The following is a 72089-nucleotide window of genomic DNA, read 5'->3' as shown; positions in this document are numbered from 1 at the left end:
AAGCCCGGACCCGATGGCTTGCTTTATTTCACAGTCGGTTGCGAATCACCTTCCACTCAGGTACTTCTTCAGTGGTCCAAAGAGATCAAAAGCACTGGATGCAAGATCAGGGTTGTAGGGAAGATGGTCTAGTGCTTCCCAGTGTTAGCACCATAACAACTCATGCGTACAATTGGCTGAGTGTGGCCTGGCATTATCGGGCAGCAATACAAAGCCTGTTTAACAACAACCCAGGTTGTTTTTGACAATTTGCCCTCCACAACTGGCTCAATGTGTCACAATAGCTGTCAGCATTCACTGTATCTCCCTTGGTGAGGAAATCAACATGTCATGGATGCATGCTTTGTCTCCAGTGTCACACGGTGCACCCATGTTTCATTCCCTGTAACAATACACTGCAGGAACTGCACTCCCTCCTCATGGCACCACCTGAAGTGCACAAGAGAAAATCCATCCTATTGCTTTTGTGAACTTCTTTGAGTTGCTTTGGTACAGCACGAACACTTTTTCCTGTACCCCAGTTGCTCATGAATGATGTTGTGCACAGTATTCACAGAGATGTTCAGTTCATCAGCAATATCACTAACTAAATCTGTCCTTCTGAATCAGACCTTCAATGTGGCACAAATTGTCATCTGTAGTGGACGGGCTTGGCCTGCCGGATCGCTGCTCATCTTGAACATCTATCTTGCTGTTAGCAAAGTGCACCAAACCCAAACCTGTTTCTGTAATATGACATTATCACTATACACCTCTACAAGTTGGCAAATAATTTCAGCTGCTGATATGCCCTTTAGATGCAGAAATCTGATCACACTAGGCACTTCAATATTTGACCATGTTTTCCACAAGCCTTGCCATCTTTCAACTGATGTTGGACAGTCTAAAGGCTGTGAGGGAAATAGTGGTCTACCTGCTCTGGCCTGGTGGGAAATTAGAATGAAATTGTCACATTCCGCCCTGGAGACCCCAGAATCAGACCCCGTCACCTACCTTTGTGGGTGCTGACCCGCGCTGTCTTCCAGCTCCCATGCTGTGCGCTGCTTCCCTCTCTCTCTGGCCGGTCTCCGCTGTCCTCTGGAAGGTCCCGCTGCTCTGCTGCTCCCATGCTGGCTCCTGCTGGTCGCTGGTCCCTGCTGACTTCTTCTGAGAAGCGCTGTCCTCTGGTCCATGGGTGCGGCCATCTTGGATTGCCCATGTGACACGCTACCACCAATGAGGAGTCTTCTCCTTCTCTCTAAGCCTGTCAGCTCCCAGTGTCCACTATATAAGGTTCCCTAATGCTGACACAAGTTGCCAGTGCAACTAGTTTCCTAGTGAGCTTTCCCACTGTGCTCCAGTCACTCCACGTAGCTTCCCAGCTACCGATGTCTACCCACGGCTATCCAGCCACTCCACGTAGCAACCCAGCTACCAATGTCTACCCACGGCTATCCAGCCACTCCACGTAGCCACCCAGCTACCAACGTCTACCCACGGCTATCCAGCCGCTCCACATAGCCACCCAGCTACCAACGTCTACCCATGGCTATCCAGCCACTCCACGTAGCCACCCAGCTATCAACGTCTACCCACGGATATCCAGCCACTCCACGTAGCCACCCAGCTACCAATGTCTACCCACGGCTATCCAGCCGCTCCACGTAGCCACCCAGCTACCAACGTCTACCCACGGCTATCCAGCCGATCCACGTAGCCACCCAGCTACCAACATCTACCCACGGCTATCCAGCCGCTCCACGTAGCCACCCAGCTACCAACATCTACCCACGGCTATCCAGCCGCTCCACGTAACCACCCAGCTACCAACATCTACCAACGGCTATCCAGCCGCTCCACGTAGCCACCCAGCTACCAACATCTACCCACGGCTATCCAGCCACTCCACGTAGTCACCCATCTACCAACGTCTACCCACAGCTATCCAGCCGCTCCACGTAGCTTCTCAGCTCCTAACGTCCACACAAGGCTATCCAGTCTTTCCAAGTGGCTTCCAAGCTACCACACCACTTCTAGCAGTACTTAAATTCCCTATTAGTTCACTGCTTCCTCTCATGCGGAGGAACTTTATTAAACCAAGTCTCCTGCGGGCGTCTGCGCCAAGTGATACAGGTCCAAGGCCCAGTCCGGGAACACAGTCTTTAAATCCCACGATTGTGACAGTTTGCACTGGCCAGATGGACTCGGCAAGTGGTCAAGGATCTGGGGTAGATCCCTCGCAGGATGTACTATCTCGTCTGGAAAGACAGGAGACCTCTCAGGCCCAGTTGATCCACTTCATCCAAGATATGTCATCATGCTTGGACAACATTCAGTCCTTATTGGCTCATCCCGCTCCTGCTGGCTCCCAAGCCGCCTCTCCTCCTGTGGTGTCACCTGCTCCCCCACTTCTACCTCCTGCTCGTCTTCAGCTTTCCCCTCCGAGCAAGTTCGATGGCAACCCCAAATTATGCAGGGGTTTTTTAAACCAATGCGAAATCCAGTTCGAGCTACAATCTGCCAATTTTCCAACCGCCAGAACCAGGATAGCATATATCATCTCTCTGCTCTCTGGCCAAGCACTCGACTGGGTCTCGCCCCTTTGGGAGAAATCGGATCCTTTGCTCTCCAACTACCCTGATTTTATTTCCACGTTTCGCAAGATCTTTGACGAACCTGGAAGAACCACTTCCGCATCAGCTGTATTTCCACGCCTCCGTCAGGGTAGCAGGACCGTCGGTCAATATGTAGTCCAGTTCCAAACTCTGGCCTCAGAACTCAATTGGAATGAGGACGCTCGCATCGCTGCCTTCTGGAGTGGTTTTTCAGAAAGACTCAAAGATGACCTAGCTTCCCGTGACCTTCCAACCAATTTGGATGATTTAATTTCCCTTTGCAAGGTGGATCTTCGTCACAGGGAGCGTGCCTTGGAAAGAGGCAAACCTGACCGCGGAAGGCCACGTCCAGCTTCCCGTTTACCCTCTCCTCCTATGGGCGAAGAACCCATGCAGGTCAACCGCTCTCGTCTATCGGCTGAGGAACGACAGAAAAGGCAGAGACAGAACCTCTGTATGTACTGCGGATCTCCTCAACACTTAGTTAGATCCTGTCCCATCCGTCCAATTCCTCCGGGAAATGCCCCCTCCTAACTTATGACAGAGAGGTTAAGTTAGGAGTTACTATTGAATCACATAGGAAGTCTGATTCCACCATCCAGGCTCACTTAAAGCTTCCCCGAGGTTCCAAAGCTGTATTAGCTCTTCTGGATTCTGCAGCAGCAGAGAACTTTGTTACTACGGACTTTGCCCAGAAACATCAAATCCCCATAGATGCATTGCCTCGGGTCATCACTTTAACCGCCATCGATGGTAGTCGCATTACTAGTGGAACCATCACCCATCGTACAGCACCACTTAGACTTACCATTGGGGTGCTCCATACCGAACAACTGTCCTTCCTAGTGATTCCCAAAGCCTCTCATTCTTTAGTCCTTGGACTACCCTGGCTACAGAGATATTCACCACAAATTGATTGGACCACCATGAAAATAACCTCTTGGGGTTCCAATTGCTTCAAAGGCTGCCTTCAGCGGGTAGTACCTGTCCGATCTTCTGTCATACAGGATTCTACTGACCTGCCCAAAGCTTATGGTGGGTTTATGGATGTCTTTAGCAAACAGAGTGCAGTCCTATTACCTCCCCATCGTGATTGGGACTGCCCCATAGATCTGATTCCCGGGAAGAATCCTCCTAGAGGCCGAACCTACCCTCTATCTCTCCCTGAGACTCAAGCTATGTCGGAGTACATTAAAGAGAACTTAAGTAAAGGCTTCATTCGACCCTCCACGTCTCCAGCCGGGGCTGGATTTTTCTTCGTAAAAAAGAAAGGCGGTGGGCTGCACCCGTGTATTGACTACCGGGGTCTTAATGAGATAACTATTAAACGGCCTTCAACACCAGGGATGGGCACTACGAATATCTCGTTATGCCCTTCGGCCTCTGAAATGCTCCAGCCGTCTTCAGCAAATTGCCTGAATCCTCGTCAAGCCCGGTGGGCAATGTTTTTCTCCAGGTTTAACTTCAAACTCTCCTATTGCCCTGGCTCACAAAACCTCAAAGCAGACGCACTCTCCCGTTCCATGACAAGCGACCCTGATCTACCCATGGAACAGCCCCAACCAATCCTGAATCCAGCTTTCTTCGCCTCCACCAAATTATCTTCTATACCCCCGGTTGGGAAGACCTTCGTCGCTCCAGAACTCTGCAAGAAGTTGCTGCATTGGGCCCATGCTTCCTGGTTCTCTGGACACTTGGGTATGGATAAAACCCTTGAATTCATCCAGCGGTCCTATTAGTGGCCTTCGATGAAAAAGGACGTCAGGTCTTATGTATCGTCATGCATCAAATGTGCTCAACACAAAATACCTTGGCGGGTTCCACACGGTCAACTCCAGCCTCTACCAATTCCATCTAAGCCATGGACTCACCTCTCTATGGATTTCATCTCTGAGCTTCCTCCATCTCGGGGCCACAACACCATTTGGGTTATCATGGATCACTTTTCTAAAATGGCTCATTTTGTACCTCTTACTGGGCTCCCATCTGCACCTCTACTCACCCAGAGTTTTATAAAAGAGATCTTCAAGCTCCACGGCCTTCCTTAAGAGATCATCTCAGACAGGGGAGTACAGTTCGTAGCGAAGTTCTGGAGGTCACTCTGCTCAGCCCTTCAAATTAAACTAAAATTTTCTACAGCTTATCACCCCCAGACCAATGGTCAGACCGAAAGGGTCAATCAAGACCTGGAACAATTCCTGCGCACTTTTGTCTCCTCCTTCCAAGATGACTGGATTGACCTTCTTCCTTGGGCCGAATTTGCTCACAATAATCATTATCACACGTCCACCAACTCAACTCCTTTTTTTACAGTTTTTGGTCATCATACTCGAGTGCCAGATTTTCCTCTTCTTCCAACATTAGATGTGCCCGCGGCCAAGATGTCTCTTCAATGGTTCTCCAACATCTGGGAAAAGGTTTGTTCCTCTCTGACTAAAACCTCAGCCTGGTACAAGAGATTTGCTGACCGCCAAAGACGAGCGGTTCCCAATTTCCAACCTGGGGATATGGTCTGGCTCTCTACCCGAAACCTAAGACTCCGAGTTCCCTCAATGAAATTTGCCCCGCGGTACATTGGTCCATTCCCAATCGTCAAAGTCTTGAATCCTGTGGCCAACAAGCTAAAACTTCCTCCTTTTCTTCGCATTACAAGTTCTTTCCATATTTCTCTTCTAAAACCACTGGGCTTAAACCGATTTCAGAAGGTCCTTCCCAAAGCTTCTAGTGATCAAATACAACATGGAGAGGAGTTCGAAGTTGACAGAATCTTAGATTCCCGTTGTCGATACAATCGTCTTCAATACATTATCGACTGGAAAAATTATGGTCCGGAAGAACGAATATGGATAAATGCCTCCGATGTCCATGCGCCCCGGCTGGTCAAAGCGTTCCATATGAAATTTCCTCATAAACCAAGGAAGTGTCCGGTGGCCACTCATGAAGAAGGGGGTACTGTCACACACTGCCCTGGAGACCCCAGAATCAGACCCCGTCAACTACCTTTGCGGGTGCTGACCCGTGCTGTCTTCCGGCTCCAGCGCTGTGCGCTGCTTCCCTCTCTCTCTGGCCGGTCTCCGCTGTCTTCTGGAAGGTCCCGCTGCTCTGCTGCTCCCACGCTGGCTCCTGCTGGTCGCTGGTCCCCACTGACTTCTTCTGAGAAGCACTGTCCTCCGGTCCATGGGCGCGGACATCTTGGATTGCCCATGTGACATGCTACAACCAATGAGGAGTCTTCTCCTTCTCTCTCAGCCTGTCAGCTCCCAGCGTCCACTATATAAGGTTTCCCAATGCTGACCAAGTTGCCAGTGCAACTAGTTTCCTAGTGAGCTTTCCCACTGTGCTCCAGTCACTCCACGTAGCTTCCCAGCTACCGACGTCTACCCACGGCTATCCAGCCGCTCCACGTAGCCACCCAGGTACCGACGTCTACCCACGGCTATCCAACCGCTCCACGTAGCCACCCAGCTACCAATGTCTACCCACGGCTATCCAGCCACTCCACGTAGCCACCCAGCTACCAATGTCTACCCATGTCTATCCAGCCGCTCCACATAGCCACCCAGCTACCAATGTCTACCCATGTCTATCCAGCCGCTCCACATAGCCACCCAGCTACCAACGTCTACCCATGGCTATCCAGCCGCTCCACATAGCCACCCAGCTACCAACGTCCACCCACGGCTATCCAGCCACTCCACATAGCCACCCAGCTACCAACGTCTACCCACGGCTATCCAGCCACTCCACGTAGCCACCCAGCTACCAACGTCTTCCCACGGCTATCCAGCCGCTCCACGTAGCCACCCAGCTACCAACGTCTACCCACGGCTATCCAGCCACTCCACGTAGCCACCTAGCTACCAACGTCTACCCATGGCTATCCAGCCGCTCCACGTAGCCACCCAGCTACCAACGTCTACCCACAGCTATCCAGCCACTCCACGTAGCTTCTCAGCTCCTAATGTCCACACAAGGCTATCCAGTCTTTCCAAGTGGCTTCCAAGCTACCACACCACTTCTAGCAGTACTCAAATTCCCTATTAGTTCACTGCTTCCTCTCATGCGGAGGAACTTTATTAAACCAAGTCTCCTCCTGCGGGCATCTGCGCCAAGTGATACAGGTCCAAGGCCCAGTCCGGGAACACAGTCTTTAAATCCCACGATTGTGACAGAAATAGAGAACATTACACACATGAGAGGTCTTGCTACCTTACTTATTGAACCACTACACATGTGCAGCATCTCCAAGCATCTTACTCCCTGGCATTCCATGAGGATGAATGGATCCAGGGGGCTCTCACAGTACAGATCCATTCAGAGTCACATAGCTGGATCACAAGTATATTATATCACCACTGTTATAGTACAAGGCATTACTACTACCATCTGTCTGTGTATTAGTCACTACTACACACAAATCATTACAAGTCCAGCAACACCCTGAGCTGCCTATAATATATACAATCTGCATACCGCTGTTATACCTGTCATATACCTGGTTCATTTGCCACTTGTTGTTCTACCTGATCCAATAAATCTGAGGACCTGTTAAGCTGCAACTCATGTGGACTAACCTACACCAGCACCAACAACTGCGTTACATACATACAATACATGCATCTTGACCTAGCACATTGTACCCTCGTTTAACTATTGTCTGAAGGACTACTGCTCACAGCACAATTCACTTGCACATTGTAGTGACAGTCTACTCTGCTATAAGGTCATACCCAGCCTGCTGTCACCCCGATACTCTATACAGAGTATTGCAGGAGGTTTCCGGCACATGTGCTAAATTCAAAGTATGGTTGGTATGCAAATAATAGCAATGGTAATACAATTCATAAATTAAGGACTAAGGGACTCATTCAGACCTGCTCGCTAGATGCGTTCACTCACAGGATGCATATGCAAATTGCATAGGCAGGGCGATCGCATGGCAAGGCATTAACACGCTCACTATGGCTTACAGATGCCCACCGGCCTGTCTTAAGATGCCCACTTGGGCACGTTATCTCCAGGAAGTGTATGCAACCATCGGTACATCGGGTAACATCGGATGCGATCGCAGCACTTAAGGTTGACCATACCCTACCGCAAGCACTGCGAGCACTTCAGTGTAAAAACCAGCCAGGTGACGTGTATATTGACACTCCCTCTAAATTATGCATGCCTCTAAACCGCCGTTAAGATGCTGTCCTAAGCCTAAGCCCCTGTCACCACCCACAAACGGCTTCCCCGTCACTCATTCTGCTGGGCTGTCTATGCGCAGTGAGCGAATGCATTCTGATCTTTTGCAGTGGTTCTCGCATGCACACTGCGATGCATACGCATATGCAGAATGCAAACAATTGGCTGGCTGCGTGCGAACGCTTCCTAGCGAGCAGGTCTGAATCAGGTCCTAAAACCCTACTGGCAAGGTACACAAGTTAATTGAGCTAAGTAATAGAATGGATTTGAGTTAGACACACACATGTTCGCTCAATGCAAATCAGAATCAACACTGACATTGCTTAGAAGTTAAAAAAAAGCTGCTCTAGGTAAGTCTATCTGTGGATGTTAAATGCAGCAGAAGAGTGAAAGTTCAAACATTAAGCCAAGCTGCCAGAGCCAGAACAAACAATATACAAAGACAGTAATCAGAAACAGAAGTCACCAAAATCCAAAGCCAGTAGTCAGGGCCAGAAGTCACTAAATTCTAAAACCAGTAGTCAGAGCCAGAAAGTCATTGATATATAAAAGCCATTGTCAGAGCCAGCTACAGAGGTCTCCACTAACATAGAATCTAACATAAAGATTAAAATGTAATAGGGTGAGAGTTTAGAAAAAGTGGGAGTTTAGCAGTAACCTCTCACATTGGCCAAATTTTATCTTCAAAATGGGAAAACATCTGGATGAGTTTTAAAATTGTGAGAGTTTTTTGAGTCTGAAAAACATACAAGTTTGCTCTGTTGCTTTGTTCTTGGTATCTATTACATTGGTCAAGTTTAAAAAGTGTGAGTAAACTCTCACATTTTCTAATCTCTCACCCTATTACATTTGGCCCAAAAAATGTGATCACCAGCAAGTGAAGAAAGGACAGATGGTACCTTTATCAGTGACATTCCCAATAAGGTAAGAGAGAGGACAAGTATATAATCATGTAAAATCACCAGATTATTTGAAAAGTAAAGAAAAAAAATTAAAAATAGAAAATCAAAAAGAAAAATTAGCATATGATCACAAATGGCTGAAAAAATAAGAAAAATGTCATATGCAAATAATATGCAGTTCATAGCATAACATCAATTTAAAGGACAGTGTATTATGAGCCCCACACGCATTAGTCAGGACTCTGGCCCTCATTCAGAGCCGCTCGCTAGCGGCAGTACGCTCGTTCCGAGCGATGTTCACACATCTGCGCATGCGTACGGTTTTTAGTACGCATGCGCGAACCAGTCAGTGCGGCCGAAAATCATTTGTACGCAATATAGCGAGTGCCTGCTATTTTGAGTGACAGAATGAGGCGTATGTGGGTTGTAACAGGGGAAGGTGCTTGAAAACGGGGAGTGGAGATCCATTCGCAGGCGTGCTTAAAGGTCAAAACGGGCGTTTTATGGGTGTGCATAATTAATATAGCAGCGTCAATGACCACGTCACTTGTTTTTTTTTAACTCAGAACTGCTCGCAAAATAGCGGTTGAAAAAACCAACCACAAGAATAGCGAGCAGTTCATATCCTGTTCGATGTACTCGATTAATCTAATAAATAGCGGACATGACGTATGGTGCGAGCGGCCAGGGGGCGTTTTTAAGAAATAAAAGAGCGTATGTTTTGCTCGCTCGTTCAGACTTAGAGGTGTGAACAGACTGCAATGTGCGAACGGATCATTTGCATAGCCACCCCTTGTTTTTTAACGAACGAACGCAAATAGCGAACGGCTCTGAATGAGGGCCTCTGGCCCTTATTATTTATCCTAGATAATACTGCACCACAAAATCTAGGAAAATTCCTTCTCTGAAGTTAAGCTTAGCAGTATCCCTTGAAAAGTGCTCCAGGGCTGGATAAGAAAACTCTAGAAAGATAAACACTGACCTGGATTAGGCTGCCATGCCTGTGCTGGAGTGCATGCAGGAAAGAGATCCATCATTGCTGTAGTTCACCTGGAAAAGTTCATTGGGTAGTATTTCAAAAACAAGGGAAAGGGATATTTTGGGAAAGATTCTGCACAGGATATAAAATCATGTATTACATATACCAACAGTGAAATATCTTGAGTGAGATTGCAAATCTTCTTTGTAGTATATGATTTCCTGGTGGTGCTCCCTGAAGTCTATTACATAGTCAGATATATACACAAATTCCTTGCACAGGCAAGTGAAGCTGACTGCTTTTTGGGGCACTCTTTTTAGTTAAAAAAACTAAAAAGAGTGCCCCAAAGAGGAGTCCACTTTACTTGCCTGCGCAAGGAATTTGTGTATAGAAGTTCACTGGATCTCATCTTCAAGAAGCCAATATCGCTTGAGTCAAGTCTGATGAGGTAGCAAAGAAGCTTGTAGTTCAATGGGAGACCAAAGCCGGGAGGATTATTGAGGGGTAAAGAGAAGACTTCCAAAAGTATAGAAGAAGTGATGAACAGGAGAACACATGCCACCGGCAAGGGAGAAGATGCCAGGAAGACGGAAGATGGCAGTCTCAAATGACAGAGCTACCACAAGAAATGAAGAAGTGTTCCTAGAAGGTAAAAATGTTGCTGCTATAAGTAAAAGACCAGGAGAAGTATAAAAGAAAAGAAGAAGAAGAATAGCGGGATCAGCTGAGGGCTTTTGCAGAAGAGCTGAGACCTTCTCCTCTGTTTTCCAGGTAAAGACACCAGGATCAAGGGAAGGCCCCGGCATCTGGAGCAGGTAAGGTCTTCAGATATGCCCTTTCACTTGGGTAAAACTTTACCACCATTGAGCTTATAGAGATGTGTCATGGCCATCAATGCCACTAGGTTTCCCTGCCAGCACAGTAGTATATTAGGACCTCATTCAGAGTCGGTCATTGCGGCCGCACGTTCGTAAGGGAAAAGGGGCCAGATATGCAAATGAAGCGCTCGTAAGTTGCATCGTTAAGATGGGATCGTTAGCTGGATGAGCGAGGGGAGGATGCGGCCGTAAGACTAAAAATACTACGGCCCCTTCTTATTCCCATTACACGTCATCTCCGGGCATATAAGGATTAATCTAGACCATCGGGAACCATCGGAGCTGGTCGTAGACCTTAAGGTTGACCATACCCTCTCTTAAGCACTACAATCAAGTCAGTGTAAAAACCTCCCATGTCACATGTGCCATGACACTACTTAGTTAATTATGCACTCCCATAAAATGGCGTTTGCATAGTCAGGCATGCCTGCGTTTCAGATCTCCACTCCCCCGTTCACAAGCACCTTCCCCTGTTACCACCCACAAATGCCTCATCCTGTCACTCAAACTAATGACCTGGCCAAGTTGAAGGAGAGAGCAATTTCTGATCGTAATAGCTAGTTTGCACATGCACATTGCGAATTTTATGCATGTGCAGTTTAGCAAACATTGGTGGCGTACGACCGTGCCGTGGGCCTTACGCTAGGCCTTCACCAAGAATATTCCCTAATATGAGTACTGCCTACCACTGTCTTTTATAAAAGGCTTTTAGACCCAGGCCTCCACTACCCCACAATGCACTATGACTACTATGTGTTTATAAATGGCATTTAGGCTTGAGCATATTAAGAGATCTTGGGCATTTGTTCTTCTGATTAATATGGTGATTCCCCATGTCTCCGGGTTTTGCATTGTTCTTTGATTGTACGCTACTATCAAGGAGACCATGTAACTTATGGTGAGTATAATGAGATTGATTTGTCAGGTATATCGCTCTTTAGATTGGTTGAAAATCCACTTGCTCCTTGCCTGTGGCCCTCACACTTGTGCGAACAAGGTGTCCATGGGGTAACTGTACCCTGCTATAGACAACTGTAGTACCCCAGTACCCCATTGCAGGCCTGAAAAAATCAGCACAAGTACTTAGGGCCTCATTCAGAGGTGGTCGGAGGATGTAAGCGGTCGCTCAGAAACTGGGCGGCCACTTGCATCCTGACCGCCCGCCTCTGTTGCGGTCGTTAGGCTGTGGGTTAACACCCACAGCTCTGATGACCGCTCCGGTGATGGTTGCGATGGTCAGAGACCATCGGGGCTTACGACGAGACCCTAGGGTAGGGTCTCATTTGTCGTAAGCCCTGGAGAGCTTCTGGCTCTGTCAGAGCCGGAAGCTCTCCACTGACATCACTAGGGCTGCCACCCCCACGGCCTGCCTTCCAAACGGGGCGAGCTGTCAATCAACATCGACAGCTCGCCCCCTTTGGATTGAGACCCGTTACGACCGGCGCTGTCGGTCGTATCGGGTCTCACACATGCGCACGACGGTGCCGGTGCCGTCATGCGCATGCTCTGTGGGGGGCCATCGACCTGGTCCGAGCGCATTGGCGCTAACGACCAGGTCTGAATGACCCCCTTTGGTGCTATGGTGGTACTGATACATTCCTATTACTTGTGCTGTACACTCCAATGTGGGCAGTGTGTTCTGAGCCTTATCCTGCGTTTCTGTTTTGCATGTGTGCATCCTGCTTCTGATTGTATGGTGGTCAAATGGTTACCACTGCTGCCTCACATTGCTGGTTTGTTTCTGGGTTAAAGTTTAACCAGTTCCTCTTTGTGTTTGCTTATACAGTATATTTGCTCCCACTATGCAAAGACATAGAGGCATATCCATTTGGGTGTGAGGTTTAGTGGGGTAAAAAACTTTGCGCCCAATTTTTCAGTACCATGGATATGCATGCTCCCTATACCCGCGGTATCCAATAAAAGAAAGTGGTTTTCAGCTCTGAAAATGCTGTGGCGTGTGATAAAAAGATACGTACATGTCCGGTGGTCTCTTGGTGGACTCCCCTCCATCTTGTCACTGAGGAGGAGGCTGCTTGGAATACCAGTGGCTGCTGAGATACTCCAGGGTGCTGGGGGGCAAAACGGCTGCTGGAAGCTGTAGTTTTCCCATTGCCCAGAAGGGGGGGTGCACACTCACAAGGGGAGAGGGTCACACACATCAGGGGTCAATAGCACACACATACGCATACTCACTCATTCACACTTACAAAAACTTACAAAAACTCACACACACTCACATACTCTCCCTGATGCAGAAGATCTGTTAGGCAGGGGCACTGTGTCATTTAAAAATGTGATTAGGAGCATTATGTTCTTAAAGGGGCACTATAAGGGCACTGTCATTTAAAAAACACCATTTAGGAGCAGAGCGTTGTGAAAGAAAAAAAATCAATTAATAAAACTTGTGTGTGTTCAGGCACTGGGCCTGACTCACGCTGCGCATTCGCAAGCGGCCTGATGTTCTGTGTACGTGCATGCGCACGTTTCATTCTGCGTGTGCGCAAACTACACACTGCGATTGCAACCCTCTCGCTCAACCTGCAAAGGCAGCCCAGGGTAATGAGTGACAGGAGAGGCCATTTGTGGGTGGTAACAGGGGCGGGACACTAATAACTGGGGGTTGGAGATGTGAATGCAGGTGTGCCTGAGTGTTTCAAACCATTTTAAAGGCATGCATAGTTAACAAGCAGCTTCATAGTACATGTCACTTGCTTTTTTTTACACTGATTTCCTCGCAATGCTTGTGGTAGGGTAAAGCAACCGCAAGCACTGCGTTAGAATCCGATGGTGCTCGATGTACCATTGTTTTAAAATACTTCCTGGAGATGACATGTGCTGGTGGGCAGCTCTGCCTGTGTGATTGGGCGTACGCACAGACAAAGTGGGCGCTTGCTAAGACATGGTAGGCATGCTTATGCCTTGATGAACATTCGCTTCACATGACGTCACTTTGAAAAATTTGCATACGCATCCAGCGATTGTATGCAAATAGTGAGCGGGTCTAAATCAGGCCCACTGTGTTTAAAAATAATGTTATGTAGGTGCCATGCCACCATTATTAGAAGCGCTGTGAGTCACAGTGTTGTGTTTAAAACGTGTGTGCTCAGGTTCAGATACTGTGTTAAAAAATATTGTTCAGTAGGTGTCTGTAGATGTCGTGCCAACATTAATAGAAGTGTAGTGAATTGATATCGGCGAGTCCTGTGCGAGACTTTCTGTTTTAAAGTAGTAGTCATTTAAAAGACAAAACCAGGTTTTTTGTACCTTTTAAATGACTGCTACTTTAAAACATTGGGCAGTCTCGCATGGGACTCACCTATGCTTGAAGTCCAAAGCCTATTGCATATACACCTAAGGCTGAAGAATAAACTGATGACCTGATTCAGACCCACTCGCAAGGATGTGTTAGCATGCAGGCAGCTGATTGTTTACATTATGCATATGCGTATGCATCGCAGTGCACATGCGCGAACCACTGTGAAAGATCAGAATGCGTTCGCTCGCTGTGCATAGACAGCCCAGCAGAGTGAGTGACAGGAGAAACCATTTGTGGGTGGTGACAGGAGCTTGCCATTAAGAACGGTAGAGTGGATGTGCAAATGCAGGTGTGCCTGAGCATCCTAACGGCATTTCAGAGGCGTGCATAATTTAGTCAACACATCACCTGGCTGGCTTATACACTGAAGTGATCGCAGTGCTTGTGGCAGGATATGATCAACCTCAAGCGCTGCGATCGCATCCTATATAACCCGATGTACAAATGGTTGCATACACTTCCTGGAGAGGATGTGCGCAAGTGGGTGTCTTAAGACAGGCCAGTGGGCATCTGCATACACAATGAGATTGCACTCTAAGACGTAGTGGGTGTGCTAATGCCTTGCCGCTCGATCGCCCTGCCTACGAAAATGAATCTGTGTGCGAACGCATCTAGCAAGTGGGTCTGAATGAGCTACTGAGTTTTTTAAAATGTCACAAATCCCTGTGGAGAATCTGAGAGTGTCCACAGGTGCTATGTGTGACTCTGACATTTCTGACACTGTACTCACAGAGGAGCCTCCTTCCACTATTTCTGCACCCTCTGCAAATGTGGGTATGAGCAGCACAAGTAAAGATGGGGAAATATAAATTGATGATGCTACTGTGGAAGCGAAATAGGATGACACCTTAATCGTCAATCTCCTCACTAATGATCGAAGGTAAACTTCCTTGCAAATGCTAACTGACTCTTCCCCTATCCAAGATCAATCTGAAGAATCCTTGCATGCTAGGCCTGCTGTTACTGCTGCCTCTGCTGAGGGTGAATCTTAATCCCAAAAGGGGACCAAGAAGACTAGTAGTTTTAAAAATCAATTGACTGAAACAATCCTTTGGAAGATGAAGCAAGTATGACAGCTGCCATACAGTTGCACAACGAATCAATTATTCCATGATGGCTATGCTAGTATTATATCTGCATCAATGCTTCTGATTTTAGACAGTTAACTAAAGTCCTGTGTCCCCGCTAACAAATTCTATATCAATTCCATTTCACCAAAAACTGCAATTCTTCATCTGTACCGGGAGGTTATAAAAAACTAATTCTTGGTCTGCAAAATGCCATTGTACCCAATATCCACTTAACCACAGATATGTGGACAAATGGTACTGGTCACACAAACACATAATACCTGCTCATTTACAGGCAGGTCACTGTCTGTATCACCAGCTTTTCTAAGAGGCATACTGCTGACAACATTTTATAAAAACTCAGAGACACAGGGATATCATAGCAAAATGGCTTACCCCGCTAATGCTCTCTTCAGGATTTGTAATTTCCGATAATGCAAGTAATGTTGTCAGTGCATTACAACTGCATGACTTTGAACACATTCCATGTTTTGCATACACAATAAACTTGGTGGTCCAGAACTTTTAAAAAAATGACAGGTGCCTGCAGGAAATGCTGTCTGTAGGATGAAACATTTCGGAACATTTTTGGCATCCAGTAACCGCATGTAGAACATTGCAGCAGCTGCAACACCAGTTCAATTTGCCATACTACCAACTGAAGCAAGAGGTAATAACAGGTGAAATTCCACCCTTTATATGCTTCAGCGAATGTAGGAACAGCAAAAAAAATCCAAACCTACACAACAAGCCATGACATAGGGAGAGTAGGGACAATGTACCTTAGTCCAGCACAGTGGAGAATACTTTCCATTTTATGCAAGCTACTGAAACCATTTGTAGCAGTAACCTATGAAGTGAGTTCAGACACTGCCAGCCTGAGTCAGGTGATTCCCTTAATAAAACTACTTGAAAAGCAGCTACAGAAACTGAAGGAGGAGATGAAACAGCTCTTGCAAGGCCACATCTCAATTTTTATTTTCTTAATGAAATCAATTAATTATTCTCTTGTACCTGCCTTCCACATACTACCTACATACTCCACCTCTATTTGCCTGTACTGCCCTCGGGCCTCTGTTTGATATAGGGCCTGATTCAGACCCACTCGCGAGCGGCTGTCCGCTCGCAAGTGGGTCGATGTTCTGCACTGAGCATGCGCACGACGGAGGGAGCTCCGTCGTGCGCATGCGCCAGACACGACGAGCGAAGGACTTTCCTTCGCTCGTTGTGTCTGATCAAAGGGGGCATGCTGTCGATGTTGATTGACAGCACGCCCCCTTTGGTGGGCATGCCAGGGGCATGCCTCCCTGACGGGGGCGTTCCTAAGGGAACGCCTACCGTCAGAAGCCGGCCCACTGACATCACTGCTGATGTCAGTGGGAGTGATTTTGGCTCTGATAGAGCCAAAATCACTCCGGGCCTTGCAGTTGAAAACCTCAACCGCAGGCTCCGGCTCACAGTTTCGATTGTCGCGATGGTCAAGACCATCGCGGCCATCAAACTGCACGCTCGTATAGGCTGTGGGTGGTGACCCACAGCTATATGAGCATCCAGGAGGACGCTCCATAGTTATGGAGGACGGCCCTCATTCAGAGCGTGTGCTCTGCTCAGAGCGTACGGCTCTGAATGAGGGCCATAGTTCTTGATTCATGAAAACATTCTTTTTATGGGGTTGTACAGTTTATTAAGCTGCCTTCCTATCTACCATTGCTGTGTCACAAAGTTTGAACTTGCAAATAAAGCCAAAAATATAAACCCAAAAATATTGTTCAGTAGGTGTCTGTAGATGTCGTGCCAACATTAATAAAAGTGTAGTGAATTGATATCGGCGAGTCCTGTGCAAGACTTTCTGTTTTAAAGTAGTAGTCATTTAAAAGACAAAACCAGGCTGTTTGTACCTTTTAAATGACTGCTACTTTAAAACATTTAAGCCATTTGTTACAGAATGGATCCATTATTTATTTGAACACTTTAGGGTGTATTATTTAGACTTATTTATCAGTTGCTTTAGTGCAGTGTACATTTTGCTTAGAATTACTATTTGCACTAATTCATGTATACTGATTTAAATGAGTTAACACAGAGATTCCAAACTCTGCCATTACAGTCCAGGTTTTAATGATATCCATGCATGAGCACAGGTGACTTAGGGATTCAGCAGCGACAGCTACTGTGATTACGCACACAATCGTCCAATTGTTGCATTCTGCACATGTGTACGCATCGAAGTGTATGTGTGCGAACAATCCACTGCGATCGGGACTACCCATCGCAGTGGATTTGACAGGAAGTACCATTTGGAGGTGGTGATGGGGGGTGGTCGGCAAAAAACAGGTGCACCAGTATGCCTGAACACTGTTGCAGAGGTGTGCACAAATTAGCCACTGCAATGCCATACACAGCTTGTGCTTTCACTGCGTGCAAAGAGGTTAGCAATTTCTGAGTAAGGTCAGACCTTGTGCAAGTGTGCATGAGGCTCCAGTGTTACTCGATGTTACCAATGTTTTCGCAGACTTGCAAAGTATTACGGATGTGTGTAAGGTAAGGTTGGCATCCTTATGTTGTCCTGTGATGGCATAGCGATCGCAGAGATAGGCATATCTTCGCAGTGAGACTGCATGCATAATCGCTATTGCAATTGCAGTTGCTATCAGTACTGAATCAGGCCATTAATCGGCACCCCAGTTAGTTTGACTTAACCATCTGTGTTCAAGAATGGATATCCTTAAAACCTGGACTGTAATGGAGGCATTTGGAAATCTCTGAGTTAACATTTTATTTGCACCAATACTTTATACTTTATATGTCTCTGTAACCAGGGTAATCATTCACAGGATTTCATTTATATTTCACTTCAGCACACCTAGGACCTGATTCAGACCCGCTTGCTAAGACGCGATCGTCCATCATTTGTGGGTGGTAACAGGGGAAGGTGCATGTGAACGGGGGAGTGTTGTTGCAAATGCAGGCGTGTCTGCCCGCCAAAACGCTGTTTAAAGGGCATGCATAATTATCAAAGTAGTGTCATTGTACATGTCAACTGTATGTATTTCAGCCCGCACTGATCGCAGTGCTTGCAGCGGGGAAAGGCAACCCCAAGGGCTGCGAGCAGCTCCGATGGCTCGCGATGGTCCTGATTAAGCATACATTTCCCGGAGATGACGTGTGTTGCGAGTGGCAAGGGGGCATCTTCAGACACTTGTGAATGCACATTGCCGTAGCTCACTAACACACAGTGGGCGTCCTTACGCGATGCAGTGTGAGTGCTTAATTTACATATTGGTCCCCTTTTTGCAAGCGAGCGGTCGCATCTTGCGAGTGGGTCTGAATCAGTTCCTTAGTTTATGTTGCTAATTTAATAAGGATTTATTATATTATATGCAAGTAATTATGCGTGTATTTTTGTAGTTTGTATGTTTCATCACATATTGTGTTTATTTATTACATGGTGATCAGATGCTATTATGTTTTAATATTAATGTCATATCATGTTTGTGTATTCATGGTAATTGATATATTTTTAGTTTGTTGCCACTCTTCTAGATGGAGCACTGATTGTTAAAACATATAATTGAATAAACAAATTATTGATTTTGAAGCTGATGAAGGTATAAAGAAAAACTGTCATTATAATAAAAAAAACCTTATTAAGCTAATTATATTGCATCAAACATGTTTTTTTTAATAAAAAAAATATATAATGAACTTTGGTGTGTGTATTATATATCTTCTTTTATTTTAGCTTATTAGTTATTTAGCCTACTACACCAATCATACATTGTACTTTTGTAAATTGGATTGAATACATTTAGCCCTCGTCAGTATCTAATATTAAGAAGATGTGCTAGATACCTAAACGCACTCTCTGCAGACCCAAAAGGACAAGTATTTGATTTAATGATAAATGATTATTGGAAAGTGTATTACTTTAATGCACAGTAACTGTTTAAAGATACAGCTGTGTGTGGTTTACAAATTTCAATAGTACTGGATTTTCTGCAAAGTAATATATGTTACATGTTTATAGAAGTTTTGTACGCAAATATTAGAGGAATACATCAGCACATAATATTAATATGATGTTTGGCACTTTCCAAAATTTCTCAGGAAAAATTTGGATTCTGCAAGCAAACAAAGTTTCTCACTGATGACCCCTTGTGTTTAATTTGCATTTATTTATTATGCTTGTATTGTTCTACATACTATACTAAAGAAATGTATTAATGCATCCATCCGTTCCATTTATGTAACACTACATTACAATAATTTCCTAGTAAGAAATTGAAATAAAAATAACACAGTACATTAGTCAATGAATAGCATGAAAGCCAAAACCTAGTTAATGTAGCTACTTCTAATTGAAAAATTAGGAGAAAGGGGCAGGTTGAAATGGAAAAGATTTGCATGTTTTCAAAAATGAATACCCTAAAAACCTGGACTGTTAGGGTGCTTTGAGGACCAGGTTTGGGAACTACTGGATTAGAGCCTGAATATCATGGGGACAAAAATTGCTCCAGGAGCTATCTGTGACCAACCTCCTATACATGTCTTATTCATTTGTTTAAATATCTTGAAAAAAATATATTTGGTCTGGAAATACTGTATTCATGTGTGATGATTGTCTGCATCACTACCCAAAACTGTGATATTACAGCTTAATGATGTCAAAGTTCAGGTACTATAATGGCAAATAATAAAACATCACTTAGATCAGTATAATTAATTCTCTAAGGGGTATATTTAGTAAAGTGAGAGTTTTTAGAAGTGGAGATGTTGCCCATAGCAACCAATCATATTTTAGCTATTATCTTCTAGAAGGGGCTAGATAAATGTTAAGTAGAATCTGATTGGTTGGTATGGACAACATCTCCATTTTTAAAAACCCACACTAAAAATATGTAAATATACCTCTAATACTCATAAATAAATAATAATTCCCCTTAAGACATGTGTTAGTGTCATGCCCCTTGTGATTTGTGAGGTAAATATTATTGCTGCATAGCCATACAAAAGTGAGAGTATTTAGGGTCATATGTATCAAAACTTGATGTGAGATAAAATTGTGAGATATATCACCAACCAATCAGCTTCTAACTTACATTTTGCAGGCTGTGTTTAAGAAATGATAGTTTGGAGCTGATTGGCTGGTGATATATACTGTATTTTACAATTTTGTATCACATCAAGCTTTGATACATATGCCCCTTAGTCTTAAACTGACTGTTTTGGGTATACAATGAGGCTTTAGGCAGATTATTGAGAAAGTCACCTGACCATAGTCAGTGGAATATGATTGTGTCCTGATGCAAAAAGCACCCAAGTTCCAACTGATATGCTCTGGAACATAAATATGAAGGCTGAATAGTCCAGAAATGTGACAGGTCTTGAGGAAACAAGCAGCAATATTAGGCTGGGCTGAATGCGTTTTCTCTGACCTGAATATTGTCACTCACCATGGATGACCTCAGTCCCTCCGTGTTAGCTACAAGCATTGGGGTCCCCTGCCATCAGCTCTAGTCTCCTCAGCAATGGCCACACCAGCTCCAGCCATTCTCCAGTTTTGCAGTGCTTCTCTGAGCACCTCCATCTGACTGTTGGTTCCTCCTGTTTGGCTGCTAGCAGCCGCCATTTTGTTGGAGACCATTCAAATAGGCTTGGGGACATGAATCTCTATCAGACCCACTGGTAGGGATAGGCTGGCTTGGGAACTTAGCAGAGTATACACTGGAAGAAGGTAAAAAGAAAAACATCTTGAGAATCCAGTAGAGTATCCACAGGAGGTAGATGTTTTTCTTTTGACCTTCTTCCAGTGTATACTCTGCTAAGTTCCCAAGCCAGCCTATCCCTACCAGTGCATTCTTTCCAGCCACCTCCTATAGAATTTCCCCTGCTGTATAAAACTCTCTTTTATTGTTTCCAGTGTCTACCATGCTCCCTGCTATTTACATCTGGGATCTGCTAAAAGGTAGTGTCCTGCAGGAATACTGCAATGAAGCCCAAATTTCCTTGCAGGAATCATTTGTGATTATCAGTACCCTATTAGACTCTGCTCTCCTGATTTGTTCCTAGTGTGTGACAGCACAGAATCCTATATAAGGTACTGTGTGCTCTCTCAGAGAGGCACCTCTATGTCAACTGAATGGATTTATGGTGGAGGCCAAGGAGAATTGTAGAGGTAAATGTAATAGCCTGCGTGATGCGGACATTGGCAAGTATCCATTGAGTCTGCTTGTTGTTTTAAAGGGGCAATCATTTTAAAATGCAAAACCAAACTGTATTTTTCTTTTAAATTATTGCCTCTTTAAAACATCAGCCAGACTCACTGGAAACTCGCTGATGCTTGCATCATGCAGGCTATTATACTTACCCCATATACTGTAGGGTTATAGATTGTGAGAATGTGGGCTATTAGCTTAATGGCTGCAATAGAGCAGGGAGTGAGAGATCACCCACTGAGAGTTTATTCCTAAGCCAAAAGGTGGAGTGCTACCTGTTAGAATAAGAGGTAATTAGTACTATTTTGTGTTGTAATGTGTTATAATGACACAGGTGTATCGAAGTGTTACATGATTCAGATACATACTAGAAACTAAAATGTTGCAACTGACTGTAATGTGTTTAAGTACAGAATGTGGAAAGACTGTATTCTAATACCTCAATGTTTGTTATTTCTAATTGTCCATTCTTAACATTAAAATTAACCTTTTATTTATATAGTACCATCATATTACACAACCGTCGGTTTCAATGCCAAATTGGTAGCATTTACTAATGTCTAAACTGAAACTGCCGTCGATTCCTGGCAGTTTCTAAATGACAGCCCATCTGTGGAATAGAACCTTAACAATAGGAAAGCACTGCACTGATCACTTGCTTTATTATGTTTAAAAGGATAGAAATAGTTTAATTTTTTTTTAAATGCACTTTAAGATGTATGATGGTCTTATATTTTAGTTTTAACTTGTTGAGGAATATTTGAGCTACAATAACAATATAATCAGTGGTAATTTTCTGATATAAAGTAGAACTAGGTTTCTTCACAAACTATTATTACCTACAAAACTTAACATTTTATGCCACTGCATGTTCACTATGAAAAAAGTACCATTACTTACCTAAAGTTGATAGAAGGGGGTATATTTACTAAAGTGTAGGTTTTTAGTGGAGTTGTTGCCCATAGCAACAAATCAGATTCTAGCTATTATCTTCTAGAAGGTGCTAGATAAATGATAAGTGGAATCTGATTGGTTGTTTTGGGCAACAACTCTCCTTCTAAAAACCTACACTTTAGTAAATATACCCCTCGGATGCAAAGCAGCTAGTCTGGACAAATCATCAGATGCGTATTTTATTCCTTTCTAAAATGACTTCACTGATTTCTACCTGTTTCTTGAACTAGTTATAACAGTTAATGCTGGGTACTGTTGAGCTTCATCAGAATAAAAAAAAAACACTTTTTAATGGTCTTTTGAACATTTTCATAAAATGGTGCTGAGCTGTCAAGCCTGCACAATCTCCTGCAAATCACCATTAAATACAATAATTATTTGCATGTTATGTAAGCAAATACTTATTTTCTAGTACTTTCTTTCTAACAGGTCCAAGATGCTCAATAATTGCCTAACAGTGTATGAAAGTGTTTGAAATAACCATTTAAGCGGAGACAGCATTTGTTATTTTCCCATTTTGACATCCCAATGGATATTTAAATTACATTGTCATTTTTTATTATTATTTAAGACTTTTTTAGATGTGGTTATTCTTTAGAAATTATATCTATTTCCAGTATTTTCCTCGCACACAATAACTGACAACTATTTAATATTTATTATGCTGTTAGTAAAAAGTTCTGGTAAATCTATACAACAAAACGAAAACAACGATTTTTCTTTTTGACCAAATAAAAGTTTAAGTACATGCGTAGGTATGCATGGGTACATTGTGTGCACTTAAAAGTTTATTTTTATTTAAACTATTAGGGGTATATTTACTAAGGTGCGGGTTTTTAGAAGTGGTTTTCTTGCCCATATTGGTTGCTATGGGCAACAAACCCACTTCTAAAAACCCGCACCTTAGTAAATATACCTCTTAATCTCTAACTTGAAGATCTATTCCAAAAAAATCCCAACAAATATCCACAGTGGATAAAACAGACCTCTTTATAAAAAGTAAAGGCAGAACATAGTTGCCACATAACATTTAATAAATGATGGTAACTAGCCTTTTATGACAAGGACATATGGTCTAAACAGGGTCCACATGGCAATCTTCATGTCAGCACAAGCATAAAAAGATTCAGTGGCATATTTGTAATGGGTGCAGGGTGTGCAGTGCACACAGGCCCCTGGGTCTAGGGTGTCAGTGCTGTAAAAAACGCCTGGAAAATGACCGCTGTGGCCAATTTCCAGTCGTTTTGTGCATGCGCAGTACAGGGAGAATGGCAGCCACGGCCATTTTCCCGGTGACCTGCGCATGCGCTATAGACTCTGGGCACACCTTAGTGGGTATGCAATCAGTGGGGACGTAATTGGGAAACCGGCTAACGTAAGCCTGACAGCCGGCTTCCCGACTGCATTATCCCGGTGAGGGTTAAATGACAGGCGTCTAAATCTAGATGCCTGTCATTTTTCGGACGCCGGGAGACCGACGCCCAGCATCCCGATCGAACGGATGCAGGGCGCCGCCAGCGGACAGCCGCGGGGGGGAGGGTTAGGTTTAGGGCTCCGTGGGGGGACTTAGGGTTAGGCACCCCCCCGGGAGGGTGAGGGTTAGGCTAGGGGGAGGGAGGGTTAGGGTTAAGCACCCCCCAGGGGAACTCAGGTTTAGGCAGCGGGGAAGTGGGGGGTTAGGGTTAGGCACTTAGAGGGGGGATTAGGGTTATGCACAGGGGGGAGGTTAGGGTTAGGCACCCTGAAGGAGGGTTAGGGTTAGGTGGGATAGGTTAGGTTAGTAGAAACTTACCTTAGGACGATCGGGATTTCCAGCGCCGGGCTCTTCTGTTTTGTCGGGCTGCCGCTGCTGGGATTCGAACTCCCGGCCATGCGGCTGCCGGGATATCATACCAATTCCTATCAGTGTGGCAATGGCCGCACTTTGCTCAGTACGCTGCCAGCCGCCGGACTGAGAGGAGGGGGCTTGTGATGGAGACTGCACATGAGACCCCTCCTCTCTTGAAACACCCCTGAAAATATTGTACCATATATTAGCAGCATAGTTGTATGAGATATAATATTCTAACAAAGATGGTAGTGGTGAAGAGAAAGATGAGGCACCAAATAATGTACTTGTATGGCGATTATTTCATCTTATGTATTACATTCATTGGTTTATTTGTTTGTCTGTCTGGTTATGCATTCGGACACCTCTGCACCGATTGGGACTGAAACCAACGTGAGGTGGTCCAGTTGGATCCTGGCCAGGTTTCAGGGGGGTTAGGGTCCCGGTTGGACCTCCCGTTGGTATATGCTGGGCAGAACTTTGACCCGGGGAGCCTGTTCTGACTCTTATATTGGATGGATTTGGATGAAAACTTTACAGAGTAGTAACATTGGATCCTGGACCCCAGAAGACATTCCATGGGGTTTGAGGTCCCGGATGATATACACTGGGAAGACCTTTGACCAGGGGAGCCTGTTACAGAGGGGTGACAATTGGTCTGGGATGCCTAACTTAATGTGCAGATTTAAACCCAGGCAATGCGGGATACTTCAGCTAATTTTAAATAAAGAACATATTGGAGAAGTAGTGGTTTTTAATTTGTCTGATTGTATTACTGACATATTGGACGGAATTCAATTGTTTCTACCCCCCTTCACGCCCAATGGAGCTATTCAATTGTTGCTCCTGTTGGGCACGATCAGCTGCCAGCGCTCAATTTCAGCTCGCAGCCCCAGTGGGGTGCGAGCTGAAATGTGCGAAAAGTGACCTGTTTGGGCGCCCAAACATCACTTTTCATGGTCGCGCCCAGTACTTTGGTCAAGGGTAGCTGCTTTACACAGCTAAACCCGACCACTTTGGGCGCGATCAGCGCAAAAAATGGCAGCAATTGAATAGCGGTCGGCGATCTCCTGTCACTTTAGACGGGAGATCCGGACTGCGTAAACAATTGAATTCCGCCCACTGAGTGTTTTAAAATGACAAAACATCTAATTGGATCATGTCTTTAGAGTTTTAGAGGCATAAATAGTTTTTCTTGGATTCTGGGGGTTTATGGGTAATGCCAGCAGGACACCATTTTCGGTAGTCAAAAAATATATAATTCTATGTAGATTTATAAAAAATAAAGGAATATATGAACAGAAATTTAAGTCTGCATTGATAGTGATAGCAGGCATTAAAGTATATATTATGACAGTTCGTTACTTATTTTAAAGTTGTATAATTGTATTACATTCTTAATGTATGTATATTGGATGTTTATAAAATCAGCATACATGTAAAAATATGTTTTTGTTAAACAAAATATGTTAATTGTGACAGATTAAGTTAATGGGTGGCCCTATATAAAGCCATAAAGATGGCCCCAACAAATGTATCTACCCTTTGATAACGTCCCGATTGGATGAAATGCATCAGAGATTGCTGTGACACTGAAGCTGGATACCTTGCACTGGATATTCTGTGTTTCCCTTGGTTGGCAGATGGAGAAATATGGACTAACATTTTGCATTGGTATCCAGAAAGTATATATATATATATATATATATATATATATATATATATACAGTATACAGTATGTATATATATATCAGATATGCTGAATTTCAAATGATTTTATTGTGAGTTTGATATATACCCTTTGGATAAATTTTCATATAAAGCATTACGCTATGTATGTTATGTTCTTTTAGAGTGACTCAAGTATTGTGTGTCATCTATGAAGCTATTGAGAGGGATCCACTAAAGTCCCGCGATGAATAAATTATTTGTTTCCGGTATGAGGCTTTCAGTATTTATTTTCTTGCACAAAGGTGATTTATTGAAGGTTTTGCACAATTGGGGCACATCATTCTATTTTATCAGATCCATGTTTGACACAAACTGACAAGTGGTATTGGAAAAATAATGACTTGCTTATATGAAGAACATTATTGGTTAATTAATATAGGTTGTATAATATTATACTACGTGAAAAGCACTTACACATTACTGTATTATATATTTTTTAAAGAAAACTTATTCTTTCTCCCTAAATGTTATATATATAGAACAACAATCTAGTATGCAAAAGAATGTTGACCATGCCCATGCAGACTGAATCATTATATATCTTACATTTCGTAATTATACAGAAATTAATATGAGATATTGCACATAAAATGTAAACTGGTAGTTTATACTAAGAGGTTTTTTTTTAACAGTACATGGAGATAAGATATATCCTTGCTCATCTAGCCTCAAACACCATGCAGTGCGATGTCAACTGTGATTGATCTGACAGGTCCTATGCAACTCAGCAAGTGTCGGGCGTTTTTGTTTGCGAAAAATACGTCTAAGTCGCAATGCAACTCCGCTACCGTCGGGCATCTTATTTTGCCGAAAACGTGTCTAAGTCACAATGCAATTCAATTAGGAAAACCAGAAGACTGTGACACTTGTATATCTGTTTGAGTCACACACAGATATACAAGTCTACTTTAACAAATTAATCAGTGCAGTCTGCTTGTGCGTCTAGTGTGTCACATCACATTGCGACTTAGGCCCGTATTCAATTAGATGCAAAAAGTCTATTGTACTTTCCGCCACATTCGCCTTTTTGAGCTTCAAATTTGTGGCATTCTTCGCCCTATTCAATAGCAGAACAGCTAAAAATGCAAACAGGTGAATGCATAACAGGTGGAAATAGATTGGGGGAATCAGTCTGTACCCCAAAATAAGATGCACTGACACTGGAAATCATTACAGATGTGTACTATTAGCCCTAATAAAAGTACTTTGTGTCCTTAATTTGTGATAAAAGCTTTCTAGAAGCATATTTGTAAAAGTGGTGAAAAATTACAGAAAACAGTATTTGTTCTGGAAAATAAATAGTCCAGTCACATTTGGGGTACTTGAAAATAGGTGCTAGCATATTTTTGTGTTTCTAAAGTGAAAAATGCCCCTGTTGCATGCACCTGCCATCCAAAAACCAACTGCCCCATCCATACAGCCCCACAAGAAACCTATTTCACAACTTTTTATCCTTGTCCCCCCCACTTTTGTCATTTTTGCCCAAAAAATGACGTCTTTTTTGGGGTGTTCTGAGGTAATTATTTTATTTTGGGATGATTTATCCTTTTGGGGGGTATGTCTAAAGGGTTCTGAATCAATTCCCCACATTTGCACTCCAAAATAGAGAATCTGCACTTTTTTCCATCTGCCATTCATTGGAGAAACTTTTCCGCCTGTTTCAGTGCATTGAGTTTTCACTTAGGTGAACATGTCCTGGAATTGAATTTGGAGATACAGTAAGACACAAACAGGCGAGAGTGGCAATAGGCAAAACTTTTTGGCTTTTTGCTTATATTGAATCCGGGTACGCATTTTTGGCAATAAAAGACACCTTGATGGTAGCAGTCTCACAGGACCACTCATGCCAAGAGGGGCTGTTTGGAGCGACTGCAGCAAAGACGAGTGATGACACATCTGTAAATATCACTATGTACCACTGCATATTGCCACAATACATAATATATTACCACTGCAATTCACCAACACAGGGCAGCTCTTGGAGCTTTAGACAATATAAACTGAGTTGTGCTTAACTGAATAAAGTCTGATATGTGAACTCAATTAATTTCATATATGTTTATTCTATATATATAAAATCAGAGGTCGAAGTGGGAATTTTGATGTGGGGGTATGGAAATGTATTTAGTAAGCGCGCCGAAGGCACTTTAGGGTGTGGCCACATGCCATGAGGGCATGGCTATGTGTTATGAGGGGTGTGGCATGCATCCATCTCTCACCCTTTGCACCTCTCACTACCTCCTTTCCCAAACCAGCATGATGATAGCAATCTACATTATCCTAATGAGGCCTGGTAGACCCAGAGGTACAGAAAGGAAGATCCAGAAATGCAAAACAGTGTAGGTTATAATAATATACCTGCTATACCCTCAGCAGGAGAATGAGAGTGTGAGGTGCCTGAGAGAACAGTTACCTGGTGGTCTCTGGGAGGAGTCCACATAGGCTCCGCTGTTAGGCGCCCCGGGATGTGGCATGGCTAAGGCAGGCTCCTGGTCCGTCACCCACCTGTAGGCTGTGGTCCAGACAAAACCAGATTAAGGGGGGGAAGTAACTCTGGTCACCCCTCCTCACAAGTAGCCCACCTGAACCTGTAGGAAATTTTCTGTTGATACCACAATCAAGTAGCTGCATGCTGCCCTCATGGGGCCAGTCACAGCACTGCTGCAGTGTGCTGCCAAATTCTACTCTTTGTGGGCTGCCTGCACAGTGAGGAAGTCTTTACTCTCTTCCCTCCTGACCAAGACTCAGCCCCCTTTCTCCGCAAAGCCATGCCCCCTTTCCTCATGAAGTCCCACCCCTTTCATTCATTTAGATATGTCTGGAGTTTTCTTTTTCTAGTCTCCAGTCTCTCTCACCCAGACCTTCTCTCTGTCAAGGCTAGATCCTCAGCCCGGCAAGTCAACCGACACGTGGGAAGTGCGGTCGTCAGTATAACGTATGTATCCTATTTATATATTACTAAAGACAAGCATTAAAAAGCGGCAAAAACGCACCTTCAGCAAGCACCTGCAATCAAAAATACACCTCCCCCATACTTTTAGACCCCCTCAAAGGCTATTTAGCTAGTTTTTGAATTTGTACCCGCACTTTGAATTTTTGCCCCCACATTTTCAAAGTGCTTTTTTGGGGTGTTCTTTGTTTTTTTATGCAGTTTGCATCAAGGGGGGTGTACAAAGTGGTTTCCGCACCTCTGCACCCTAAAACCCCAATTCTGCACTTTTTTCCGCCAGGTATTCATAGGTGAAACTTTTTTACCTATTACATTGCATTGCGTTTTCGCATTGGCGAAAACCGCTAAAATTGAATACGGGGATAAGTGAAATTGGTGAAAATGATGTCATTGGCAAAAAACTTTTTGATCCAAATTGAATACGGCCCTATGTGTGGAGCATCTCGCGGTAATCACATTGCTCATGCGTTCCTGGTATTGTCACCACTCATTGAGAAAGCTCCCACCATATAGGAGCGAAACGTATTAGAGTAAAGCCTGCTGAGGTGACATCCACTTAAAGTCATCAGAGAGCCGTGGTGACAATACCAGAAATGCATGAGCATTGTGATTACCGCAGGATGCTCCACACATAGCCGCGCTGGGAGCCCCGCAGCTGAACAGCTGAGAGCCGGAGAGCAGAGGACTCATTTATATATACAGTGGACAGCATTGTGTGCAGTAATATTGTCCAACAGGCTGTCAGGTATGAAAAGTGTGCGGCTGCACCAGTCACATTCTGTGTGACCTTGGAACATTTATATATATTTTGTACAAGGATAATTAAAAACTCTGATGTTGTATAGCCAAAATTGGCTGGAGGAATGTGCACCACATTTACTGATAAATGAATGGGATTTTATATATTTCAATTAATCCATAAAAAGAGACACTTTTCTATATACAGGATTGTGGATTATATGAATATATTTTTATATGAGCTCTGAATAGAAATGGACATCCAATAGTATACCTTTTCCTGGACATGTTTGGAACCATAAGCATTTTAAGTATTTAAACACTCTCTTTAGTTGTGTTTTTTCTTTTTTGTACCTCTTTTATTGCATTTGTTATTATAATAGATAACGTAATTGTATATGACAACTGGTTGTACATTGTTTGATTATATATTGTTGAATAATATTATATCTATAAAATAAACATATCTATGAAATTAATTGCGTTCACATATCAGACTTTATTCAGATAAGCGCAACTCAGTTTATATTGTCTATATTGGGTTCACATCCAAGCAATTGGATGTTAGGTGTGTGCATTCACAAGCACACATGGAGGTAAATTTACTAAGATGGGAGTTCTATTAAGAAGTGATGTTGCCCATAGCAACCAATCAGATTCCATGTATTATCTTCTAGAAGGTGCCAGATAAATGAGAAGTAGAATCTGATTGGTTGCTATGGGCAACATCACTTCTTAAATAGAACTCTCATCTTAGTAAATTTACCCCATGGTTTGTTGCAGCTGAAAGAGTATCATTTATTTAATTAGGATTCTACAAGGTTTCTTATAATGCCTGCATTTTTGTTGTTTGTTTACTCTCAGAGCTTTAGCAAGTACACTGCTTCTCTATGAGGGATTTTGAATTGTTTTTTTCACATTTATCAGTGGTCTAACACTACAGCTAATGATTAATGATTGGTCCTAACCCAACCTTTCCACTCTGCACAAGATCTGTGTCTCTCTTCCACACGCATTACTTGCTCCCATTCATGGTTACAGTACTTTTTTGGGGCTGCACCCACACTGTGGAATGCCCTCCTACTCAACTTAAGACTCTCCTCTAGTCTCCAAACATTCAGCATTCCCTGAAAACTCACCTCTTCAGACAAGTTTATCAGATTCCAGAACCACCCACATAACCTTCATAATCCCTATCTAATTACATCCCTTCTGTACAGTCCACACATAACCTCATATATTTTCTATTTCTTCACTTTCTCTGACCTTGGCCAACATTCCTGTGTGACTACAGAATATTCTACAGCACAATTAGAATCTTTCCGATCTGGCTGGGCCTATGTGCAATAGGTAGCATCTACTGTATCCTTGTGCATCAATGCTTATTTCCCTATAGAATGTACAGTCAGATTACAAGCAGGGCCTTCCTACCTTTATGTCTGTCTGTTATTACCTGTTTTTTTTCTATTATTGTTGTTTCCAACTGTAAAACGCAACGGAATATGCTTTGCTATATTATAAACTGTTAATAAATAAATAAATAAATAAAAATTAAATCCATGCATATGCATAATTATTTAACCAATCAGGGATCCAGCAACACCTCTCTGGCCAGACTTTTTAATGCTTGTTAAACTGAGTTCAGATGCTGTCACCTTAGTGGTGTGTGGGGATAGTGATATCAGATGAATAAAGAGCTAGCCAGGACAAATCAGTGATTTATCCACAGTTTCTTTCTTGGTAAATTGTGAGGACCTGAGACAACCTCTTTATTCATCAAAAACTCAGATGAGAGGGGCTATCTAAGCTTCATAAATAGAACTACAAATATTGAATACATATACAATAGTAAGGGCAGGCACCTTAGTTATTTATTGCTATTTTAATTTATTGGACTTATAAATGTTGAAAACTGATCTTTTGGGGTTCAGATTCGAACCAAGTCCCAATTCGGGTTTTCTCGCCAAGTTTGGAACTTGGATGTAAAAATGGGTTCTTGTGTACTTTAAATTGCATGTAAATACCTCCCTTGTGATTTCATTTGCTGTGAGGGGGTAAAAATAGTAGACGAAAGATGAATAGGCTTAAGAATAAATAAGAATACTGTGTTTTTTTGCTATATGATTGTTGGATGACAGCCTGGTTGCTGGGCAGTTAACTGGTTCTGTATGATCAGCCAGTGGTGGGAGCCAATTATATGCTTGGAGGGAGTGGTCAGATGAATGATATATATTGGCTTGTTTGCATAAAGTCTGCCTCTTCTGCTGGATCTTTACAACTGATCAGGCTGAGTACTAATGAGTACTACTGCACATTTTTGTGATTTCTGTTTTTCTCCATATCTTCCTTTCCTTTGTGTGATTATTTTATTCCCTTTGCTGTTGTTCTATGCTGGGGCGCTTCCTTGGTATCACCACGCCCCCCCCTTGCCACTCTGCCTCCCCCCTCACAATCTGGCTGAGTTTTCCCACCCACTGCGTGGGGCTCCTTCCTGCGCAGCTTCCCCCTTCCTCCTCCCCCACCTTCCACAGTGTCCCGGGGGCTTGCGGGTCCTTTACCTTTGCTGGCCCTGGTGTTAGCATTACCTTTTGCTGCAACAGCAGAAGCGCCTGCTTCCCTGGCTCCCACTGGACACTCTGCCCCAGCCCTGTTTCCCCCTCTGGTGGATGGCACCATCACAGTGCCACCTGCAGTGGGGGAGACTTGGTCGCCCATTTGCTTGGATGCTCTGGCTAGGTGGCTTGAGCTGTACCCTTTCAAGGAGGATTCACTGTTTTTATTACAGGATTTTTCATTTACTGATAGTGGGACCTTTGCTGATTAGGGCACCTCGGAACTTGTGCTCTGCCAGGGATTCTCCTGAGGTGTTAAGGGCCAAAGTGGAGGCGAAGGTTCTGCTGGAGTGGATGGAGGGTCCTTTCAGTTGTCCTCCTCTGCAGGATCTCTATATTTCTCCAGTGGGGGTAGTTCCCAAGAAGGTAGAGGGTAAGTTTTGGTTAATCCAACATTTGTCCTATTCTCCAGGGAGTTCTGTTAATGCTGCCATTCCTGAGGAGTTCTGTTTAGTAGTTTATCAGTCTTTTGATGAGGCTTTGGGGTTGGTCTGCAGTTTTGGTTACGGTGCCTTGATGGCAAAACTAGATATTGAGTTGGCCTCAGTTCCTTTTTACACTGGTGTGTTCAAACTGGCACTGGACAGGCGGGTGTGGTGCATTATTTGGATGACTTTCTCTTTATAGGTCCAGGAGAGAGAGACATCTGTTTGGACCTCCTCTTTGCTGCTCAAGCCCTTTTCCATGTGTTGGGGGTACCAGTAGTGTGCGTTAAAAACCGAAGGTCTAGTTTCTCGGTTATCCTATTTGGGGATCGAGATAGACACGGTTGCAAGTTGTTGTTGATTGCCACGTGACAAGGTTGGTAAGTTGCTAAAGCAAATTGCGGGGTGCTTGGCGGCTGACAGTTAGGTTGCATGTGGTTCAGTCACTGCTAGGCTCCTTTAACTTTGCTTGCCATATAATTCCCAAGGGTCGAGTTTTCTGCGGGAAGTTAGAGAGGGCCACTGCCGGCCTCATCATCATGTTCATCTGTCGGCAGAGATTGAAGATGATCTCCGTACTTGGGCCAGTTTTGTGGTTCAATTTAATGGCAAACGCATTTGGACTTTGCCTCCAGTGGCAAATGGGTCATTATAGCTTTTCACTGATGCGGCTGGTTCATAAGGTTTTGGGGCCTATTTTGATGGGGAATGGTGCTCTACACCATGGCCTTCAGTTTGGCGCGATAAAGGTCTTTCGAGTAAGTTGTCGCTGTTGGAGCTGTTCCTGATTGTCATGGCAGTGGAACTCTGGTCAGTGCGACTGAGCAATCATCATTTTCTGGTGCGACAATCTGGGTGTGGTTCATTCAATCAAAGATCGTCTTCACCTTTGGTGTTGCATTTGCTGCGGCATGGGATGTTTAGAAGAAAATATTAGATTTCGAGCGCATCATGTCCCTAAGCTTGTTAATGAGATTGCTTATGCCTTGTCTCATTTTCAATTTGCGCGTATCAAATTGCTTGCTCCATCAGCTTCTGTTGTTTGTTTGATCTGCCCCCTGTTTATGTGGCAGATTAACAGGCGGCTTAGAAAGTTTGGCACTATGGTCGCTGGCTCCAGTGACTCTATGGATGTACTTGTCTGCCTGGTGAGACTGGCAAGCTTATTGTGCTCAGCCATCTATGGAGGGTAAGTCTCCACAGGATTTGTTTTCCTCCTTTGTTTGGTATCGTTATCAGCAGGGGCAGTCCAAGGCCTCAGTGGTGGTGGCGCTGGTGGGGCTCTCTTTATTTTGTAAGCTTAAAAGTCTCTATGACCCAACCAAGTCGTTTATTTTAGCTAAAGCTCTTAAGGGTTGGGTGGAGTCCCCCATCCATGCCGACTCCCAGCATCCTATTGACGTTAAACTTCTGTCAGAGATGCTTGCTGTAATGGAGAAGGTGGCTTCTGACACTTTTGAGGCCTCTCTTTTCTGTTTAGCTTTTTCTGTGGCATTTTTTGGGGTCTTTAGGGTGAGAGAGTTGGTGGCTGCTAATAAAACACTTCATTGTCAGGGCTTTTGTTTAAGGACATTGGACCTGATTCAGAGCCACTCGCTAGATGCGATTGATTGCATGATGTGTATGCAAATTGTGTAGGCAGTGCTTTCACACAGCAATGCATTAGCATGTCCAGTATTTCTTAGAGAGCGATCACATAGTGTATATATACACCCACCAGCCTGTTTTAAGACATCCACTTGTGCATGTCATGTCCAGGAAGTGTATGCAATCATTGGTATATCGGATGCTATCGCAGCGCTTGAGGTTGACCATACCCTGCCACAAGCACTGCGAGTGCTTCAGTGTAAAAACAAGCCATGTGACGTATTCTATGATGCTGTCTTAAAATTATGCACACCTTTAAAATGCCATTGAGCTGCTCAGGCATGCCTGCATTTGCACCTCCACTCCCCCGTTTGCACCTCCACTCCCCCGTTTTTAATAGCCCCTGTTACCACCTACAAACGGCTTTCCCTATCACTCACTCTGCTGGGCTGTCTATGTTCAGGGAGCGATTGCATTTTGAACTTTTGCTAAGGTATGCACATGCGCACACCAATGCTTACGCATGCGCACAATGCATACCATCGACAGCAGCGAGAGTATGCATGTTAGCGAGCGGGTCTGAATCTGGCCCATTGCCTTTAGGGATGCAATGGTGCTTTGCAAACTTCATTTTTCTAAAATGGACCAAACGGGTAGGGGTAGATGAGTTACACTTTCTCAGCATCAGAATGTCTCTATCTGCCCGGTATGCCTAGCAGCACATTATATGGGTTTACGCCCGGTTGGGGGGGTCCAATGGTTATTGCATTCTGAACTTACACCACTTACTAAATTTCATTTCACTGCTGTGTTTAAACAAGGTTTGGTGGAGCTGGGTATGGATGCTTCAGCTTATGGTACACATTAGTTTTGAATAGGGGCTGCTACTTGCACTGCCATTGGGGGAGCTTCTTCCGTGGACATACAGAGTGTAGGGCATTGGAAGTCAGCTGCTTATAAAACATATATACGTTGCAATAAGCTGTAGTTGTGCACTCTGCGTTAACACAAAAATGTTTACCAGCCAATCATTGAACGACTAGCGTTCAACAATTGGGCGGTGTGAAGGGATTTTTTAATTTTTCCTCCCAGGGCCCACTTTGGTTCACGGGTAGTTTTTTTTAGTTTTTCCCTCTTCACTCGGGTTCCTTGTTTCCCATAATGATTCCCTGCCAGTTAGTTGCTATGTTTTCTTTCAAAAGTTGTGTTCATTTGGTTTGGTTTGGTGCGGTTCTCACAGACAGGGTTTTTTCTTTTTTCACAGTGCTTGCAGTGGAAGATGGTCAGGTGTGGCTTGTGGGCCACTCTTATATATTTTGGGCGGAGCGACATGGTTTGGCTAAGAGTGCTGGTTTGTCGCTTGGTGGGTGACAGGTGCATTGGATTGGTGTGCATGGTTTGCATGTTGAGGCTGTCCTTGCTTTGGTTGTGTCTTCTGTGACTAAATGGGGTGTGCCTGAATGGTTGGTTCTGCATGTTGGTGACAATGACATAGGGCATTTGAAAGGTGTGGAGCTTATTGTTCATTTACGTGAGGTTCTGGATGAGGTGAGGTTACATTAGCCGGATGTGAAGCTTGTCTGGTCCGAGATGGTGCCACGTTTGACTTGGAGAGGGGCACATAAGCATTGTGCTCTGGATAGGGCAAGGAAGAAGGTGAATGTGGCAGTGGCAAGGCATGTTGCATCGATTGGAGGCTTGGTGGTGAGTCATGGCTTTTTGGTTCGTGATTTGCTTTGGTTTTTCTGTCCGGATGGGGTACATTTGAATGGCCTGGGTCATAGTTTGTTCATTAAGGATTTGTTGTCCTTTTTGGGCTAGTTTGTTTTGGGTGGTGGGCCAGTTCCTTTAAGGACTGACTTTGGCAGGAGTACGCTGCAACTCAGTGTTCTTTATGTGGTGCAAGATAACTTTTTGGGGGCCTTGCCCTCGATGTCCATGGCGAATTTGTCCTGCTCCGTGCGAGGGGACCTGGGTGCTTTGGTACAGTAGCGGTGCGGATTAGCCCAGGAGGGAAGTGAGACCCTTGAAGCATTGGTGCATCTAGAGGGTGGGATGTTTTAGTCGTCCCCCGAGTATTTGAGGTAAATGCTCGAACTAAGCATGCAGCATCTCTTTGCCACCCTGGTTAGGTTAATTGATTAACTTGATTATAAATAAAAAGCTGTGACCTTTTTTAGCCAAGCTCTGGCTGTAAATAGTTAAGGTTGTTAAGGGTTAGAGGCAATAAACCAATTTATCTCTTATTGACTGGAAATTACTGGAAATTATTGTTATTGATGTTAACAATACTATAGAACAGGGGGCCTGATTCAGAGCCGAATGCTCTGACCAGAGCGCTCGCTCTGAATCAGGGCCCTCCTACATGAAAATGGAGCGGCCTTATGGACGCTTACATAGCTGTGGGTTAGCACCCACAGCTTATGCGAGAGTCCATGATGATGGTCGCGATGGTCAAGACCATCGCAACCATCGGGCTTGCGACGGAGACCCTGCAGTAGGGTCTCACTGCCGCAAGCCCTGGAGTGATTTTGGCTCTATCAGAGCCAAAATCACTGCCACTGACATCACTAGTGATGTCAGTGGGGCTGGCTTCAGACGGTAGGCGTTCCCATGGGAACGCCTCCGTCTGGCAGCCACGCCCCCGGCACGCCCATCAAAGGGGGCGTGCTGTCAATCAACATCGACAGCACGCCCCCTTTGGTGCGAGACCCGGAGTGATGGCTATCCCGTCGCTAGCCGGGTCTCACGCATGCGCACGACGGAGCTCACTCCGTCGTGCGCATGCGCAGTGGGGCAACATCTACCCGCTTGCGAGCGGGTCTGAATGACCCCCAGGGTTTCCCAAACTCCGCCATTACAGTCCATGTTTTAAGGATTTACATGCTTGAGTACAGAGGTACTAATTAAGTCACCTGTGCTCAATCATGGATGTCTTTAAAACCTGGAATGGCGGAGTTTGGGAATCTCTGCTATAGAAACAAAAACAGGTCCAAGTAACATGATTATAGCTGTTTTTATAAATTTTTAGAGAAATCCAAAACCGAAACTGAACCAAAACACTTGAGGATGGTTTTGCCAAAACCAAAACGCTACAATGATTTAGAACCAAATTTTAGTAATTTGTATGTTACTAGATGTAGCACTAATGCCATCAACTACACCATAACTTTTTTTCTCTGTAAAGAATTATCAGCAACATGGAAAGTAGAGATAATGAAGCTGATTTGGACACAATATATTCAATTTGGAGCGAAAAGACGTTCTCTGCGAAACTTTTTCGCCATTGACGTAAATTTTTCCGATTTCACTTATCCCTGTATTCAATTTATCCAACTTTTCGCCAGTGCGTAAAGTCTATGCATTGGGACCAGCGAAAAAGTATCACCTATGAATAGTGCAGTTCTGACATTTTGGGGTGCAGACTTCCAAAAACCACCCTGCACCCCTTGGACAGGCCCCCAAAGGTATTCTGTGTCAAAAAATGTTTAAAAAGTACCTCAGGACACCCCTAAAAAGTACTTTCATTTTGGGGGCAAAAACAAAAATGGGGGACAAACTTCTAAACTAGCGAAATAGACTCGGGGGGGGGGTCCCCAAGTATGCCCAAGGTGTTTTTTTTTGCGGTTGGTTGCGGCAGGTGGATTTTTAATGATTTTTAAAAAATCACTTTAGCCACTTTAAAATATGCTAATACCCATTTTTAAGTACCCCAAATTTAATGGGACTACTTATTTTTTTTCCAAAAAAGTTGCTAAATGCTATTCTTCACCACTTTACCAAAGACACTAAATAGCACCTACTGAGACCATTTAAAGACCCCACATACCTTTAGTAGGGCTATTCTGGGGTACCCATAGTGAACCCCCATGTCAGAGCATCTTTTGGGGGGGTGTCAGGCTGATTTCCTTTTCTCAGGGTCCCGTTTTTGTCTATTTGAAATTGAATACGGGGAATAGAGGGTATGAGCGCGATACTTTATCACTGCCAAAACCTCCAATGATGGCAAAAAGTCTGGCAACTGACTTTTTGCTCCAAATTGAATATGCCCCAATGCCTATGATCACGAAAGTTGGTGATTTTTTTGTGACTGCCCATGCATCTATATCCCCAAAAATGCCTTGTGCAGGTGTCACATGGTGTCAAAGCAGCCAATCAAAATGGTTGCAATGTTGTAACTCCATGTCCAATAGAGGTAAGAGTCAGTATGAGTTAATGCACTACCAATTTGCTGTGTTTGCAGGGGTCTGCAAATAATTTTTATTTTCCTACAAAAGGCAACAAGTAATTGTTCTCTTATTTAGAAAAGAACTTAGTATATTTTTTACCTCCGGTCCAGTTACCATGTCTATTTTGCTACTGACATCACCCCTCCTTTGTTGTTTTGTTGTGGCTCATTGTTGTGTGAGTATCAATTATGTTGTGTTTCTGTTTTTATCTATATATTAATTCATATTTATATATTTTCTGTTTTACAGGACATTTAGATAATTAGCCCATATGGTTTATTGGTCATTCATTTGATTACTGGGCATCAACACCTGTTTCCCATGATTGTTTTTTATTCCCTCAGTCTATGAACACATTTTAGTAAAGCTTTTGGGGAATGTTGTGAGAGACTGCTAAAGGCTGGTTGATGCCTGCTGTAAGAACTTTTTGAGTCCCTAGAGAAGAGATTTGCCACCTTGGTGGCAATGACTTGGGTAAGTTTTGTCTTTTGATTTATGTTGGATGATCATTCATGATTTCAAATTGTTGTTTAGATTCAGACTCTAGTATAGATTCATTGTGCCCTGCAAAGTGTGGTGGTTCTAGAAACCAGATGTCATTGATGAAGCTTGGAGGAAAGTGTTTTCTATGGTTTTTCATTGTATTATGTATTATTATGGTTTGTTTGTGGAACCCAAGTTGATCATATTCAAAGACGAACATTATAGATGATAGTCTGTTTTTGTTTATTGAACGAATTTTAGTGGTATTTCATAGTTGCTGTAGTAGTTTTAGGTTTGGGGGTGGTACCTCAAACATTTTAGCCTGGTAGTTGGTGGTAAGAATGGCTTCATTCTTGGAGTTCAGTTGTCATTTATTCCTTTGTTGGAGATATACAGGATGATGTCCTATCAAGGAATTTGACACTGCCCATCCAGGTGTGTCTAATTTTGGAGATTTGAAAACCAGTGTTTAATTTTGGATTGTATGACTGTCTTGATTTATATTGTCCGCCACCATAATAACTTAAATTATTTAAAAGAAAATATATTCCATATTTGAAGTGAAGTTTGACCAATTTTCAGCCAACTCAAGATTTCATGTGTTTTTATTCATTAGATTGTCTGTGTATCTTTAAGGATATAGGGCCTGATTCAGAGCCGCTCGTAAGCGGCCGCTCGTTCGTTCCGAGCGATGTTAGCCCAACTGCGCATGCGTACGGATCGTTATACGCATGCGCTAACCAGTCAGTGCGGCCGAAATTCATGTGCTCGCAAAATAGCGAATGCCTGCTATTTTGAGTGACAGAAAGAGGCGTATGTGGGTGGTAACAGGGGAAGGTGCTTGAAAATGGGGAGTGGAGATCCGATCGCAGGCGTGCTTAAAGGTCAAAACGGGCGTTTTATGGGTGTGCATATTTAAAACAGCAGCGTCATTGACCACGTCACTGGGTTATTTTATAGTCAGAACTGCTCGCAAAATTGTGGTAGGAAACACCAACCACAAGAATAGCGAGCAGTTCATACCCTTGTCGATGTACTCGATTAATCTAATAAATAGCGGACATGACGTAGGATGCGAGCGGCCAGGGGGCGTATTTTTCCAAAAAACGAACGCAAGTTTTGTTCGCTCGTTCAGACATAGAGGCGTGAACAGACCGCAAACAGCGAACGGTTCATTTGAATAGCCACCCCTTGTTTTAGAACGAACGACCGCAAATAGCGAGTGGCTCTGAATGAGGGCCCTAATCGCTTTCATAACAACTGTTTGTGTGTTTATTGATGCAAATGGCTAAATGAGTCAGAACTAAATTGAACAACAAGGTTGTTAGAGTGGGACCCCTTTTGTTTGCTAATTGGGTGATGAGGCTGTAAACTGTAAGCCTATCATAGGTTACCACATGTTTTGTATGGTTCTATTAGTGATTTCCCTCAGTTATTCCTCCTCTTACTTGCAGAAAACCCATGCTCACTTTTTGGATGTTGTATTTATTATTGGAGTGGTGGCAAGAATGGCTGTTTAGTTGAGTTGTCATTTATTCCTTAGCTAGGTGCACTTTCCTCAGTCAATGATATACTGTAGGATGATTGGGATGGGCATTTGACACTGCCAATCTAATCTTGGAGAGTTGAACACCAATGTTTGACTGTCTTGTTTTATTGTATGTTATCCATTCTTTTTGTCCACCACCATACTATAATCCTTTAAAAGACAATGTAATGTAGTCATTATGCCAAATAAAATTTCACAATTTTTTCAGCCATATCCTGTTGTCATGTGAGAAGAAAAAATAGATGGTACTTTGGAACAGTTGCACTAAACAAGGTGTGTTTATTGTGCAAGTCAGAAATGTTTTTCTTTATTTTAAACATCATAATTTCAACAAGAATTAATGACCACTTAACAGGGATAAATCAATATAGACAGTTCTACTTTCACTTTGACTAGCAACCACAAGAGAATTGCCATCCTCAAACCTAAACGACTTGTTATTGAGCTCCACTTGTAATATTAAGTCCTCACACTTCACTTTGATAGCCAATAATTATTTTCATTGTATCCTAAAAGTACACTTTTATCTTTTATATAATTTTTGAGTTTCCTTACTCTGGATTCCATTTCTCACTGAATGCATTTCTTAACCTTTTGGCCTTGAGTGATGGGCCCTAAATAAGTTAATTTTCCATATATAAAATATTGCACCTTATGTCTATTGTAACCCCTACAATTCTTTGCAACTTATTATAATGTCACTTCTATATTTCAGAAATCCCTAGAAGATGGGGGGGTTACATAATTTAAATATATCCTTGATTTGAGTTAGCACTTATTAAACGGAAAAAATAAAATAAATATATAACTACAAAGAAACACAAGAAAATCATGCATTTACTTAATAGATCATCTCAATCTTATCAGTATAGTGATATGTTTATTCTTTTCTTTCTTGTAATATATCAGTAAAAAATGCAGCACACAAAAATGTCCTGCAACAGGGACCAGATATCATCACAATGTCACATGAAAATCAAATCCAGCATGAGATTAAACACAATAAAGGAGCTGATTTGTGAATTCTGTATTCTCAGGCTAGATCAAACACATAACACAGCATGCTGTGACTACAGATTGTGTGCTTGATTAATAGTGCACTTACATAAAATATTCTACTTTAATTTCATAGATTGTTTGAATGATGCAGCAAAATGCATGCTTTTATAGTTACAGAATGAACCTAAATGCATAGAAAATCCACTGTTCTATGTAGTGACCTAACCCATTCTGCAGGTCATAAAACATGTAGTTGCTATGGCAGCATTTGACCTAGCAGTAAGAAGGGCTGAATGTATATGAGAAGCTGGACAAGAATTTAATCTTATATTAAATACACCAAAAAGTGTTTTGCTATATCACACATATATCCAATAACATGATATGAATATACTGGCATATTTGAGAAATTGTAGATTATTTTATATGTCAATGTTTTATTTTAAATTGACAGCATATTCTACAAATATAAGTAAATGAAATACTTATTGCTGACCTAAACACATAATCTTTGTCCCCACCAAGATGTTTCCTTTATGAAATAGGTGTTTTGAGTTATCTATTTTCATGAAGCACCTGCCGCAACAGTATATACAACTTAAATCTGATTATTGTTCCATTTATTTTAAGTTAATGTGAGAAATCAACCTTTTAAAATAAAAAGAGTAGCCATATTGGGAAGGGTAGATTGATAGTTTTGCCTATTTACTTTGCAACAGAGGGGCGTGCAAAAAGTTTCTGGATGTACAGTGCATAGGTAATGTAGACACAATCTGACTGATTATGAACTGTTAGCTCTGACTAAAGTTTTTGTGAAATTTCAGGACACAGAATTGTATCTAAGCAGCTTTGCACACCATAGAAGTCAGCTTGTTCACTTCCATCAAGAAGTGAAGACACTCAACAGAGGCTGCTGGAGAGACATGATCTTCTACAACTACAAGAGTGGTCTATGACATCAGGAGAATTTTGACCAATGGCGAGCTGCTTTAGGGGAGGAAGCACAATCCCATACCACTGTATGGGATTGTGCTTCCTCCCCTTTAAGTGTTTTGCAGAATTTCAGTGTGAGAGATGTTTCCTGGAAGATGAGAAGCACTGCGGCCAACCTGTGTCTGCTATCGCGGAGCATCACTGAGGACAATGTTGCTGCAGTGTGGTCCAAAAATTGAGGTGGACATCAGAGTGACCATGGCTCAGTTAGACAAGGAGATAGGCATCTCATCAGAATCCATCCGTTTGATACTCCACAAAATACTTGGCCTGAACAAGGTTTGTGCATGCTGGGTGCCCCATCAGCTGAAATGAGAGCATAAGGAGGATAGGGTGACTTGAAATTGCAACATGCTGGCCAGGTTTGATGGCAGTTGCTCAAACTCTGTCTGGGATATCTTCAGTGGTGAAGAATCCTGGAACTACAGTTGCAATCCCGAGACCAAACAACAGTCGTCCTAGTGTTCCCCAGTTGGAGGTGCACCACTGCAGAAGTACTAAAGTGAAAGCAGTGTGGCCAAGCAGATGGTGGCTGTTTTTGTGGCCAAGACTGGTCATGTAGCTACATGCACTAGGGACTGGTACACCAATCAATGTCTGTTACAAGTGCTAGAAGCCATTTCCAAGCGCTGCCCAAGAATTTGCTCCCATGGTGCTCTTCTCCATCATGACAATGCACCTGCTCACAAGTCCAAGAAAGTGGTTGATATTGGTCACCCGAAGTGCAGTCCAGACCTGGCCCCATGCAACTTCTTTGTGTTCAGTCAAATCAAGTGCAAGATCCATGGGATTCGCTTTGAGTCACCGGAATCTGCAGTGGAGACCTTAATCCAGCATGAACAGTAGAAGACATACCTGCTTCGGATTGGTCCAGCTGCACAAAGTTGTTTGAGCACATACAACCTTGCAAAGATATCTCTAGATTATGGTGGCAGTTCGTACGATGGCAAGACCATTTGCAGTGCAGGTTTACACTTTTTTACATCATCCTATCTGTGTATATGTATAGCCACTGTGTTTCAAAAGTTTAACTTTCATATATGCCTTGCTAAAGTCACTCATACAAATATTTAGTTCCAACCACCTATACAACAGCATACAATAATATCAATTAATTAGTGATAGTACTTACTGTACTACCTATTGTTTGCTGCAAAGTGAAGAGTGAGAAGTGTTTGAGAACAAATGTTAAAAACTAACAGTACTGAGGTACTGCTGTACTTTAAAGACTAATGCAGAACAATTTTAGACTTTTTGTGCAAAAGTTCTCCGAGTTAAATAGCTATTAAATATACACTTGTAAAGGTTATTTTTAAACATAAAATTAAGTTATTCAATCTTGATGGCAGTGCACATTATGCAGTTGTTTTACAAGTTACAGTGCAGTAGATGCTTGTAAATTCTGTTAATGGAATTTAGAAGTGAATTGTACAGTACATCACCAACCTTCAATTTAGGATAATTGCGCACATCATTTGTAAACATTATACAGGTGCATTTGCCGACATACAGTACGCAACATTGAATATCTGTTAAAAAATATATTTAGATTTTTGTTTCTAATAATAAATAAAAGACAACCTAATTGTCGAAGCTGGATGATTGGCTGAGACCAAATCTTTTAAACTAATATCTAGCGACACCATTTTGCGTCGCCTCTGACGACGCCATTTTGCGTCATCAGCACAATACCATCGGGTACGACGCTATACTTGGTTATTAGCATCGTGCCTCTGCTTAACTGCTGCATATTGTTGAAAGTCCAATCAAAACCTATACACACATTAGATAATACATATAAAATATACAAGACGCACAACATATACTAGCGAAAGTACACAATATTCTCACACTCACACATGCACGCACTTATAAAAAGGTTCCTTCATATTAAGCTTAATATTAGAGGTTTTATTAGCAAATGCTTATGTTACAAAATGTAATGTATATGATATTTAGGGTGCAGAAACTAGTAGACAAGTCATGTTTGGTACCATTCTAAATCCCTGTTTATTCACAGATCTCCGGTTCTATCAGCAAGGAGATTGCATCATGCGTCCGCAAGTTATGAATTATAGGGAATTAGGGATAAGAATGTATACCTCTGTATGTAGTGTCTTTTGGCTAGTTTAAACCAGTTCTTCGGCAGGAAAACCGCAAAGAAACTTCTGAGGAGCTGGGACATACCCCTAGTGACGCTGTATGAATTGACCTATGACCTGCATCATACCAGAATGTCCAGGAGCAAGAACCAATGGAAATCTGTCAACTAGTTTCTTTGTTAGAGCTGAACTCTGTAATCTATATAACCTAAGTACTGATTATAGTATGCAGCCATTCTTCTTGGATGACCACAGGCTTCTGGATTGATGACTGGATACTGGGACCAGTGCGCACGTATATGTATCGGCTTTGTACCTTTGTATTTACTTGCTTTTTGTGCTAATTGTCTAGATCACAGCGTGTTATACTTTTCATTGAATAATATAACTTTTTGTGCTTTGGAACCACAATTGGATTGGAAAGCAATTATTTCTTATGCGACTTGCAACGCTATTTAGCGACATTTAGGTATAGAGATTAATGTGTATCAATAGTTGGGGGCTCGTAGTTTTGGAGGTCACGCTACCAAGATTTGCACGATAGCGTACAGATCTCGATTTCTCAACAAAGGGTGGAATAAGGTGCCATATGCAGGAAAGAATGCACTGTGTTCTAAACCTGTCCCATCTAGTGTTGTAAAACTGATATCCATTGTTGTGTGATTTCAAGGAGTGCTGACGGTATGCAATCGGGAAGCCGACTGCCTAAATACCGGCAGCCGGATTCTCGACTGTCATATCCCAGCAAGGGTGAAATGCCGCGCATCTAGATGTAGACACCCGCATTTCCCCAACGCCGGTGCCTGGCATCCCAATCATAGTGATGTCGGGTGCCGCGAGCGGACAGCCGCGGGGGGGAGGGTTAGGTTTAGGGCTCCCGGGGGGACTTAGGGTTAGGCACCCCCCTGGGAGCATTAGGGTTAGGCTAGGGGGAGGGAGGGTTAGGGTTAGGCACCCCCGGGGGGGACTTAGGGTTAGGCACCCCACCAAGGGACTTAGTTTTAGGCATTGGGGAAGGGGGTGGTTAGGGTTAGGCACCTAGAGGGGGGATTAGGGTTAGGCACTTGGAGGGGAAGTTAGGGTTAGGCACCCCTAAGGAGGGTTAGGGTTAGGGGGGTTAGGTTAGGTTAGTAGATACTCACCTATCCACGATCGGGATTTCCAGCGCTGTCGGGCTTCTGCTGCTTCGAACTCTGCTCATGTCGGGCTGCCGCTGACGGGAATCAAACCGCCATACCAATTCCGTGCTGACTAGGACCTGGGGCAGGAGAGAATAGTTTGTTTCTTGTCTGTCTTAGCGCTAGAGTGCGAGTCGCACAAAAGCGTATGCGTGTTTCCTGTATTGCTGCCATGTATTCAAACAATCGTTCTGATAGTATTGTTGTATTGATAGCATGATTAAATTGTTTAAAACCTCTGAATCATACTGCCATACTAGCGAAAAGTCTATTTTCTGGGCAGAAAACTAAAGGTGTATGAAAGCAAATGTGTGATTGTAATGTGAATAGGCTACTACTGTGTGTGGGGCCTATGCTAGGTACCGTGTGTCGAACCTAAAGACTCGGTAGGTTTTTGACAAGGCAGAAAGCTGCTGAGTGTGTACACATAGTAGGTGTATTGCAGTGAGGACAGGGATTTTGTACCTCAAAGAAAACAAGGAGTTTTCAAAATTCTGCCCCCAATAGTAGTCGCAGAGCCCATTGATCAGTAAAGTTCTCTGGACACTGCGACTGGACCGCACGGTTGGGTAGACCGTGATTATGACTTGGGGTGTAGTGGAGGAAATCACTGGAAAAGGTAAGTGCTATTGGAACACTTACATTCTAACAGGGGAGTACTCAAAAAAGGGATAAGCTACCGGACAAGGGCTTAAAGGTGTCTGGAAAGACAGTATAATCGTATAGACGTAATTGTGTTCCCGTGTGTCCACAATGGTTAGTGGGCCGGTTGTGCACAATGGGATAGGAGTGTGTGAACTTAGGCCCTGATTCAGAGCTGAACGCTCTGAGCAGAACGCTTGCTCTGAATCAGGGCCATCCTATTTAAATGTGGAGCAGCCTTATGGACGCTCGCATAGCTGAAGCTGAGAGAGAAACACAAAGTGAGAAGCTAATGGCATTCAAGCTTTAGAAGGAATGTACACACAGCCACAAAACCCATACCACACACAGCCACAAAACACATATCAACATACCCAGCCACAAACCTCATACCACACACAACCACAAACTCTCCACGCACAACAACCTACACAGCGACAACCTCCCAACACAAGATGTTACACATGTAACCAAAAAGGACACATAAGTAGATATTGTCAAGAGAAAAATTGGGGGGCAATTAATAAGAAAATACATAGGTTCTCACCAAAAGGATATCAGCAGAATGTAGGAAATTCTCAGCAGTCGCCAGCTCACATAGTGACCGTGATGCTTTACTGGAGAATGATAGTCAGCTCTAGGGGGTCAGGTCATACCTGTAGTCTACAGCCAGTCAGGTTAACTGAGAGTACTAGGGAAGAACCTACAATGACAGTAGATATAGCTGGTAATAAGCACTCTTTTCTTGTAGACACAGGAGCAACCAGATCCGTATTAAATTCTCCATCAAATTTACAGGTGACCAACAAGACGGTACCAGCAATGGGAGTAACTAGTTAAGTGCAGCATTATCCTTTAACCAAATCTGCAGAGGTTACTATCAGGCCACTGCTAACTAAGCATTCCTTTCTTCTGGCTGCAGCGGCTCCTACTAACATACTGGGAAGGAATTTGTTGTGTAAAATGGGATGTGTCATTTACTGTACCACTGATGGTATATTCCTAGATATCCTAGAGAATGTTGCGCATGAGGTAAGGGATATATTGGACACTCCACAAAGGTTAATGCTTCACTTTACCATTTTAGAACAAAGCCCATCCCAAGTAAAAGAGATGTAATCTCAAATACCGGGTTCACTTTGGACCAAGGATGGACAGGACACTGGATTGATGGCAAATGTATCTCCTGTAATGGTAAATCTAAAAAGTAATAGGAAAGCTCCAAAAATCCCTTTAAAACCCGAGGTAGAGATAGGGGTTTATCCAATAATTGAGAGGTTGTTACAACAGGGGATTTTAATTCGCGCAGCTAGCCCAGCTAATAGTCCCATTCCATTTTTCCAGTGAAGAAGGCTGGGGGAAGGGGTTATAGGTTAGTACAGAACCTTAGGGGTATAAACAAAGTAGTTGAGAGCCAATTCCCCATACTGCCCAATCCAGCTGTCATCCTCATGCAAATTCCACCATCTGCAACCCATTTCACTGTCATTGACCTATGTTCTGCCTTCTTCTCTGTCCCTCTTCATCCTGACTGTCAGTATCTCTTTGCATTCACCTACAGGGGGTACAATATACATGGACACGATTTCCCCAGGGTTTCATGGATAGCCCAAGTATTTTCTCTCAAGCCTTACATGCCTGTTTGCAATCTTTCCAAGCAGGCAATGGATCTGTACTAATTCAATATGTAGATGATTTGTTGTTGTGCTCTGATTCGTTTATGTCATGTTTAAATGATACTAAACTATTGTTGCTTCATCTCTCACAGACAGAACACAGGTATGCTAAGGACAATTTACAGCCATGCCAGACTAAATTAAATTAAATACTTGGGACACTGTCTAACCCAGGGGCTATGACACTTGATAACTGACAGTATACAGGCCATACAAACCATGACACTGCTGCAAAACCAGCAGCAAATCCATACATTCTTGGGCATGTGTGGATACTGCAGGATGTGGATCCCAGGTTTTTCTATTCTGGCATTACCTTTGCAGGAATTGGTGTCATCCTCAAAAGCTGACCGTGTCACACACACTGAGGAAACAGAGCAGGCTTTCCTTAACCTTAAGGACAGTCTGACAAGAGCACCTGCATTGGGAATACCAGATTATGAAAAACCTATTGATTTAAATTGTACAGAGGCTGATGGCTGTGCTGCAGGTGTCCTCACACAAATACATGGTGATACTAATAGACCTGTAGCATACTACAGTGCACAACCTGAGGCAGCTACCGCTCTTCTGGTCAGTAAGAGCGAGGATGTAGTATTAGGTCATGATATGATTGTATATACACCACATGCTGTATCTGCTTTGCTGAATTCTGCCCAAACCAGACATGTTTCCTCAACTAGGTTCACAAAATGGGAACTAGCTCTAATGGCACCTGCAAATATCACCATTAAATGGTGCAGTACATTAAACCCAGCAATGTATTTACCATATGTGCCTCAGGATGCACAAAGGGTGGAGAGAGGTGAGTAGCTGGCTGAGTTTTGCAGGTATACTGATACACATGATTGTATGGAGTATTTGAATTAGACTTTTACTGCAAGACCCGACATACATGATACACCATTAGAAAATGTAGATGTGACATTTTACATGGATGGGAGTTGTCATAGACAAACTGACATGGGAGAATTATGCACAGGTTATGCTGTTGTAGATGACGAGGATGTTGTAAAAGCTGAGCCACTTGGTCCACCTCATTCAGCACAGGTAGCTGAACTGGTGTCATTAAGGAGAGCATATGAGCTGGCAGAAGGTAAATCAGCTAATATCTACACTGACTCTAGGTATGCCTTCAGGGTAGTACACGATTTTGAGGCTCTTTGGCATCTTCAAAATTTTATGACAGCAGCAGGCACACTAGTTGCACACTCACACCACATATAAGGACTCTTGATGGCGATCCAGCTACCAAAGGCATTAGCTGTCATCAAATGTAAAGTCCATACATATGAAGAAGATCCAGTGTCACTGGGCAATAACAGCAGACGGAAGCAGGGTTAAAAGTAAACATGCAAATTTATAAAATAATGGTTTTTCTAATGATTGACACCCAGAAATTAATTGAGATGCAAAATTTGTGTTCCATATAGGAAAATGCAGTCTGGAGATCAAAGGGATGTGGTCAGGAGTCCTCTGGACTCTGGAGAGATGGACAAGTTAGGCTGGTTGCTCCCAAGGCATATTACCCAACCCTGGCTGAGGCAGTGCATGGTTTGACTCACCTAGGAAAAGGAGGTATGTGCAAGTTAGTCAGAGAATACTGGTGTGCACCTAGATTTTCATCTCAAGCTGAAATGAGGGCTATGTCCTGTTTGACTTGCTTGAGGAAAAATGTCAGGAATACAATCCCTACAGAGCCATCCCATATCCCTCCGACAGATGGACCTTTTCAGGTAATACAAATTGATTTCATCCAATAACCACCCTGCAGGAATCTCAAGTATGTATTAGTTTGTACAGATGTGTTTTCTAATTGGGTAGAGGCATATCCAGCTGCCACTAATACTGCTGTTTTTACTGCTAAGAAGATTGTTCAGGAAATTGTATGCAGATACGGTATTCCCTGAATCATAGAAAGTGATAGGGGTACTCATTCCCCCAGATGATATTTTCCAGAACATGTGAAAGTTAATGGGTATTAATAGTAGACTTCACAACCCCCACTGACAGCAAGCCAGCGTGAAGGTGGAGAGAGTGAATGGTACTATTAAGAACAAACTGAGCAAGATCATGGCTGAAACTGGATTAGGATAGCCAGAAGCCTTACCGCTAGTCCTCCATAGCATCAGGACCACTCCTAGACCTCCTCTTAATCTGTCCCCCTTTCAGATACTATTTGGGAGAAACCTCACTTGATTATAAGTCCACAGGATGATTTGCAGAGCAATAATGAGGTTACTGTGAAATATTTTACAACAATGAGTAAACAGTTGAAACAGCAGCAACAGAAATTGAAAATGTTGTTACCTGACATGCCTGAAACAAACTGTCATGATGTTGAACCTGGAGAATATGTCATGATCCAAAATTTCTTACGTTCAGGTTGTTTGACGGATCGGTGGGAAGGTCCGTATCAAGTGTTACTGACAAGTATGACATCACTGAAAGTAGCAGAGAGAGAAACCAGAGTCCATTCCACTCACTGCAGAAAGGTCAACCACCCAGAGGAGATACAAGGTGGAGTCAAGACAGATAACGTGGATCTGTCAATTGCGAGCCTGTTCCGGGAGAGTTAGAGACTGCAGTGAAACACCTGAGCTAGGGAAATTTGCAGACCACTATTCCAGCAATGGAGTGGCGGGCTGGGTTTGTGTTTCCTTCCAGGGTTCTCATCATACTGATTTGTTTCGGGATTTTCTGTTTCTGTGATGGAGGACAGATGACGGAGAGGGAGGTTGATGGTGATATCGATGGAGTGGGGTTAGGAGAAGGAGTGATAAAACAATCAGGGCGGTATATGGCAAAACTCAGTACAGTAATTGTTAAAAGATCTGTTATCCTAGAAACTCGGATTCAGTGTGAGGGTCTATTGTCTGAAGAATACTGTATGTGTGTGAACTGTGGATCCCTAATTGATGAAAAGTGCATCCAACGATGCCAGTCCAAGAATAATCTGTATTTGGGTGAGCATCCTTTAGAGGATTACCATTCCTTAGTGGGTAAGGTCTTAAACTAGACTGAATGTTGGGTTTGCACTCATGTGCCTCAGGGACAACATAATGTAGGTTTAGTACCATTCCCGTTAAATGTCTCTGAGGTTCTTGGATTGCATAAGGGGAAAATGCTAGATGGGAAATTCATTAAGTCCAAACCTCCAAATTTTAAGCTCCACCAGTATCAAGTAGATAGATCTCTCTTATGTTTAAACATCACCAATTGCAATAAATCAGGAAGTTGGGAGTGACTGGGAACAACCAGACAATGACCTTCTCATACATATCTGATAATGAACCACTAGATGACAAACTTGTACGCGACATTACTACCAGTGGGAGATATTTACAGTATAGGTATATGCGTAGTATCGTCAATGACATGGTTGGCAGAGTATTATAAGGGTACTGTGCAGATATTATACAAACGGAGACATGTACCAGTCAAATGGGAGAACCTGGGATAGGATCCTTTGTCAGAGAAATGTGTTTAATGATAATGATGCATTCTATTCCTTATGTACTCCCAGACAATGTGTATTTTATATGTGGAAGGAAAGCGTACAAGTGGCTCACTCCGAGTTCTGAAGGTTTATGTTATCTGGGAAGGGTACTCCCAGAGGTCATGACCCTTACACATGGTGAAATGCTGGGTATTCATAAAACACACCATCACCATATCTTCACACACAGTATGAACACCATTACAAAAGAAACATGATACCTTGTGATGTACATACAGCCACACAGTTGATTTGCGAAACAACTGGCTTCCAAATTATGGTAGCATTAGATCCCACCAGGATCACTCGGGGTACTTTAAATTTTAGATTCATCCAAGACCTTACTAAATGAATAGATAATATCACCGAGATGTATGATGACACATTCAGGTACACAGGTAAAGAGCTACAGGCCTATAAGAAAGAACTTGTGTAACATAGACTAGTGTTAAATTATTTAACAGCTGTTACTGGTGGATACTGTGTGACTCTGGCCACCCAAATTGGTGTCAAGTGTTGCACTTACATCACAAATAATACTAGTGATCCCAAGGAGGTGATAGATCGGAATATGGATGAGATTCTACAGCTGAAATGGGAATTTTGAAAGAACCATAATGCCTCATTGACTGAGGTGGAGAAAAGGGGTAGAAGAGTGGTTCTCATGGTTGAACCCTGTAAAATGGTTCTCCAGTCTAGGGGAGTGGGTCCAGGAAATGGTTGCTAGTGTAGGTAAGCTCCTGATCCTCATATTGGTTGTCATCTTAGTAATTGGCTTAAGTGTCAGATCTGTTCCTACTGTATTGAAGTGTGTAAAATGTAATGCTAAGGTAAAGTGGGAGAATGAAATTCTGATGATGGTTAGTAGTAATAGTATGGATACCAAGGTAAATGAAGAACTGCATTACAATCCTGAATTAGAATGTACCATCAGATGATGAAAGGTGGATAGATTCAGCCATGCATGAAAAGTATTATTAAAACATTACTTTAAACATCTTAAATAATGAAGTCCTTATCCCCTTCAAGACTTCCTTTATAGGTTAGGTGCATCCCCACATCTTTCCCATGATCTTCAGAGATCTGTGGCGTGTGTATAAGGGTATTTTTATGTCCCTCCCAGGGGCGCATTATTGATGGTTTAATGACCAAACTGTGCCATCCCATAAGATAACATTAAATAATATTTTATAGTGTATGAATGAATAGATGAAGACTAAGAGTGTGATAGCGCTTTGGTTGCTATCAAAGGGTGGACTGTCAAAGCTGGATGATTGGCTGAGATCAAATCTTTTAAACTAATATCTGGTGACGCCATTTTGCATCGCCTATGATGATGCCATTTTGCGTCATCAGCATAATACCATCGGGTACAACGCTATACTTGGTTATTAGCGTTGTGCGTCTGCTTAACTACTGCATTTTGTTGAAAGTCCAATCAAAACCTATACGCACATTAGATAATACATATAAAATATACAAGATGCACAATGCACACTAGCGAAAGTACACATTCTCACACTCACACATGCACGCACTTATAAAAAGGTTCTTTCATATTAAGATTAATATTAGAGATTTTATTAGCAAATGCTTATGTTGTGAAATGTAATGTATATGATATTTAGGGTGCAGAAACTAGTAGAAAAGTGCAGCTTTGGTTAATTTTTGGGGTGTGGGTCCCCCTAGATTGCTTTTGCTGATATGCTTCAGGGAACCGCAGTATAACACATTTTCCTTTAACACATTTTAATACTTCACTGTCTGTTTCCTTTATATATATGTATTTCACTTTTTTATTTTTATGCTTCATATGCGGCCAGTGGCTGCTCTTAACACTTCACTTTTCTTATTAGAGCGGTGCTTTGGGGTGGATTGGCTGGGCTAGTTTGGGGGTGTCCTGCGCTCTGGATTTGAACCTTTGTATGTTAGGGACTTGTCCGATAAGAGGTTACCCGGATATGGTGGGCAGGCCCATAAGCTTGGCCAAGATTATGCCAAAAACCTCTATTGTATTTACTGCAAAATGTATTTATTTATATATAATCAGTTAATTTGGAGCTGTGCACCTGTATTTTTTCTTTGTATATATATCAATGGTCTCCACTGGTAGCACCTCCAATTATATATATATATGTCCAGAATGTGCAGTCTGAGATTTATTTTCTTAAGTTTGTATTTTTGGTACTAGTAGACAATGGTATGTTTGGTACCATTCTAAATCCCTGTTTATTCGCAGATCTCCGGTTCTATCGGCAAGGAGATCGCATCATGTGTCCGCAAGTTATGAATTATACGGAATTAGGGATTAGAATGTATACCTCTGTATGTAGTGTCTTTTGGCTAGTTTAAACCAGTTCTTTGGTGGGAAAATCACACAAAGAAACTTCTGAGGAGCTGGGACATACTCCTAGTGACACAGTATGAATTGACCTATGACCTGCATCGTACCAAAATGTCCAGGAGCAAGAACCAATGGAAATCTGTTAACTAGTTTCTTTGTTAGAGCTGAACTCTGTAAGGTATATAACCTGAGTACTGATTATAGTATGCAGCCATTCTTCTTGGATGACCACAGGCTTCTGAATTGATGACTGGATACTGGGAATAGTACACACGTATGTATCGGCTTGTACCTTTGTATTTACTTGCTTTTTGTGCTAATTGTCTAGATCACAGTGCATTCTCCTTTTCATTTAATAATATAACTTTTTGTGTTTTGGAACCACAATTGGATTGGAAAGCAATTTTTTCTTATGCGACTTGCAGCGCTATTTAGTGACATTTAGGTATAGAGATTAAGGGGCATCAATATAATCTAGAGATGTGCGGTTCAGTTCTATAGAATTCTCGTCTCCGCTTCCTCCCACAACCTAAGCCTACCACGTCTCATATTCCAGTCTCGGACATGACAGTTTGCTCAGGCCCAATGGAGGCTGCAGGATCCCAAGGTACTGGGTCAATACAAGAGTTGACCTCTCAGATGGACAACCAAGAGGTGGCCCAGCAACAAGTGGCTCAGTATTTACAGGAGCTCTCGAGGAACTGGTTTCTATTCAAACCATGTTGGCTTCTATTCTTCCGGCTCCTCCGGCTGCAGCTCCCGCACCTTCTCCATCAGTTCCTCCTCTGGTGGCTCCTATTCCCAAACCCAGACTCCAGTTAGCAACTCTGGAGAGGTTTGACGGTGATCCCAGGCAGTGCCGAGGATTCATCAATCAATGTGAGATCCAATTTGAATGTCTTCCCCAGAATTTTCCCATGTCTCGGGGGAAAGAAGCATATGTGATATCACTGTCATGTCTGAGACTGGAATATGAGACGTGGTGGGCCTAGGTTGTGGGAGGAAGCGGAGACGAGGGGACTGGATATATGTTCTCCTCATCCACAGGTCTTGAGTGTTGGCGAGACCTGGGCAAAGGTGCCGAATCTAACCCACAGGATGGTGTTCGCCAGTGACCCCCCCAAGCAGGATTTGGGCTTTGCTGCACCCCGTGAGCAGGTTGCGGTCCTTTGACCAGGTACCCAAGCCCCGCGGGAATAGAGACACAACACCCATGGCCCAGAGAGGTTATGTCTGGGTAGGCACAAAGCAATAACCTAACAGTATAGTGACAACCCCTTGACATGTAGATCAATATAAAGAAGGAATTCAAGTGGAGGAGGACTCACGGTTACTTGAGCAATCACCAGCGATGGAAGGCACACAAGTAGAGATGGCGCACAGGTATTCACCAGAGATGGGAGGCACACAGGTAGAGGTGGTATACACTGCTGCACGGATATTCACCAGAGACGGGAGGCACACAGGTAGAGATGGTATACACTGCTGCACGGATATTCACCAGAGACGGGAGGCACACAGGTAGAGATGGTATACACTGCTGCTGTAAAGAAGGTTAGGAACCTGGACCGGGAACTCAACTAAGGCACGCTAGGAGACAACCGTTGTTCAGGCAACTTCCTGTAAACTGTGGAATAGCTTTATACCCTGGGGAACCCTTTGATAGATGCACAGCATCAGCTGATCACTCACCTATCCTGGGAAGGAGATCCTGTCACATGGGCCGACTGTCATGGCGGCGCCCATGTCCGGAATTGTGATGCCAGACACCAGCCCACCCGGAAGCCACTGCATGTGGGGAGAATGCTCAGCTTCTCCCCCGCCGCCGCGCCAGCTGCCTGACCATCCGGGATATCAGGGGAAGCTGGTGGAGCGGTAAGCAGGAGCCGATCCCTGGCTGAGCCCTGACAGTACCCCCCCCTTTCATCACTCACCTATCCTGGGATAAATCTCCTATAATAGTTTGCGAATCCTAAGAACCGCTGAGTGCCTTTTAAAGAAGTAGGCAGGGGCCACTCAGAGATTGCTTTTAGTTTGTCGGGATCCATCTGAAGACTCTTCCCGGAGATTTTGTGACCCAAAAAAGGTACCGCAGTTTGATCAAAAATACATTTGGACAGTTTTCCAAAAAGGTGATGAACACAAAGGCGGGACAATACCTCCCGTACATGAAGATGATGGCTCTGTAAATCTCTAGAAAAAATTAAGATGTCATCGAGATAAATCACAACAAATTTATGAAGAATATCCCGGAAGACCTCGTTGACATAACCTTGAAATATAGCTGGTGCATTGCAAAGACCAAAGGGCATTACAAGGTACTCGAAGTGCCCATCTCTGGTATTGAATGTGGTCTTCCACTCGTCCCCAGCTTTAATTCGAATCAAATTATACATGCCACATAGATCCAGCTTGGTGAAGACCTGAGCCCCTTGGACCTTGTCAAAAAGTTCTGAAATTAAAGGTAAGGTGTACTGATTCTTTATGGTGATTTGGTTTAACCCTCGGTAATCTATGAAGGACGGAGTCCTCCATCCTTTTTCCCTACAAAAAAGAAAACTGCCCCTGCAGGAGAAGAAGAGGGACAAATAAATCCTTTAGCGAGGTTTTCCTTAATGTATTCTTCCATGGCAGCGGTCTCTGGAATGGACAAGGGGTAAGCACGACCACGTGGAGGACTTTTCCTGGGAAGTAAATCGATAGTGCAATCCCATGGTCGATGTGGAGGAAGTTCATCTGCGGCTTGTTCACAGAATATGTCAGCAAACTCTTGATAAGCCTCCGGCAACCCAGGCTGGGGGGTTGTCTTGGAGACACAGGACGGAGGAACTTCTCCACCGAATTGGAAACTGTTGCTTGGTTACATACTGGAATGACCTTGGTCAAACAATTTTGAAAACAATGTGAGCCCCAGGATAGGATTTGCATTGCATCCCAGTCGAAGACAGGATTGTGTTTTTTCAACCAGGGCAATCCTAATACTAGCTCATAGGAGGATTCGGGTAATTTGTTCTGTCTTGTATTAAATGCACCCAACAGAAGACTCCACGTAGGAATATGGTTGGTCCTCTACATCCTTTAACAATTCCAGCTGCTCCATGGACCCACATCTCAATGGATTTTATTTCTGAATTACCTCGGTGCAAGGGGCATAACACGGTATGGGTGGTTGTGGATCGCTTTTCTAAAATGGCACACTTGATTCCACTGGTTGGTCTTCCTTCAGCCCCTCAATTAGCAAAAATTTTTATTCAAGACATCTTCAGATTGCATGGTCTTCCAAAGGAAATAGTCTCAGTGTTCAATTTGTAGCTAAGTTCTGGAGAGCCCTATGTAGTACATGTGGAATCAAACTGAAGTTTTCCTTGGCCTACCACCCACAGTCGATTGGTCAAATGGAAAGGGTCAATCAAGAGCTGGAGACCTTCATTAGGCTCTTTGTGTCATCCTCCCAGGATGATTGGGTGGACCTCCTACCATGGGCAGAGTTTTCTCACAATTATAAGTACCACTCTTCCTCTAAATCCACTCCTTTTTTACGGTTTTTGGTAGACACCCTCGAGTTACAGATTTCCAAAAGCTCCCATCTATGGATGTTCCAGCAGTAAACCAAGATATCCAATCTTTTTCAGTTTTGTGGAGTAAAATTCATAAATCATTAAAACAATCTTCAAAAAATTATAAGAAATTTGCTGACAGGAGAAGTTTGACTGTTCCACTGTTGAGAGTTGGGGACAGAGTTTGGTTGTCCTCCAAGAATATTCGGTTACGAGTACCGTCTTTGAAACTCACCCCACGTTTTATTGGGCCATATCATGTCCTCAAGGTAATCAGTCCGGTAACTTATAAATTGGAACTTCTCCCTCAAATGAAGATTTCAAATACTTTTCACGTTTCTCTCTTACGACCTCTGGTGCTCAACCGTTTTCAGAGTTGTTCTCCTAAGTTACCTCAAGTTAAGACATTACAAGGCACTGAATTTGAGGTGGAGAGGATTTTACATTCCCGGCACAAATTTAACACCCTTCAATATCTCATTGGTTGGAAGGGCTATGGCCCAGAGGAAAGGGCCTGGATCAAAGCCTCTGATGTGCACGCTCCGCGACTAATCCAGAGTTTTCATAGGAGATTTCCAGATAAGCCTGATGGGTTTTCGATGCCCACCCTGAAAGGGCGGGGTACTGTCAGGGCTCAGCCGGGGATCGGCTCCCGCTTACCGCTCCGCCAGCTTCCCCTGACATCCCGGGTGGTCGGGCAGCTGGCGCGGCGGCGGGGGAGATGCTGAGCATTCTCCCCACATGCAGTGGCTTCCGGGTGGGCTGGTGTCTGGCATCGCTATTCCGGACATGGGCGCTGCCATGACAGTCGGCCCATGTGACAGTATCTCCTTCCCAGGATAGGTGAGTGATCAGCTGATGCTGTGCATCTATCAAAGGGTTCCCCAGGGTATGAAACTGTTCCACAGGTTACAGGAAGTTGCCTGAACAATGGTTGTCTCCAAGCATGCCTTAGTTGAGTTCCCGGTCCAGGTTCCTAACCTTCTTTACAGCAGCAGTGTATACCATCTCTACCTGTGTGCCTCCCGTCTCTGGTGAATATCCGTGCAGCAGTGTATACCATCTCTACCTGTGTGCCTCCCGTCTCTGGTGAATATCCGTGCAGCAGTGTATACCATCTCTACCTGTGTGCCTTCCGTCTCTGGTGAATATCCGTGCAGCAGTGTATACCATCTCATACTGTGTGCCTCCCATCTCTGGCGAATATCCATGCAGCAGTGTATACCATCTCTACCTGTGTGCCTCCTGTCTCTGGTGAATATCCGTGCAGCAGTGTATACCACCTCTACCTGTGTGCCTCCCGTCTCTGGCGAATACCCGTGCAGCAGTATACGCCATCTCTACTTGTGTGCCTTCTATCTCTGGTGATTGTTCAAGTAACCGTGAGTCCTCCTCCACTTGAATTCCTTCTTGATATTGATTTACGTGTCAAGGGGTTGTCACAATACTGTTAGGTTATTGCTTTGTGCCTACCCAGGCATAACCTCTCTGGGCCACGGGTGTTGTGTCTCTATTCCCGTGGGGTTTGGGTACCTGGTCAAAGGACCGCAACCTGCTCATGGGGTGCAGCGGAGCCCAAATCCCACTTGGGGGGCTCACTGGCGAACACCATCCTGTGGGTTAGATTCCGCACCTTTGCCCAGGTCTCGCCAACACTCAAGACCTGTAAATGAGGAGAACATATATCCAGGCCCCTCGTCTCCGCTTCCTCCCACAACCTAGACCCACCACATCTCATATTCCAGTCTCAGACGTGACAGAGAGCATGCACTTGTATGGTCATAATCTCTTTTATTAGACATGTGCTTAAAATCCAGTGCTGCCTGCACTTGTGTCTGTAATTGAGGCTGTAATTGCTGTTTAGTAATTGGGATGTGGGTTCTGGTGTGATGTGATAATAACTGCTGTGCAGGGATGGTATTTCATCCTGTGGTATGTTATGTAGGTTTAAGAGTGCCAAACATATATCAGTCTGGTCTCGTACGCATTTCTCTAATAGATGCTTGGCAGAGCGAGCAGCTCTTTCTAAGAGCCCATTGGATTGTGGATATAGTGGACTGCTGGTGATGTGTGTGAAATCCAAAGTACTAGCAAACATATTGATGTTTGTGGCATTGTCTGTGTTGAGTTTCTGAGGTATTCCATGTGTGGTGAAGTGTCATTTGAGCTTTGTAATGACAGTGGTGTTGGTAAGAGTAGGTAAATTATTAATCTCAGACCATCCTGAGTAAGAGTCTATGAGAACCAGGTACTCCTTACCCCTCCATACAATAACATCAGCAGCAGTGACAGACCATGGAAGATCTGGGATGTCATGTGGATGCAGAGGCTCTTTAGGTTGGTGTACATGAATGGCCATGCACAGGCCTCTTAAGATCATGAAACATAATGGGCCAATAGAGCAGTTCCCTGGCCCTGCACTTAATGGCCTCCAGACCAGGGTGCCGTTGGTGCAGTTGCCTGGTGTATTACTTTTGCAATGTGTAAGGTATAACAAATCTCTGACTTCACAAAATGATCCCGTCTGGCAGAGATAACTAGTCTCGCATGGCAAAGAATGGGTGTAAGTCTTGGGAAGCTCTCTGGACAACAGAGGCCAGCCTTGCTGAACAACCTGAGAAAGACGTCGACATAAATCAACTGCCAAAGATTCTTTTGCAGCTCCTTCATATGGACAGAGAATAAAAATTTCACGGACATCACATCATTGTCATTGTCAACCTGTAGAGGAGAGGAATGTCCTGGAGAGGACATCAGCCACAAACATTTCTTTGCCATGCTTGTAGAAGACAAAAATTGGACTTTGCACTTAGTGGCTATTATTAATCTGTGATGGCAGAATTAAATGGACACAACTCGATCATATATGTGTAAATATACAATTTTAATCATAAAACACTTAAAGTATCTATTATATATTTATAAAACTAATATCAATTAACCTATATATTTATTATTGTTAAAACATTTTAGCATCCTACAAAGATAAAAAACCTTAATAATATATATAGCTACAATAATATAGACAGCATCCCACACGAAAATTGTACTAAACGGCCACTTAAAAAATGTGTGTAATCAGGATGTGTCCATACAGTAATTCTTTCTGAAATTAAATCCTGTATTGAGACGGGTTTTGTGTGTCTGAAAAATAAGTAAGTATACAGTCATGTACAGGTAATTTGTTCCTAATCCAAGATGGATGGTAATGTATCACCTTAAATAAATGGAAATGCTAGACTTAAAATCCAAATCCACACTGTGAGCACTGAATAATGTCAATTAATTGTATCACACAACTGTATCAATCATTTCTTGATTGGAGGGATACTTGTCAAGTTTAGAAAGTAAGAAGCGTGATTTATGTATCTAAAGAACCACGGCTACAATAGTTCTGTGCACTGCTCGGGATACTGACAGCACAGCTGACGTGTGACAATCTCTCTCTTTAGAGAGTGCAACTGGACAGCCGAAAGGCTGACTTACATCGAAGTCGCGTCGCTTGTCCAGGTAAAGTGTATAGCTGTAGTGGTCTCTCGTCAGCAGGCATGGGAGCACATGGTTTGCCAGAAATTGTGTACAAGGATACTGATGCTTCATAGCTGATTTAGTTGGTGCGAGCTGAAGGCTGGTGCTAAGGTGGATATCAAGGTAAAAAACTGGGGATCCTCTGACGTGTTACGCCCCTCTTTCCACTATAGGAGCTTTATCAAATAGACTGCATGTGTGATGCTGTCTATATTATTGTAGCTATATATATTATTAAGGTTTTTTATCTTTGTAAGATGCTAACTGGATGTATTAACAATAATATATATGTAGGTTAATTGATATTAGTTTTATAGATATATAATAGATACTTTAAGTGTTTTATGATTAAAATTGTATATTTACACATTAATGATCGAGTTGTGTCCATTTAATTCTGCCATTACAGATTATTAATAGGCACTAAGTGCAAAGTCCAATTTTTGTCTTACTTGTTTATAGTTGTTTGGGGCAATGCCAGCCCTTGTAGTGATCTTGCTGCTGCCATTTATCAAACTGAGATATATTTGTAATCATTAATATTTTTAATAAACGCATTATTAGCGCTATAGCCATTTTTTTAGTTTCTATGCTTGTAGAAGACGTCTAGGTGGTACCTCTGTAATTTGAGCATCATCCTTTGAATACGGGCAGATGCATTATGCAGAGGCTTTCTCATGATGGTGATGCGCAGTTGGTGGTCAGTTTTGATGGTGACTTGCCATCCATAGATGAAATCATGGAATTTGCGGCAAGCAAACACCAACAGCAGCAATTGGTTTATTTTTTTTAGGCAAACTGCACCCAGCATGTGCTGTGATGCATCAGCTGAGATCACTACTGGTAGTTGTACATTGAAGTATTGCAGAAGAGGATATCTGGTGTACCCATCAAACAGTGGTTCCATACACCATTGAAACACCTCACTGCCAGTAGTCGGGCCATATGACATGTGAAAGAAGGCATATCTCCCAGCTGGTGTCAAAAAAGCAGTAAGGAGTGACGTTTCTAATGTGCTGAAGACCTTGGCTTCCTGCATGTCAGAAATGACTTGTTCAACTGTTCCCAATGGGTGATGGGGTCTTAGCAGTGCTTTATTGAGGTGTAAGGGGTCTATTCAAATCCTGACAGTCCCATGTTTTTTTTTACAGCAACCACCATTGCAGATACCCATTGGATCACTTCTTCAAAAGCGGTTATGGGGTTAGGACACCAAGCACAGTCATGTGCTCCATCTCAGCTAGGACTTTATCCTTCATGGCGATTGGAACCCTCTGTGGTGCGCACAATGTAGGGTTGACAGATCATCCAAGTGCATGTGGTAGATGACAGTTTGATAGATGACAGATGATAATGATGTCGCAAGTGAATAAATCCTTAAAGTCACGAAACTCTGGGGTGTCTTGTTGTGTCATGTGTACTTCAGGCCCCAAATGTATCCACCCAAGGCGCACACTGTCAGACAGTCTGAGCAATGGTCTAACATCACAATCAACAAAGCAACAGTGCACATGTGTATTTGATGGTGGCATGCCCCATGGTATACAAGTTTCTTACTGACTCCTTGCCTTCCCTCCTAGAAGTTTCTGAAGACTGCACTAATATGGTGATCAAAATAGCCCACGGCATCAGTCCCACTCCGGACAACTAATCTTCTAGACCCAGGGAAGTACTCTTTCGCTGTCTAAATTTTCTACATAAATCGACATTGTGAATGGCCTCCAGAAAAGTCTCCCGATTGAAGTAGGAAGGACATTGTCTTCACCTATTTCAAGATTATTCAGTGGAATTATCCAAGGCAAGATGACAGCAGTGTTGGCATGGTTAGTACTTGGAATACCACGTGCTGTTAACCTGTGTCTGACACAGTGATCATATTGGTGGCAGTGACTTAATGACTAAGTGGAGGATATTATTGGTCAATGCTATGACTCCATATTCGCATACAGGTATCTCATTTTTAGAGTCAACTTGGACTCTGTGATATACTTACTATAGTGACCACCATGTTCTTTATTTAAAACCAGTTGAATACAAGGTTGTCTTAAGTGACATCATTTTTTGTCTCCTGGAATCTCACATATTTCTTCCTTGTGAGTTTTGTTTACCACTCATACAGCTGGTATCTTGTCCCTTGGATCTAGTACACTATTATTTAATTTTCCTAATTTTCCTTTTTGTTGTAGGACTAGTTTATATTCCATCTGGGCAATTGGGTTAGTCTCATGACTTATTTCCTAAGTTTTTATGAAATACAGAGACCATCACGGTCTTCTTGTATATATCATTTTTTTTATCAGTTATGATACCGTTCTGTTCCTAGGATACTTGTTTTTTCCATAAATTTTTGCTTTGCCCTGAAGAGCATTTGTATTTCCATTACTGATATTCCTTTTTTTCCACAATTGAGTTTTCTTTCATATTTATTTTATCTCTTTTTTCTTTCTTTTCTTTCTTTTAATCTTGTGGCTTTATATAATAAATATTGTTTCATATGTTTTGTTCTCTTTTGTATTTATGTCTTTTTTAATGTTTGCACTTTTAGTGTTTTCATGCTGCACCTGGTGGTGCTTCATGTACAGTTCCATTTTTGACAGCATTATCTGGCACACAGACATTGACTGTCAAGTATGGTGTGGGCTATCAACTGCTGTCATATGAGGAGGCCATATCATGATGCCTGCCTCTGACATATTGATGTCATGATGCCTGCATCTGGCGTGGTGACATCCCAATGCTTGCGCAGGTCCTGCCCCGAAGACATCACTTGCCCAGCACATGGCGGAGGGGCAGATACTGCATTCACTTGTTTGGAGGCTATTTGGTATATAGGTACAGTATGTACCTGTTTGTATTTTATTTGTTCTTGACAGAAGTCTTATAGACTAAATCATCGAACGATGACATTGGTTGACTTGAGTCTTCTTCAAAAGGACCTGTGAGTGCCACAGTAATCTATGTTCACTTTATTGGTATTTTGTTCCTTCTGAGGGCACCTGGGCAAGTTTCTACATTACATTGTATATATATATAATAAAACAAATAGAAGAGACTTCCGGTTCCGATGGCTATGTGAGCAGCCTTGGCGCCCTTCAGCTCTGCTACAGCCACACCAGGAACTCACTTTACTAGCCACTGGGCAGTTCCATACAAAAGCCCCTACTGCTCCTTGCCTTCATTGGCCCAGGCTCTGGTGAATGGATAACTATTTATCCCCCTTTATGCCAGCTAAACACAGGAGAAAGACAGAGCATGCAGAATCCAATATGGCCACCGCAGCTGGATCCTTGGTGTTCAGTACAGCCTCTGTCCCTCCTTCCTCTCTTAGCAATGATCCACAGTCCTCACAGGGGTCCACTCTATCTCCCCTCACCCATACTGATGTGGTCAAGGCTATTCAGGATACTATGCTCCCTTCCAGGAGCAGAATAAACACCACTCTGAGGCCATATGGAAGTTTAAAACACAGATCTCCCAGCTTTCCTCTAGAGTGCTCACTTCAGAAACTGCACTAATATGAGGATCAGAGGAGACCACGGCATTGGTCCCACTAGGGACAACTTATGTTCTAGACCCAGGGAAGTCCTCTTTCGCTGCCTAAATTTTCTACAGAAATCAGCATTGTGTATGGAGTCCAAAAAAGTCTCCCGATTGGAGTAGGAAGAACATCGTCTCCACCTATTTCAAGATTATTTGGCAGAATTATCCAAGGCAAGATGATAGTTTTCACCCATTTGTGCTAGATTAATTCAGGATGGTCGGAAGTTTACGCAGCTGTATCCAGCTCATCTGCAGATTTTTAATGACTCGGGGCCACTTGATTTTACCACTGCAGGTGACGCCTCTGCATTCTTGGATGAAGCTGCTCAAGGACTTACGATGATTCTACAAGATCTGAATCAGCAGCATTTGTAACCTGATCTTCTATTATGATTGCCTTGTTTGAATACTTTCTGAATATTCGCAATTCAAACATTAACTTGCATGGACATATCCTGACATTGGTCGAGTATATACACCTCTTAATAACATGTGATTGTTACATGCAATTCCTTTCCCTCCCCCCTCCCTCCCGCCACCCTCTTCTACCCTTTTATGCCTCCATCTTAAATGTGTAATTTGCTCTATTTTATGGTGCTGTTGTTGTGTCTCATGTTTTATTATATTGCATTGTTCCTGAGCAGAATGCCTTGCTGCCCTAAACTCTTTAAACTACAAAGCTTTATGTTTAATAGTTTTTTGTTATTCCAACTCGGATGTCTATAGCTTGCTTTTTTGCTAATGCAGGCTTTTCAGCCTACATTTCGTTATTTGTTTGTAATGTATTTGTTTTTTTTATTTATTTTCTTTTTCGGATTGTTTTACTTTTCAATTTTTGGTCATGCATTGCTCTAGCACTGATATATCTTTTTTGGAGATGCGCTTTTACTTGCATCGTATCCCTCTGTTGATGCAGGGTCTCTGGCTCTTCCTGAAGTTGCTACTGACTATAGCTTTTTTGTTTTTCTCACTTTTGGGTATACAATCAAGGAGTGTTATGTTTTTTTTTATAGATGCCTTTAAATAATCTCAAAATAGCATCATGGAATGTAGATGGCATAAATTCAACCTTAAAGCGTGAGAAAATTTTCACCTATCTCAAAAAAACACATTGTGATGTTTGCTTATTACAGGAGACCCATATTCTTCCTAAAGAAGTTGATAAACTTAATATGTCACAATTTTATGTGTTATCCTCCGCCACCTACAACGCCAGGCCAAGGGTGTTGTAATACTTCTAAAAAAGTCCTTGCAATTTGTTTTACATTCTAATGTTATTGATCTTGTGGGGATGCTTTGTAATAGTGGATACTACTATTGAAGTCTCACATTATGTGTTTTGTAATGTTTATGCTCCAAATGTTTACAGCAAAGTATATTTCCAACGTCTGCTTTCTAAACTATATATCGACACTGACTCTCATTTAATAGTGGGTGGGGAATACAATATACCAGCTTCTCCAAAAATGGACAAAAAACCTTCCAAATTGGCTCCGATGCATCAGGTCCCTGTCAGTATCCCCTTTATTTCACAACAACTTCACCTTGCTGATGTGTGGAAGGTGCTGCACTCTACTGACAGGCAATACACTTGTCATTCAGAGGTTCATAGCACCCTTTACAGAATTAATTGTATATTGGTATCTGATGCTCTCCTTACCAATGTGGTGGATGCAGAAACTGAACCGATATCTTTGTCGGATTATGGCCTCATTTGGGTCACCTTACTGTTCAATTCTTCACAGGGCCAATGTAAAAAGGGGTGCTTTCCAGCATATCTATCTAACTTTAGGCAGTTTAGCAGCAAGTATGAATCTACATAGGATAGTTTTATGATCACCAACCAGGAGTATATTGCTGACCCTCTCCTATTATGGCAAACCTCCCAGGCTGTGCTTTGCAGTGAAATTATATCTTTTGTTAAGCAACATAATAAAGATCTTTCCAAATTATACAACTCATCACAAGAAGCCTTAACAGATGGATACAACAAAAACATATAGCCTATAATAACTACAAGTTTTACCAATTGGGGAATAAGTCTGGTAGAATGTTTTCTTCCCTTCTTTGAGGGGACAGAGGGCCTGATTCAGAGCCGCTCGTAAGCGGCCGCTCGTTCGCTCCGAGCGATGTTCGCACATCTGCGCATGCATATGGGTCGTAATGCGCATGCGCCAACCAGTCATTGCAGTCGGAAATCGAGTGCTCGCAAAATAGCGAGTGCCTGCTAATTTGAGTGACAGGATGAGGCGTTTGTGGGTGGTAACAGGGGAAAGTGCTTGAAAACTGGGAGTGGTGATCCGAACGCAGGCGTGCCAAATGGTCAAAACGGGCATTTTAAGGGTGTGCATAATTAACAAAGCAGCGTCATCGACCACGTCACTTGGTTGTTTCTTAGCCTGAACTGGTCGCATGATTGCGGCACTGCGAGCAGTTCAGATGCCTTTCGATGTACTCGATTAATCAAATAAATAGCGGAGATGACATAGGATTCGAACGGCCAGGGGGCGTCTTTACAAAATAGCGAGCGCATGTTTCATTCGCTCGCTCAGACATAGAGGCGTCAACAGACCGCAAAGAGCGAGCGCTCAATTTAAATAGCCGGCCCCTTTTTCTGAACGAGCGAGCGCAAATAGTGTCCGGCTCTGAATCAGGCCCAGAAGTCAAACCATCATAGAGGCTCTCAAGCAACCTGACGGTACCAGAGTCACTAAAGGAAAGGATGTGTTAGGAGTTTTCCAAATTTTTTTGGTAACCTTTATACCCAAGACCCTGCTACTCTTACTTTTCCCACAGAGGATAATGTTTTGACATACTATACCCTCACCAAATTGGAGAACCCAAGTGCAGTCTCGGTCTGTGGTGAGTGAAACCTGGTTACAATTGATTTTTTTTACAAAATTCTGAAGCATGTCTTTGTTTATATTATTAACCTGACCTAGCTTCAGAAATTGAAGAGCAGTGAAGCCACAAACACCCATCACTTTCTTTTGTAAATATTTGCATAGTTGTAATGATAGTATCTTGTGATGCTTAATGTCTGGACTCAAAGACAAAATAGTTGTCTACCCCTGTCACAAACCATCAAAAATCATGTTCATCCTATGTTCATCCCAACCTTAACTAAAATCTGTATTCGCTCTCATTTGGTATCTTTCCATCATTATTCAAGCATGCAGTGATTTCTTCTATAATTTGATCACTGAAAAATCCAGAAGCAATTACACACTTCTAATTCTCCAAAGTGTCTCTGCAGTTTTGACACTCTTGTCATACAAATGATACAATCCACATTCTTCAGGACACATATATTTTGGGTCTCATTCTACTGTATTTATTATATTATCCTCTGTCACAGTGCACCGGGCACCGGACACCGGAGGTTACTTACTGGGTCTGGCAGCACTGGGGTCCCAGCTATAAGAGGGAGTCTCTGGCACTAGACAGGTGCTAGAGTATAGGCTCCCAACCTTACGCCAGCATTCCATAATCCAATGATCCTGCTTGATACTGACTTTGGCTTGTCCTTGACCTGATTCCATCTCCTTCCTAGTACTGAGCTTAATATTCCGGTTCTGACCTTGGCTTTGTTCTTGACACTGATATTGTCTGATTCCTGGTACTATCTTGTCTGTTTGGTTCTAACCAGGCCTGTTGACTATGTTTGTACCCATTCATTGTACACCACTGTAATCCAGAGTACATCACCTGTACTAGGGAACCAAGTCTGAGGACCGCGTCCTGCTTATCGGATGCAGCCAAGTCCAAACCTCCTTGTGGGGGGTCCCTGGTGAATACCACCGGTACATTAGACTCTGTGCCTCAGTTAATGGTCTTGCCAATCCCAAAGTATGGGCTAGCATCCATTATCTATCCAAGAGTTGCAACATCCTCTTTCTGTGTGCTTCTCTGAATCCACCTTATCTAAGCTGTTAGTCTCAGTCATAGTTCCTCTGCTTTTTACTATCTACAGTACCACTTCTATTGTACAACTAATAATCCTTTTCAAATTTCAATATCATCTCTATGCAAAACGATACCTAAATTTACCTATACTCACCAGCAGGGCCACTCCAAAGGTTGGAGATAGGGCATCTATGTTAGGGGGCCCGGCAGGTCAGATGGCTAACTCAGAATGCACAGTCAGAACTACTAGTTTTGTTAACCACTTAACTGGCATGGTCACATGGTATGCAGCTGTCACTTCACAGACTTTCACCCACACATCCAAGGAGATCGTGCCCTCCTCCTCCATCTACCATCACTTAAAATAGAAAATCAGTTCTGCACTTGTGCTGAATTGATTTCCTATTACTGGACCACCATCTGGCTGTGCTGTAGCAGTCTATAACTGCCAACATTGCACATCCCATTTTATCTCCAGAATGCCATGCAATCAGCATACTAGAGCACATATGCCAAATACAAATGTGCAAAGTGGTTTTCTTCTGGGCACTATTCAGAAAAACTCTGTGAGCACAGAGACCAGCTGCAGCAGGAACACTCAGTTTTCTTTGAGATACACTCCACTGCACTCTGCAGAAGGTATGCCAGTGGGGTGGAGATATATTAACATTATAAGGGTAATGATACTGAGAGATGTATTGCCACTGGAATATTGGGTGGCAATTTTACAATGGAGATATAATGTATGGACACTGGGGGGCAGGGTAATGCTACAATGGAGACCTATGGACACAGGGGGTAGAGTGTAATGCAATTGGGATCTATTAACAATGGTGTGGTGGCAGGTAATGCCACTGAGGGTTATATTGCTACTTAAGGGGTGATTGGGGCTAGCTCCATAAGCTATTCAACCCAATAATATCACACATAACTTTACACTTCAATTTCTACACTCACATAACCCACTGATCAAAAGACAACATTGCTGTGTGACTAGATTATATAGTCCACCAAGAAATTTTGCAAGTTGGCTAGATCATTTTGGAATATGTGGCACTTATCCTTATGTGTATTTAACTTCCCTGTAGATTGTAAGTGTATGAGCTTACAACCCATACCTCTTTGTCTGTCTTTTGCTTTTACTATTTTGCTCCCAGTTGTAATGCACAATAATTTGGCACAATATAACTCAATTTATTGTTAAGAATATTATTATTATTATTATTATTATTATTATTATTAATAATAATAATAATAATAATTAAATTTTCCATGAAATATGACCCTGTGGTTCTTATTTTATTTTGGTGCCATGGACCAGGGTCATTGTGACTCTTATCATTATATATTAGTAGTAATATAGAACCCGCATATGCCAGATTACTTCAGCCCGCCCCCTATCCACTATGCTTACTCTGTGCCAGGCACTGCACTGCATGGTTCTCCTCTCCCCTGCGCCTTTATTTATGAAGCAGCAGCTATTGTAAGCATCTGTGTTCCAACAGGTTGCAGCTGAAAATTTCAAACGACACCCGCAGTCAGTGTAAAGCCGGCGGATCAAGTTTTGGGGCTGGTTGAGGAATGTAACTTAAGTAATTAATTTCTATTTATATATATTATTTTGAAACAACTTGATTCAGCACATTTATTTGAAAGCATTTTGGATGTAAGGATGTAATTTTTTTTATTTTTTTTTGTTGTCCAGACTGGCTGTCACTTTACTCAAACTGTATGCAATTTCATCTCGCTTATCAGAATCATTTCTTAAAATATTATGACTTTTCCCATTGATTTGCCTTTACGTTTGGTACATTGGCACTTTGTAAATTGTAAAATGTATAAGATATAAAAAAAAGCAATTGCAAAAAATGTATTTTGACCTTAATAAATTGTATGTACAAACTGCACATAAAACCAAACAGAAAATTAAAATCACTCATTAGTAAAACAATGTAACACTACAATATAGTCTATGATGCACTGACAATATTTTTAGTTTTTTATTAATTTATTAAAGGGTTTGGAAGGTATATTGTTTATCACTTCATCATGTTACTTTCTTTTTATATCACATATTTCAATGCCATACAGTATGCTTTACAATGAGTAATACAACAATATATACAGTGTATTACAGCATGTACTGCACATTTTCTATTTATGTAGAAACATGGAAATGTAAAAAATCTAAATTTTGCTGAAACTTTATATTCATGTAGATAAAGATATACATGATATATTTGTAAGAGTGATAAAGCAATAGGCATTATTATATTATAATTACTAGTGTGTCAGGCATCTTCTTTGCACTCTCTCCTTTAATAAAAAGACATGCCAAATGAATTGATATAAATCTCTCACCAATACCACAGTTTAACTAACACATTAGATGGCTCTATTCTCTGACACTCTGCATAACAAAATGATACATTTGCCATCAAGCTGTTGGTAATCCATCAAACTCTTTTAGTCAATGTGAGTTAATTTTTGCAAAACTGCATTGACACTTGAAAGTGTTTGATGAATCATCCCCTTAGAAAGTTATTCGCAATCTGGAGAGGACCTTTGGAATATATACTACTGAAAAGATTTTATTTATGGTAATAGAGATAGCAGCACTTTTCTGCATATGCTCCAAGAAATAACTCTGTGTAACTTAATAGAAGAAAAATAGGTCAGCAAATTTCAGCAATAATGTTTTGAAGCTTTCAGAACTGCATTTGAACCAACTAACTCAAAAAAATCAAACAATATCCAGTAGAGTAGTTTAATTGAATTGCTACAGTATTTTGTTAGCATGAAAGAATATATTCCACTTAATATTCTAAAGTGGTCTTTTTGATTAAAATCTGTGGAAAAGCCCCATAAAGCAACTTTCCTTTAAACATTAGTCAGATTCCGGGACCTAGACTACGGAAAACAAGAATGTCTCACTGAATGCTATAACGTGAAGTTTTCACTTTATTTTCAGGTTCAGACTTGACTAGGCTAATGCATATGCTAGAACACTGGACTGTGCATGCGCAAGTGCTGTTTATGGACAGGGATTTCCTGGATACTTCTCTGAAAAGATTTGCAATGTTGTAATCCATATATTTTAGCTGGGCCAAGCACCAAAAAACGAAGCTTTTTTTGTAGCTTGATAAAAGGGGACTGCTTTTGTGATCGTTAAGAGGGGTAATTCAGTAGATGTCACCGATATCTCCTGACATACCCCTTTGGTAAATGGCCCGCTACAAAAAAATGCAGCAAGACTCCGAAAACAGGTATATTTTTTTGCAGGATAAACAGGTCCCTTATTTATAAAATGAAAATAAAAACCAAAACATTGTATTACAATAATAAATATTTACATACAATTACTTGCAGTAGTGCAGCATGGTGGTACATGCATCCCATTAAAATCATGACACTGTCTGATGCTGTTCCCATGTTTGTATTCAGGTAGTAAAATAAACTCTGTAAAATACTCCATTATTTGTTGTGATATAATAATAATAGTGGTTAATAAAAGTAAAAATAATAAAAGTCACAATGTCACTTATAGGAAGATAGTCTTTTTTATAATTGAAACTAAGGGTTTAGATAAACCAGCTTCTTATGGCAATAAAGCTAATAAATTGGCATTACCCTGATGTCTTGTTCAAGCATGGCTAATTAGTTTGGGAACATCATTGAAATTTTAAAAAGCTTTTGTATCCTATCCCTATAATGTTGGATAGTAAACAAGGGTAAAATAGGACATACAGTATATAACAAATGTTGTCTGGCAAGTTATAAGATGTGTAAGCAACAGAAATAACCTTTATTGGAGCAATATAGTGGCTTAGCAATTAGCATTGCTGTCCCACTGCACTGAGGTCATGGGTTTGATTTCCTATCTGTGTTGCATGCT

This window comes from Taudactylus pleione, unplaced genomic scaffold (assembly GCF_031769625.1).
Source record: "Taudactylus pleione unplaced genomic scaffold, aTauple2 ptg000170l, whole genome shotgun sequence".
Taxonomy (NCBI): Eukaryota; Metazoa; Chordata; class Amphibia; order Anura; family Myobatrachidae; genus Taudactylus; species Taudactylus pleione.
This window is presented reverse-complemented; position numbering follows the sequence as displayed.